At 42.3% G+C, this 72,089-nt stretch overlaps 2 protein-coding genes across 2 annotated transcripts; both read right to left on the bottom strand.

Moving 5' to 3' along the window:
• Positions 1 to 10,208: 10,208 nt before the first annotated feature.
• Positions 10,209 to 27,071, bottom strand: LOC120035614 (myelin-associated glycoprotein-like). The gene is made up of 5 exons (XM_038982209.1): positions 26,726 to 27,071; positions 26,292 to 26,597; positions 26,024 to 26,155; positions 10,771 to 10,920; positions 10,209 to 10,213 (listed from the first exon to the last, which is right to left on the bottom strand). Exons 1-5 carry the CDS (start codon positions 27,069 to 27,071, stop codon positions 10,209 to 10,211), a joined length of 939 nt encoding a protein of 312 aa, XP_038838137.1.
• A 27,158-nt stretch (positions 27,072 to 54,229) lies between these two features.
• LOC120035612 (vascular cell adhesion protein 1-like) lies at positions 54,230 to 56,355 on the bottom strand. Its single transcript, XM_038982208.1, has 4 exons — positions 56,010 to 56,355; positions 55,576 to 55,881; positions 55,176 to 55,442; positions 54,230 to 54,258 (listed from the first exon to the last, which is right to left on the bottom strand). The coding sequence occupies exons 1-4, from the start codon at positions 56,353 to 56,355 to the stop codon at positions 54,230 to 54,232; spliced, it is 948 nt and encodes a 315-aa protein (XP_038838136.1).
• Positions 56,356 to 72,089: the final 15,734 nt, after the last annotated feature.

Below are 72,089 nucleotides of genomic sequence, written 5' to 3'. Positions count from 1 at the left end.
CTACACATTTTGCTATCATATGCTATCTGGGGCCGTTCAGTAATCCGGCCCTGCTGCTAACCTGCTTCCAAAATCGCTTCTTATTGAAGTGCCGTGAAAAGAATGTCCCGAGTGACACAGGAGGGAGCCAGCAACCTGCAGGTCCTGGGTGGCAAGGTGGACATGGGTGCCCTCTTTGGTGGTCAAGTCTAGATTGGATTAAGCTTTGTCAAATTGATGTCAAAAGTATAATTCTTTTAGCATTTTAGCTAATCCTAACCCTTTTCCGTACTTTAATCTAATTTTCATAACCTGCTCTGTCAATTCTTCTAACCTGCTGCATAAATTCTCCTAAACTTGCTAGAAAACTCAATTTTGACAAAAGCTGTATCCCTTCTAGACAAAACCCTTAACCTTCCCAAAAGCCTTCTGGGATAAGGAGACCCAGGAGCTGAGGGTGTACTTTACCCAGCAGGTGGGAGCCGACCTCTTCCAACAGGTGGTCTCCCAGGCTTCAATGGGATGGTGTGTGATTTTTTTATTTAAATCGAGCTAAATCATAAACGCTGAATACAACAAGTGCCACTGACACGGCCGCTACCAAAACCTGCAGGCTCTCCTTCACCGCAGCCAACGTGAGTAAAATATTTAAACGTGTTAACCCTCGCAAGGCTGCCGGCCCAGACGGCATCCCTAGCCGCGTCCTCAGAGCATGCACAAACAAGCTGGCTGGTGTGTTTACGGACATATTCAATCAATCTCTATCCCAGTCTGATATTCCCACATGCTTCAAGAGGGCCACCATTAATCCTGTTCCCAAGACAGCTAAGGTAACTGAGCTAAACGACTATCGCCCCGTAGCACTCACTTCCGTCATCATCAAGTACTTTGAGAGACTAGTCAAGGATCATAAGACCTCCACCCTACCTGACACCCTAGACCCACTCCAATTTGCTTACCGCCCCAATGGGTCCACAGACGACGCAATTGCAATCACACTGCACACTGCCCTAACCCATCTGGACAAGAGGAATACCTATGTAAGAATACTGTTAATCGATTACAACTCAGCATTTAACACCATAGTACCCTGGGTCTCGACCTTGCCCTGTGCAACTGGGTCCTGGACTTTCTGACAGGCCGCCCCCAGGTGGTGAGGGTAGGAAACAACATCTCCACCCCGCTGATCTGAATACTGGAGCCTCACAAGGGTGCGTTCTCAGTCCTCTCCTGTACTCCCTGTTCACCCATGACTGTGTGGCCATGCACGCCTTCAACCCAATCATCAAGTTTGCAGACGGTATGCTTGATTACCAACAATGACGAGACGGCCTACAGGGAGGAGGTGAGGGCCCTCGGAGTGTGGTCTCAGGAAAATAACCTCACACTCAACGTCAACAAAACAAAGGAGATTATCGTGGACTTCAGGAAACAGCAGAGGGAGCAGCCCCCTATCCACATCGACGGGACAGCAGTGGAGAAGGTGGAAAGTTTTAAGTTCCTTGGCGTACACATCACGGACAAACTGAAATGGTCCACCCACACAGACAGCGTGGTGAAGAAGGCGCAGCAGCCTCTTCAACCTCAGGAGGCTGACAAAATTTGGCTTGTCACCAAAAACACTCACAAACTTTTACAGATGCACAATCGAGAGCATCCTGTTGGGCTGTATCACCGCCTGGTACGGCAACTGCTTCGCCCACAACCGTAAGGCTCTCCAGAGGGTAGTGAGGTCTGGACAACGCATCACCGGGTGCAAACTACCTGCCCTTCAGGACACCTACACCATCCGATGTCACAAGAAGGCCAAAAAGATCATCAAGGACAACAACCACCCGAGCCACTGCCTGTTCACCCCGCTATCATCAAGAAGGCGAAGTCAGTATAGGTGCATCAACCTGGGACCGAGAGACTGAAAAAAAGCTTCTATCTCAAGGCCATCAGACTGTTAAACAGCCATCACTAACATTGAGTGGCTGCTGCCAACATACTGACTCAAATCTCTAGACACTTTAATCATTAAAAATTGGATGTAATAAATGTATCACGTCACTTTAAACAATGCCACTTTATATAACGTTTACATACCCTACATTACTCATCTCATATGTATATACTGTACTCTATACCATCTACTGCATCTTGCCTATGCCGTTTCGGCCATCGGTCATCCATATATTTATTTGTACATATTCTATTCATTCCTTTACACTTGTGTGTATAAGGTAGTTGTGGTGAAATTGTTAGATTACTTGTTAGATATTACTGCACGGTTGGAACTAGAAGCACAAGCATTTCGCTACACTCGCATTAACATCTGCTAACCATGTGTATGTGACCAATAAAATGTGATTTGATTTGATTTGAGTAGCCCTTACCGTGAAATGCTTACTGACAAGCCCTTAACCAACAGTGCAATTCAAGAAAGAGTTAAGAAAATGTTTACTAAATTAACTAAAGTAAAAAAATTATAAAAAGTAACAAAATAAATTAACAATAACAAGGCTATGTACAGGGAGTACCGGTACTGTGTCAATGTGCGGGGGTACAGGTTAGTCGAGGTAATTTGTACATGTAGTAAAGTGGCTATGCATAGATAATTAACAGCAAGAAGCAGCAGTGTACAAAACAAATGAAGGTGGGGGGGGTAAATGTAAATAGTCCGTTGGCCATTTGATTAATTGTTCAGCAGTCTTAGGGCTTGGGGGTAGAAGCTGTTAACGAGCCTTTTAGTCCTAGACTTGGCGCTCTGGTACCGCTTGTCGTGCGGAAGCAGAGAAAACAGTCAATGACTTGGGTGACTGGAGTCTCTGACAATTTTTGGGCTTTCCTCTGACACCGCCTAGTTTATAGGTCCTGGATGGCAGGAAGCTTGGCCCCAGTGATGTACCGAGCCGTACGCACTACCCTCTGTAGCGCCTTACGGTCAGATGCCAAGCAGTTGCCATACCAGGCGGTGATGCAACCGGTCAAGATGCTCTCGAACCTTTTGAGGATCTTGGGACCCATGCCAAATCATAGGGTTATCACATCATTTTTTCAACATGAAAAACAGACTTGGTATGAAACAGAGTAAGTGTAATTGTATCTGACTGATTCTCACACACACCACTCAACTTCTCCTACACCAACTTCCTCTTTTTCTTGCCTTTAAAAAAAAATGTTTTATTTTATTTCACCTTTATTTAACCAGGTAGGCTAGTTGAGAACAAGTTCTCATTTACAACTGCGACCTGGCCAAGATAAAGCATAGCAGTGTGAACAGACAACAGCCTTCATTTCCTCTTTAAAGTCTATTTGCCAAGAAGACCCTGGTGGGCTGGATGACACATTTTCACACCACTTCTATACAGAATGGACTTTTTCGTATAAGGCTAGAAGAATTTATGCAGCATGTTAGGAGAATTTCGGCTATGGGTTACGGTTAGTGAAAATGCTCTCCTAACCAGAGTCTGACGACCCCACACCCCCTTCTTACTTACTGCATTTCAACCCATTTTGCCACCATGGTGCAGAGAGCATTTCAACCCATTTGCCATGGTGCAGAGAGCATTTCAACCCATTTTGCCATGGGGCAGAGAGATTTCAACCCATTTTGCCATGGTGCAGCGAGCATTTCAACCCATTTTGCCATGGTGCAGAGAGTATTTCTACCCATTTTGTCATGGTGCAAAGAGCATTTCTACCCATTTTGCCATGGTGCAGAGAGCATTTCAACCCATTTTGCCATGGTGCAGCGAGCATTTCAACCCATTTTGCCATGGAGTGGAGAGCATTTCAACCCATTTTGCCATGGAGTGGAGAGCATTTCAACCCATTTTGCCATGGTGTGGAGAGTATTTCAACCCATTTTGCCATGGTGTGGAGAGCATTTCTACCCATTTTGTCATGGTGCAAAGAGCATTTCTGCCCATTTTGCCATGGTGCAGAGAGCATTTCAACCCATTTTGCCATGGTGTGGAGAGTATTTCAACCCATTTTGCCATGGTGTGGAGAGCATTTCAACCCATTTTGCCATGGTGTGGAGAGTATTTCAACCCATTTTGCCATGGTGTGGAGAGCATTTCTACCCATTTTGTCATGGTGCAAAGAGCATTTCTGCCCATTTTGCCATGGTGCAGAGAGCATTTCAACCCATTTTGCCATGGTGTGGAGAGCATTTCAACCCATTTTGCCATGGTGCAGAGAGCATTTCTACCCATTTTGTCATGGTGCAAAGAGCATTTCTGCCCATTTTGCCATGGTGCAGAGAGCATTTCAACCCATTTTGCCATGGTGTGGAGAGTATTTCAACCCATTTTGCCATGGTGTGGAGAGTATTTCAACCCATTTTGCCATGGTGTGGAGAGCATTTCAACCCATTTTGCCATGGTACAGAGAGCATTTCAACCCATTTTGTCATGGTACAGAGAGCATTTCTACCCATTTTGCCATGGTACAGAGAGCATTTCGACCCATTTTGTCATGGTACAGAGAGCATTTCAACCCATTTTGCCATGGTGTGGAGAGCATTTCAACCCATTTTGCCATGGTGCAGAGAGCATTTCAACCCATTTTGCCATGGTGTGGAGAGCATTTCTACCCATTTTGCCATGGTACAGAGAGCATTTCTACCCATTTTGCCATGGTACAGAGAGCATTTCAACCCATTTTGCCATGGTGTGGAGGGCATTTCAACCCATTTTGCCATGGTGCAGAGGGCATTTCAACCCATTTTGCCATGGTGCAGAGAGCATTTCAACCCATTTTGCCATGGTGCAGAGAGCATTTCAACCCATTTTGTCATGGTGCAGAGATACATATTTACAGTTTTATAATGCTATTCTACATGTTGTCATGAAGCTGACAGAAAATGTTGTGTTTTAGAGCTAATTTCCTACTATTCAACATCTTTTTCTATCATATTGTTAAGGTTGTCGTAGTCGTTCTCCTCCTCAGACGAGGAGGAGCATGGATCGGACCAAGATGCGGAGTAGTAGGTATTCATGTTTTAATGAACAAACAACAAACACTACAAATTACCAAACTCTACAAACGTGACTAACCTGAAAACAGTCCTGTGTGGCCCAAACACTGACACAGGAAACAAACACCCACAAAACACCAGTGAAACCCTGGCTGCCTTAGTATGACTCTCAATCAGGGACAAACGATACACACCTGTCTCTGATTGAGAATCATACCAGGCCAAACACAAAAATCCCAACATAGAAAAACAGACCTAGACCAACCCACCCAACTCACGCCCTGACCAACTAAAACAAATACATAACAAAGGAAAACAGGTCAGGAACGTGACAGAACCCCCCCCTTAAGGTGCGAACTCCGGGCGCACCAGCACAAAGTCTAGGGGAGGGTCTGGGTGGGCGTCTGTCCACGGTGGCGGCTCTGGCGCTGGGCGAGGTCCCCACCCCACCATAGTCACTCCCCGCTTCCGTATCCCCCTCCCAATGACCACCCTCCAACTAAACCCACCTAAATGAAGGGGCAGCATCGGGATAAGGGGCAGCACCGGGATAAGGGGCAGCACCGGGATAAGGGGCGGCAGCTCCGGGCTGAGGGACGGCAGCTCCGGGCTGAGGGACTCTGGCAGCTCCGGGCTGAGGGACTCTGGCAGCTCCGGGCCGAGGGACTCTGGCAGCTCCGGGCCGAGGGACTCTGGCAGGTCCTGGCCGAGGGACTCTGGCAGGTCCTGGCCGAGGGACTCTGGCAGGTCCTGGCCGAGGGACTCTGGCAGGTCCTGGCCGAGGGACTCTGGCAGGTCCTGGCCGAGGGACTCTGGCAGGTCCTGGCCGAGGGACTCTGGCAGGTCCTGGCTGGACGGCTCTGGCTGATCCTGGCTGGACGGCTCTGGCTGATCCTGGCTGGACGGCTCTGGCTGGTCCTGGCTGGACGGCTCTGGCTGATCCTGGCTGGACGGCTCTGGCTGATCCTGGCTGGACGGCTCTGGCTGGTCCTGGCTGGACGGCTCTGGCTGGTCCTGGCTGGACGGCTCTGGCTGGTCCTGGCTGGACGGCTCTGGCAGGTCCTGGCTGGACGGCTCTGGCTGGTCCTGGCTGGACGGCTCTGGCTGGTCCTGGCTGGACGGCTCTGGCTGGTCCTGGCTGGACGGCTCTGGCTGGTCCTGGCTGAACGGCACTGGCTGGTCCTGGCTGGACGGCTCTGAAGGCTCGGGACAGACGGGCAGCGCTGGGCAGGCAGACAGTTCAGACCACGCTGGGCAGGCAGGCAGTTCAGACAGCGCTGGGAAGGCAGACAGTTCGGGCAGCGCTGAGCAGGCAAGCAGCGCAGGCGGCGTTGGGCAGACGGCCGACTCTGACCTGCTGAGGCGCACAGTAGGCCTGGTGCGTGGTGCCGGAACTGGAGGCACTGGGCTGGAGACATGCACCACAGGGAGAGTGCGTGGAGGAGGAACAGGGCTCTGGAAACGCACTGGAAGCCTGGTGCGTGGAGTAGGCACTGGTGGTACTGAGCTGGGGTGGGAAGGTGGCGCCGGATATACCGGACCGTGAAGGAGGACACGCGCTCTTGAGCACCAAGCCTCCCCAACCTTACCAGGTTGAATGGTCCCCGTAGCCCTGCCAGTGCGGCGAGGTGGAATAACCCGCACTGGGCTATGCAGGCGAACCGGGGACACCACCTGTACGGCTGGTGCCATGTACGCCGGCCCGAGGAGACGTACTGGAGGCCAGATACGTTGGGCCGGCTTCATGACATCCGGCTCGATGCCCAACCTAGCCCTCCCAGTGCGGCAAGGTGGAATAGCCCGCACTGGGCTAAGCACGCGTACTGGGGACACCGTGCGCTTTACCGCATAACACGGTGTCTGACCAGTACGACGCCCTCTCACTCCACGGTAAGCCTGGGGAGTTGGCTCAGGTAACCAACCCGGCTTCGCCACACTCCCCTTTAGCCCCCCCCCCCCCAAGAAATTTTTGGGTGAGCCTCTCGGGCTTCCAGCCGCTCTGCCTTGCTTTAGCCTCATACAACCTCCTCTCCGCTTTCGCTGCCTCCAGCTCCGCTTTGGGGCGGCGACACTCCACTGGCTCTGCCCAGGGTCCTTTACCGTCTAGGATCTCCTCCCAAGTCCATTCCTCTTTTCCCCATTGCTGTTGTTCCTGCCTTCCTTCTCCACTCCGCTTGATCCTGTTTTGGTGGGTGTTTCTGTTAAGGCTGTCGTAGTCGTTCTCCTCCTCAGACGAGGAGGAGCATGGATCGGACCAAGATGCGGAGTAGTAGGTATTCATGTTTTAATGAACAAACAACAAACACTACAAATTACCAAACTCTACAAACGTGACTAACCTGAAAACAGTCCTGTGTGGCCCAAACACTGACACAGGAAACAAACACCCACAAAACACCAGTGAAACCCTGGCTGCCTTAGTATGACTCTCAATCAGGGACAAACGATACACACCTGTCTCTGATTGAGAATCATACCAGGCCAAACACAAAAATCCCAACATAGAAAAACAAACCTAGACCAACCCACCCAACTCACGCCCTGACCAACTAAAACAAATACATAACAAAGGAAAACAGGTCAGGAACGTGACACATATGCTATCTGGGGCCGTTCTGTAGTCCAGCCCTGATCCTAACCTGCTTCCAAAATCACTTCTTATTGAAGCGATGTGAAAAGAATGTCCCGGGTGCCACAGGAGGGAGCCAGTGACCTGCAGGTCCTGGGCGGCAAGGAGGACATGGGCTCACTCTACGACGGTTAAGTCTAGATGGGATAAAGCTTTTGTCAAATTGACGTCAAATTCTTTAGCATTTGAGCTAATCCTAACTCTTTTCCGTTCCTTGATCTAATTATCATAACCTGCTACGTTAATTCTCCTAACTTGCTGCCTAAATTCTACCAAACTTGCGAGAAAACAAAATTTGGACAAAAGCCGTATCACTTCTAGACAAAAACACTTTTCGACCTGCCAAAGGTCTTCTGGGAGAAGGAGACCCAGGAGCTGAGGGCGTACTTTACCTGGCAGGTGGGAGCCGACCTCCCCCAACAGGTGGAGGGAGAGCTGAAGGCTCTGGAGGACAGGATCAGGGATTGAGAGGCGGAGGGACCAGATGATTCAGAGAGAGAAGAGAGAAAGTATTGACTATTGGACACTACACTACACTACACTACACTACACTACACTACACTGATGCTGCAGTATGGTGGGGATGGGGATATGGTGGGACTGACAAAAATGGGAGGAACAAGCTCATTTCAGTTTTGTGGAAACTGCTTTGTCTATATGTGGGTAAATCTTCTGAAAATACAATGCGACGATTTTGTCTACATGCAGATTAGGCTACCACTCACTATCAATGGATATATGTTTTAGGTGATAAAACAGAACCAATCTTACTGAGCTTTCCATGACATTGACTGACCAGGTGAATCCAGGTTAATGCTATGATCCCTTATTGTTGTCACTTGTTAAATCCACTTCAATCAGCGTAGATGTTAAAAGATTTTATCAAGGTTCAAGATAAATGATTAAATAATTCTACCCGGAAACTTAACCATTAGGGATTAGAGGTTATGTAGCATAGACAAGGAGTAATTAAAGCTGATAAACATAAGTCCAACTAGGTTGGACCTGGGAAGAGAGGAATGTATGTGTGTGCCAAAAGAAAACAAAGAGGAGCCTTTGAACGAGGTGTGGTAGTAGGTGCCAGGCACACTGGTTTCAAGAACAGCAATACTGCAGGGTTTTTTCACTCTAAACATTTTCCGGTATGTATCAAGAATGGTCAACCACCCAAAAACCTTCCAGCCAACTTGACACAACTGTAGGAAGCATTGGAGTCAACATGGGCCAACATCCCTGTGGAATGCTTTCGACACCTTGTAGAGTCCATGCCCCAATGAACTGAGGCTGTTCTGAAGACAAAAGGGGTTTCAAACTCAAAATTAGGAAGGTGTTCCTAATGTTTGGTATACTCAGTGTCTTCAGAAAGTACCCCTTGACTTATTCCACATTCTGTTGTTTTACAGCTTGAATTAAAAATGGATTAAATAGCATGCCCATAACACGGTGCAGCCATCACCATGCTTGAAAATATGAAGAGTGGTACTCAGTGATGTGATGTGTTGGATTTGCCCCAAACATAACACTTTGTATTCAGGACATAAAGTTAATATCTTTGCTAATTTTTTAGCAGTTTTACTTTAGTGCCTTATTGCAAACAGAATGCATGTTTTGGAATATGTTTATTCTGTACATGTTTCCTTCTTCTCACTTTGTCATTTAGGTTTGTGTTGTGGAGTAACTACACTGTTGTTGATAGATCCTCAGTTTTCTCCAATCACAGCTGTTAAACACTGCAACTGTTTTAAAGTCACCACTGGCGTTATGGTGAAATCAGTGGAGGCTGCTGAGAGGAAGACAACTCATAATAATGTCTGGAACGGAGCAAATGGAATGGAATCAAACACATGGAAAACGTGTTGGATGTATTTGGTACCATTCCACCTATTCTGTATTCTGTTCTGCTCCAGCCATTACCTCGAGCACGTTCTCCCCAATTAAGGTGCTACCAACCTCCTGTGGGTGAAATCCCTGAGCGGTTTTGTAGTGAATGGCTGAATTGACAAACAATCCACAGTGTAATTAATAACTTCACCATGCTCAAAGGGAAATTCATTGTCAGATTATAATTAGTTTTACCCATCTACCAACAGGTGCCTTTCTTTGAGAGTTATTGGAAAAGCTCTCTGGTGTTTGTGGTTTAATCTGTTTGACATTCGTTGCTCAACAGAGGGACCTTACAGATAATTGTATGTGTGGGGTACAGAGATGAGGGAGTCATTCAAAAATCATGTTAAACACTAGTATTGCACACAGAGTGAATCCATGCAACTTCTTATGTGACATGTTAAGAAAATCTTTACTCCTGAAATGATTTAGGCTTGCCATAAGAAAGGGGTTAAATACTTCTTGATTTTTAGACTTCTTGTTCTTGTCTAAAAACATAATTCACATTATGAGGAACTGTGTAGGCCAGTGACACAAAATCTAAATGTAATCAATTTTAATGAGATATGTAAAATGTTGGACCAATAAGACCAAAAGATTTTCATGGAAATTGAATGTAAAGGTTTTTATTACAGTGTAATTAATAAACGACCTTAAATTCAGTCTCAATTGTTTCTTTGATTTAACATTCAACATAAAAACTGACACGATAACTTCTAAATAGATACAAACTGAAAATAGATGATATTGTTATTCTGGGAACAAAAAGATGCACAAAAGATGCAGAGAAACAGTAACTAGTGGATTTTAACACCATTCTGCCATCATGTAGACTTCCTGCACCAACTTCCTGTCTTGTATCAGACCACTGTCTCTCCAACTAACTGTGTCTTCTCTCCTCAGTCATCATTGACTTTATATGGTCTTAATCTGCCTTCAGTTGGCTAGTTGAACTCAGCAGTTCCTCTATACTGGAACCCATTAAACAGATGCTCTGTGAACTCAACACTAAAAATAAATGGTCTAAAGTAAAGAGTAGCCTACATCATCGTATCACCACTATAGTAACAGTTAAACACTTTTCATCCCAGCAAATTCTACAAATATGCAGACAAAAGCACATAATTATAAATGTAACAAAGTACCAATAGAAAACTAATACACAATGACAATAGTGTACATAAAAACACTTAATACCCATTGGAAAATTAACATGCACCTCTTTTATTCACTTGTGCATAAAGTCCATCTAGGTTGTTAAGAGGTGGTTCCTGGGCCCCTCTCCCGGTCACATTGACTTCAGCGTACTCACTCTCCTGTCCCTGGACCCTGTCCTGGGCTGCAGCTGGGGTCTCTTTGGTCTGTAGTTTGGAGAAGTCTATGTCACCGTATTGGATCTCTTCAGGCTGGTCTTCTGCAGGTTCCTCTGGTTCCTCTCCGGCTGTGGCCTGGTTAGCACACACTGTCCCAACAGGGGAGTTCCGTGGAGAGAACACAGAGAGAGGAACAGGTGTAAAGCTCTAAGCTCAGTCATGTGTAAAAACACACTAATTAGTGACCTTAAATTCATCAAATAAAGTACAAGGGTGGAGTGAAATGCAATGTACACTACACAACCAAAACTATGTGGTCACCTGCTCATCGAACATCTCATTCCAAAATCATGGGCATTAATGTCAATGTCATTAAATAGCTGAATCCACGCATTTGAAGGGGTGTCCACATACTTTTGAATATATAGTGTATATCTAACATATGATTGTGCCCTACGTTCCCGTTTTACCTTTAATAGCCAGCTGCACTTCCTTTGACTTGCCACAGCCGTGACTATTTCTTGCTTCACAGAAGTACAGTCCTCCATCACCAATAGTCACATTGAGGGAGTAACTCAGTCCAGATGCTACCTGTGTTAAATTACCCCCACTGCTCTTGAACCAGGTGAAGGTTGTCACAGGAGGGTTGGCTGTACTGATGCAGGTCAGATTAACACAGCTGCCCACTAATACTGGATCAGCTGGACTGATGGAGGCAGAGGTGTCCTTCGGAGAGACTGAGGGAGAGGGGTTCATTTAGAATGTATCTGGATATGGTATATTGAATAGTCTCATCAAAACCACTCTATTACAATCATCAGTGAAAACATGATAGAATGATCTATTCTACAGGAACCGGTGACTAAATCTTACATGAAACGTTAAGCATCATGTTATGTTCAGCTGTCTTGTTGCTTGTCCCTACTGGGTAGACTGCAGTACAAGTGATGTTCTGCTCATGATGAAGGTATGATGGAGCGAAGGTCACCGTGGAGAGAACTGATTTGGTTTGGTCTGGATTCTCCTGCAGTTGGTTCTCAGTTGTGAACTGTGTTGGGAGAGTCCATGTCAGCTCAGGGGGGTGTTCAGGACAGGGAGCAACAGCAGAGCAGTTCAAACTGACAGGGGTCCCTTCCTTCACCTCACCTGAGACAGTAATGATGGGACTGGATGGCAAATCTGTAATACATTGTAGATAAAGATATTTTACACTAATAGTTAAACTATCCACTTGTTCTACTCTTATCTTTGATGCAAGGAATATGAACTGGGGAAAATAGTTGGTTAAAAGATAAATTGTCTCTTACCCATGACAACTATATCAACAGACTTTTCATTGTCTGTTGCACGGAATGGTTGACTCTCAATCCTGAAGAAGTATTTATTAGTGTAACTGGTGGTTACATTGAAGAAGACTGTGGTGCAGTTCTTCTGGGACATGTTTCCAGTTATCTTCCCTTGATATCTGTTGACCGTCTCACTACTGTTAAATATCACACTGTCCGGATGCAGATCAAAGTAAGGGATTTCTTTCATCCACACTCCAGAGGTTGGTATTGTGCTGTTAAATGTATACTTTTTTTGGTGAGGAATGTCAAAGGAACATGGGATTTGCATACAGGAGCCAGTCAGTCCATCCAGTTTATTTGGCATTGTGGCGATCAAACCTCGTTGACCAAAACAGGCCAAAACACCTGCAACATGAAAGTCAACATCAGGGAGGTTCTGATATATTTTCGGTTCAGTCCAATGATATGTATTAACCCTAGATGACTGACAGGGGCCACTGATTGGAAGCCATTGCACAGCCATCTTGTTACTCCTCCTCCATTGTAAAAGCTATAGAAATGCATTTATTAATGTCTACATTAGTTTTTGACAAGTATATTCTATTACAGACATCTTAATCCATACTTTTAAATTATATTTTGTGAAACTGCAACACTTCCTTCATCAGAGAGACCCTACCCTTGTTCCAGACAATGTTCGCATCTTGCATCTCACTGAACTTTTATTATCCAATAACTAATTTATCATTGAGTCAGAGTTTTTCCTTCAAATTGTGTAGCCATGGTCTTCCCCTTTGCCCCCAACTATGCAAACCTGTATGTGGAACAATTTGAGGAAGCACTCACTTACAAAACATAGAGACACACCCCCTACTTTCTAAAATCCTCTCATGGAATATAAACATAGATGATGTCTTTGTGCTCTGGGAAGGAAGTCAGCAGGAACTAAATTAATTCCAAACTCTGATAAACGAGAGCTCTGAATATCTCAAATTCACCATGCAGACTGATGAGAGAAAAATAAACTACCTGGACTTATGGATCATCAAAGAGAATGATGCATTACATACAGACTTGTATACAAAGCCAACAGACCTCAATACCCTGCTACGTGGGGATAGTATGCATCCCCTTCCCCTCAGGAATGGTCTACCATATAGCCAGTTATGCAGGGTTAAATGAATCTGTTGCCAACAGTCAGACTTTGACAGCAATGCTAAGAAAATGAAAAATAAATTCAAAATTCAAGGCTACAATGAAAAAACGCTTGATGCTGCAATGATGAAAATATCTCAAAAACCAAGAGAGGATTTGCTAAAAACTAAACCAAAGAAGAAAAACAACGCAACAGTTTATTGCACTAAGTACACCAAGTGTTCAGAGAAAATGAAAGCAATCCTGAAAAAGCACTGGCATATTCTGCAATCAGACAACAAAATTGCACACCTCTTCAAGGAACCCCCACTGGTGGTCTATAAGTGTGGTCGCAATATTGGGGATAGCTTAGTGAGATCTGACCTGCCCCCTGAGCCCACTCAGACACTCTTGACACCCATTCCAAATGGGAACTACAAATGTGGCTCATGCTCACAGTGCAATAACTTTACAAAAACATCCTTCTATAGACACCCACATACAGGTGGAAAAATCCCTGTTAGGGGTATCATCTCTTGCAAGATAAAGGTAGTGATCTATCTCATCACATGTTCATGTGGGAAAGCCAACGTAGGACAAACGAAAATACAATTAAAACAATGCAGAGCTGAACACCGCAGCTCAATCAGGTGTAAGAACACTGACTATCCAGTAGCAGCTCAATCAGGTGTAAGAACACTGACTATCCAGTAGCAGCTCAATCAGGTGTAAGAACACTGACTATCCAATAGCAGCTCAATCAGGTGTAAGAACACTGATTATCCAATAGCAGCTCAATCAGGTGTAAGAACACTGACTATCCAATAGCAGCTCAATCAGGTGTAAGAACACTGATTATCCAATAACAGCTCAATCAGGTGTAAGAACACTGACTATCCAATAGCAGCTCAATCAGGTGTAAGAACACTGATTATCCAATAGCAGCTCAATCAGGTGTAAGAACACTGACTATCCAATAGCAGCTCAATCAGGTGTAAGAACACTGACTATCCAGTAGCAGCTCAATCAGGTGTAAGAACACTGATTATCCAATAGCAGCTCAATCAGGTGTAAGAACACTGACTATCCAATAGCAGCTCAATCAGGTGTAAGAACACTGACTATCCAATAGCAGCTCAATCAGGTGTAAGAACACTGACTATCCAATAGCAGCTCAATCAGGTGTAAGAACACTGACTATCCAATAGCAGCTCAATCAGGTGTAAGAACACTGACTATCCAGTAGCAGCTCAATCAGGTGTAAGAACACTGACTATCCAGTAGCAGCTCACTTTGTTGAAGCTAACCATCCCATCTCCTCCCTCAAAAACACACTCATTTACACACGCATTGAGCATGTTGGTCTACCAAGAAGTGGAGGTAACATGGAGGTCCTACTACTACAGAGGGAAGCCTACTGTATATATGCTTTTTTTAAACATTGACCCCTAGTGGTCTGAATATTGACTTTGATCTCAGGCCCTTGTTATGAACAATTAACTATTGTCTTTTAACAGTTTCACTCATTTCATTCTAATTAACCTCTTAATTTACACCCTTTCTTTTGTTATTTTGTATTTAGTGTTCAGTTTCGAATAAATAATATGAACACGTATCACGCTGCATCTTGGTCCTCACCTTCTTCTTCCAACAGACGTTACAGAACTACCCACCACCAACGGACCAAGCATCGTGGAAAAAAAGGAGGAATAGACATGGGAGGACATTCTGGAAGGGAAGGGATCCTACACATGGGAGGAGATCCTGGCTGGAAGGGATCGCCTCCCATGGGAAGAGGTGGAGGCAGCCAGGAGAGCAGAGGCAGCAGGAGAAGGGAACCAGCGGTACGAGGGAACGTGGCTGGCAAGGAAGCCCGAGAGGCAGCCCACAATTTTTTGGGGGGGGGGGGGGGGGGCACACGGGGGGTGTGGCGGAGTCAGGTTGGAGACCTGAGCCCACTTCCCGTTCTTACCGGGGCGAGCATGTGACTGGTCAGGCCCCGTGCTATGGGGTGATGCGCACGGTGTCTCGGCCGAGCATCCACAGCCCGGTGTGCTCGGTGCCAGCATCCCGCATTTGCCGGGTGGAAGCTGGCATCCAGCCAGAACGGGCGGGGCCAGATCTGCGCTCGAGACCGCCAGTGCGCCTCCACGGCCCAGTGTATCCAGTGCCTCGGCCAAGGAAGAGGCCTCCTGCATGTCTCCCCAGCCTGGTGAGTCCTGTGCCTGTGCTAAGCCCTAACCCTCCTGCATGTCTCCCCAGCCTGGTGAGTCCTGTGCCTTCTCCCAGAGCCAGGCCTCCTGTGTGTCTCTCCATTCCAGTGATGATCCATGGCAAGAAGCCTCCAGTGAGGATCCATGGCAAGAAGCCTCCAGTGATGATCCATGGCAAGAAGCCTCCAGTGATGATCGATGGCAAGAAGCCTCCAGTGATGATCCATGGCACGAAGCCTCCAGTGATGATCCATGGCAAGAAGCCTCCAGTGATGATCCATGGCAAGAAGCCTCCAGTGATGATCCATGGCACGAAGCCTCCAGTGATGATCCATGGCACGAAGCCTCCAGTGATCATCCATGGCACGAAGCCTCCAGTAATGATCCATGGTAAGAAGCCTCCAGGGGTGAGACATGGCACGAAGTCTCCAGAGACGGCCTCCTGTCCGGAGCTGCCAGAGTCTCCCTCCTGTCCGGAGCTGCCAGAGTCTCCCTCCTGTCCGGAGCTGCCAGAGTCTCCCTCCTGTCCGGAGCTGCCAGAGTCGTCCTCCTGTCCGGAGCTGCCAGAGTCTCCCTCCTGTCCAGAGCTGCCAGAGTCGGCCTCCTGTCCGGAGCTGCCAGAGTCGCCCTCCTGTCCGGGGCCCGCTGCGAGGGTCCCCAGTCCAGGGTCGGTGGCGAGGGTTCTCGCTCTAGAGGCGCCACCTAAGCGGGCCAAGCCAGAGGTGGAGCGGGGTCTACGTACTGCACCAGAGCCGCCACCGCGGTGAAATGCCCACCCAGACCCTCCCCTATAGGTTCTAGTTTTACGGCCGGAGTCCGCACCTTTGGGGGGGGGGGGGGTACTGTCACGCCCTGACCTTAGTTCCTTTGTTATGTCTCTATTTTGGTTTGGTCAGGGCGTGAGTTGGGGTGGGCATTCTATGTTTTTGTTCTATGTGTTATATTTCTATGTGTTTGGCCGAGTGTGGTTCTCAATCAGAGGCAGCTGTCTATCGTTGTCTCTGATTGAGAACCATACTTAGGTAGCCTCATCCCACCTGTGTTTTGTGGGTAGTTGTTTTCTGTTGTGTGTCTGCACCAGCCAGAACTGTTTCGGTCGTTATTTTTGTTATTTTTGTTATTTTTGTTATTTTTGTTATTTCTGTGTTCATTAAATAAATATGGACACGTACCACGCTGCACCTTGGTCCTCTCTTTCCAACAGCCGTTACAGTATTGTTATTTTATTTATTGAATTAACAAAGTTATGCAACACCCAATTCCCCAGTGTGAAAAAGTAATTGCGCCCTTACACTCAATAACTGGTTGTGCCACCATTCCAAAACACATAATCTACATGAAAATGTAATAAAAGCAACAAATTTAAAGTTTTGGAATGGCTTAGTCAATGTCCAGACCTAATCCCAAATGAAATATTGTGACAGTTCATGCTTGAAAACCCACAACTGTTGCTGAGATAAAGCAGTTCTGCATGGGAGATTGGGCCAAAATTCCCCCACAGCGATGTGAGAGACTAATCAACAACAACAGGAAGTGTATGGTTGGAGTCTATGTAGCTAAAGTTGGCACAACGAGTCATTGAGAGTTAGGGGGCAATTACTTTTTCACACAGGGACATTGGGTGTTGCACAACTTTGTTTAAGTAATAAATGAAATAAGTATGTAATTGTTGTGTTATTTGTTCACTCAGGTTCCATTTATCTAATATTAGCTTTTGATTGAATATCTGATATAATATCAAACATTTACTAGCAAAAATATGCAAAAGTAGAACAAATTTGAAAGCGGGCAAAAACATTTCACAGCACTGTTTGAATCTAGACTTTTAAACTGCACTAATCAGGAATTAACCTCACACTTTTCTACACAATTAAACAGCTAGAAATATAGCGCATCCCATGAAATATCATGACTTGTGCTTATTCCTCTGTCTGATTCATAACTAGTTGTTGTTTTGTGGAAGACTCACCTGACATAAAGAGGACAATGAGAAAAAACATGTTCTCAGAACAAGCCATGTGAGAACTCACACACTACTGATCACCTGAAACAGTACAAACATACACTTCCTGTTATAGTAAGTGACATACTACTGATCACCTGAAACATTACAAACATACACTTCCTGTTATAGTAAGTGACATACTACTGATCACCTGAAACAGTACAAACATACACTTCCTGGTAAGTCACATGACACGTACTGTATCACATTGAAGCTTTAGTCCATATATCACGTAGGTACTAAAGTTGTTAAGCTAATACATGAACTAACAGCCGTACATTGAACGTTTTGCATCTCATTACTTGTAATTAATTTCCATCATTTAGTGTGAACATTAAAATATGAAGATAAGATAGTGAAGTAGTTGTCACTTGCCTTACAATGATGTAAACGGTCCACGGGAGACACTGTCACACACCCATAGTTTGTTCTGACAAACTAAAGTGCTGAAAATCATGTGGCACATCTCACATCTCATCAGTGACATACTTCCTAATAAGTGCATTTATATAACAGGATGTTGAATAGTCTATGTGCTGGGTGTCAACATCAGTTGTGAAAACATGGTATGCTAATTTAAGTGTTTAGAACATTGTCATTTTCTAATGAACCTTCTACTCCAGAACAATTCGTTTCAGTCACTTGAAACATTGCAGAGGTGGCCTTAGTCATGTTTCACCAGTTTCAAATGAAATGGAGCCCAGCTGCCCACTGACTGATTCTTAACACATCGTGTGGGTCAGCCACTGACTCAACAGCTTTTTGTGGCCTATACATTTCATTACTGCCCGAAATGGACACGTATACACAATATATTTTCATTGTGGGATTATAACATTCATTGCAGTTAATGTATGTTTGGGGGTGGGGGGTAAATAACCCTTTTATTGGGTAGGGGACCCCTTAACAGCATTGTGTTACAGGCCCCCAAATAATCAAGTCCACCCTTGATACAACAACAGAAACTTTAAGCAATATAACCATCTCCCTCTCCTCAATCTCCCAGGATTTAAAAAAATGTAGCTAAATCATGAACCAAAATCCATCCAACTTGCTTCCATCCAACTTGCTTAGTTAAATTTGAGTTCAGTAAAAGATACCCGGTTCTCACATTATCTTTCAACACAAAAAACAGACTTTGTCAGAAACAGAGTGACTGTAATTGTAATTTATGGATTATCACACACTCCTCCATTTCTCCTGCACCCACTTCCTCTTTCATTACGTCACTATCTGCCAAGAAGAGCATGGTGGGCTGGGAGCCACAGGAGGGAGCCATCGACCTGCAGGGCAAGGTGTACCTCTTCGACGGTCATGTCTAGATGGGACACAGCTTTTGTCAAATTGACGTTCTTAAGTTGATGTTGTTTTATTTTAGCTAACCCTAGCCCTTTTTCTTACCTTAATCAATTATCCTAACCTGCTACGTTAATTCTCCCAACCTGCTGCACAAGTTCTCCTACATTTGCTAGGAAAAGTTCATTTTGACAAACAGCTGTATCCCTTCTATTCTAAACCCTGTTCGACCTGCACAAGGCCTTCTGGGAGAAGGAGACCCAGGAGCTGAGGACATACTTTACCCAGCAGGTGGGTTTTTATTACAGTGCAATTAATGAACAACCTCAAACGCAGCCTCATGTGTGTCTCTTGAACAACACTCAAAATAAAAACGGACACAAAATAGCTCCCAACAATACACACATGAAAAATAGACATGTAATGGGGATATTTAAGATGAGTTAAGTTCAGATTCAGTTTAGAATGATTCATATAATGTTCAGCATATTTATATATTTGACCTTTCTGTAACATGATTTCCAGTGTGCTGTTTGTAACACTTGGGTTGATGGTCAATAGACTCAATGCTGTATGTTATGGATTAAATTCATAACTGTTGATAGTGATTGACGACAGACTGGAGGTACAAGGACTGAGGACACGCTGATTGTTATTGTATTCTGTGAAATAATGATTCTGTAGTAGTTATAAAAGCCACTGCCTTTGGTTTTTCACTTCCTAAAAGCCTCTCAGGCTGGTGTTTACAGAACATTTGTTGGTCTGATTCGGATATAAAGGATCTGTCTTCAAGAGGATGGTGTTTACAGAACATTTGTTGGTCTGATTAGGATATAAAGGATCTGTCTTCAAGAGGATGGTGTTTACAGAACAATTGTTGGTCTGATTAGGATATAAAGGGTCTGTCTCCAAGAGGCCAATCAGACATTGTCTCTGCTTCTATACTGGATGTTGTCTCCCGGTTGCAACTTGTATTAAACCTGATTGATTCATGATTGACCTTACCAACGACTTCTCTTCTCTTTTGTTCACAGAGGCACAAATATCACCCCCCCAGGACATGCTAACCTCTCACCTTGGCAATGACAGAGGAAGTTATGGGGTGATATATGATATTTCTCACTCATAATGTTTCACAATTCATCCAGGACCATAATCATGGTAGAATCCACAATAATGAATTTAGAAATATATTCTATTCTGAATTACAATAAAAGTTACTGCAAAATAACACAATAAACACAATAAATTAAACAAATTAAACTTTCTGCATTATAAGCATCTCCCTCTCCTCTATCTCCCAGCCTGAATGGGAATGTGTGTGGGATTTAAACATATGGTTAAATCATCAACCAAAATCCACTATTCATTTATTCAAGAGTTACATTTTTAAAATTTGAGTTTGATACAAAACATATGGTTGTCACATTATGTTTCAACATGAAAAACAGACTTGGTATGAAACAGAGTAACTGTAATTGTATCTGACTGATTCTCACACACCACTCAACTTCTCCTACACCAACTTCCTCTTTGAAGTCTATTTGCAAAGAGGATCCTGATGGGCTGGAAGCCACAGAGACACTATTTTCACTCCACTTGGATTCGGAATTGACTTTTTAATGTAGCATGTTTGGAGACTGAGGTTAATGCTTAGGACTCCCGAGTGGCGCAGCGGTCTAAGGCACAGCATCTCAGTGCTAGAGGATTCACTACAGTACCTGGTTTGAATCCAGGCTGCATCACATCTGACTGTGATTGGGAGTCCCATAGGGAGGCGCAAAATTGACCCAATGTTGTCCAGGTTTGGCCGGGGAGACAGTCGTTGTAAATAAGAATTTGTTCTTAACTGACTTGCCTAGTTATATAAAGGTTAAATAAAATAAATAAAAATAGATTAGTTTAAAGGGATATGGTTAAGGAAAATGCTTTCCTAACTAGGATTGGAAGACAGCATTTGTTACCCTGAGCTTACAGTGGCAAGAAAAAGTATATGAACCCTTTGGAATTACCTGCTTAAATTGGTCATACAATTTGATCTGATCTTCATCTAAGTCACAACAATAGACAAACACAGTCTGCTTAAACTAACAACACACAAACAATTATACGTTTTCACGTCTTTATTGAACACACGAGTAAACATTCACAGTGCAGGGTGGGAAAAGTTTGTGAACCTTTGGATTTTATAACTGGTTTACCCTCCTTTGGAAGCAATAACCTCAACCAAACGTTTTCTGTAGTACTGAACTGTTCCAGTTCAGCAATATTCTTGTGATGTCTGGTGTGAACTGCTCTCTTGAGGTCATGCCACTGCATCGCAATCGGGTTGAGGTCAGGACTCTGTCTGGGTCACTCCAGAAGGAGTATTTTCTTCTGTTGAAGCCATTCTGTTGTTGATTTACTTCTGTGTTTTGGGTTGTTGTCCTGTTGCATCACTCAACTTCTGTTGACCTTCAATTGGCGGACAGATAGCCTTACATTCTGCTGCAAAAAGTCTTGATAAACTTGGGAATTCATTTTTCCATCAATGATAGCATGCTGTCCAGGCCCTGAGGCAGAAAAGCAGCTCCAAACCATGATGCTCCCTCCACCATAATTTACAGTTGGGATGAGGCTTTTATGTTTATGTGCTGTGCCTTTTTTTCTCCACACATAGTGTTGTGTGTTCCTTCCAAACAACTCAACTTTAGTTTAATGTGTCCACAGAATATTTTGCCAGTAGCGCTGTGAAACATCCAGGTGCTCTTTTGCGAACTTTAGACATGCAGCAATGTTTTCTTTTTGGACAGCAGTGGCTTTTTCTGTGGTGTCCTCCCATGAACACAAATTTGTTCAGTGTTTTACATATCGTTGACTCGTCAACAGAGATGTTAGCATGTTCCAGAGATTGCTGTAAGTCTTTAGCTGACACTAGGATTCTTCTTATCCTCACTGAGCATTCTGCGCTGTGCTCTTGCAGTCATCTTTGCAGGAAGGCCAGTCCTAGGGAGAGTAGCAACATTGCTGAACTTTCTCCATTTATAGACAATTCGTCTTACCGTGGACTAAGGAACATCAAGGCTTTTAGAGATACTTTTGTAACCCTTTCCAGATTTATGCAAGTCAACAATTCTTAATCTTAGGTCTTCTGTGATCTCTTTTTTTCGAGGTACGGTTCACATCAGGCAATGCTTCTTGTGAATAGCAAACTCAAATTTTGTGAGTGTTTTGTATAGGGTAGGGCAACTCTAACCAGCATCACTACTCTGGACGGTTCTGACCTAGAATATGTGGACAACTACAAATACCTAGGTGTCTGGTTAGACTGTAAACTCTCCTTCCAGACTCACATTAAACATCTCCAATCAAAAATTAAATCTAGAATCGGCTTCCTATTTCGCAACAAAGCATCCTTCACTCATGCTGCCTAACATACCCATGTAAAACTGACCATCCTACTGATCCTCGACTTTGTCGATGTCATTTATAAAATACCTTCCATACTCTATCCCACAAATTGGATGCAGTCTATCACAGTGGCATCCGTATTGTCACCAAAGCCTCATATACCACTCACCATTGCGACCTGTATGCTCCAGTTGGCTGGCCCTCGCTTCATACTCGTCGCCAAACCCACTGGCTCCAGGTCATCTACAAGTTTCTGCAAGGTAAAGCCCCGCCTTATCTCAGCTCACTGGTCACCATAGCAGCACCCACCCGTAGCACGCGCTCCAGCAGGTATATCTCACTGGTCACCCCCAAAGCCAATTCTTCCTTTGGCCGCCTCTCCTTCCAGTTCTCTGCTGCCAATGAATGGAACGAACTGCAAAAATCACTGAAGCTGGAGAATCATATCTCCCTCACTAACTTTAAGCACCAGCTGTAGGAGCAGTTCACAGATCACCGCACCTGTACATAGCCCATCTGTAAATAGCCCATCCAATTACCTCATCCCCATACTGTTATTTATTTTGCTCCTTTGCACCCCAGTACCTCTACTTACACACTCATCTTCTGCACATCTATCACCCCAGTGTTTAATTGCTATATTGTAATTATTTCGCCACTATGGCCTATTTATTGCATTACCTCTCTTATCCTACCTCATTTGCACACACTGTATATAGACTTTTTCTATTGTAATATTGACTGTATGTTTGTTTATTCCATGTGTAACTCTGTGTTCTTGTTTGTGTCGCACTGCTTTGCTTTATCTTGGCCAGGTCGCAGTTGTAAATGAGAACTTGCTCTCAACTTGCCTACCTGGTTAAATAAAGGTGAAATAAAAATAAATAAAAAACATTGGTGAGTCCATCTTGGTAAGTCTATAAGAGCTTTGCACATCTGAAATGAACAATATTTCCACATTATTCTTTAAAAAATTCTTCAAGCTCTTTCAAATTGGTTGTTGATCATTGCTAGAAAGCCTTTTTCAAGTCTTGTCATAGATTTTCAAACTGAAATTAGGCCACTCAGGAACATTCAATGTTGTCATAGTTAGCAACTGGTGTATATTTGGCATTTTGTTTTAGGTTATTGTCCTTTTGAAAGGTGAATTTGTGTCCCAGTGTCTTTTGAAAATCAGACTGAACCAGGTTTTTCTCTAGAGTTTTGCTTAGCTCTATTCCATTTATTTGTATCCTAAAAAACTTGATGACAAGCATACCCATAACATATTGCAGCCATCACCATGCTTGAAAACATTTAGATATTGGTAGTGGTACTCTAAATATGTTGATATGTTGTGTTGGACATAGAGTGAATTTCTTGGCCAAATGTTTTGCAGTTTTACTTTAGTGCCTTATTGCAAACAGAATGCATGTTTTGGAATATTTTTATTCTGTACATGTTTCCTTCTTTTCAGTCTGTAATTCAGGTTCGTATTATGGAGTAAGTAACGTGTTGTTGATCGATCCTCAATTTTCTCCAATCACAGCCATTAAACTCTGTAACGGTTTTGAAGTCACCACTGGCCTTATGGTGAAATCAGTGGAGGCTGCTGAGAGGAAGACAACTCATAATAATGTCTGGAACGGAGAAAATGGAATGGAATCAAACACATGGAAAACGTGTTGGATGTATTTGGTACCATTCCACCTATTCTGCTCCAGCCATTATCTCGAGTACGTTCTCCCCAATTAAGGTGCTACCAACCTCCTGTGAGTAAAATCCCTGTGCTGTGTTTTTCCTCTCCGGGGACTGCGTTAGCAAGGACGCCTGTATCTTTGTAGTGATTGGGTGTATTGATAAACCATCCAAAGTGTAATTAATAAACTCACTAAGCTCAAAGGGATATTCAATGTCAGATTTATTTTCTTTTTACCCATCTACCAACAGGTGCCCTTCTTTGTGAGGCAATGGAAAAGCTGGTTATATCTGTTTGAAAGTTGATGCTTGACTGAGGGACCTTACTGAAAATTGTATGTGTGGGGTACAGAGATGAGGTAGTCATTAAAAATCATGTTTAACACTAGTATTGCACAGAAAGTGAATCCATGCAACTCATGTGACTAGTTAAGGAAATCTTCTCTCCTGAACTTATTTAGGCTTGCCATAGAAAAGGTGTTGAATATATATTGACTTTCAGCTTTTCATTTTTATGTCTAAAAACATAATTCCACATTGTGTGTAGAACAGTGACACAAAATCTCAATTTAATCCATTTTAATGAGATATGTTAAATGTTGGACCAAAAAGACCAAAAGATTTCATGGAAATTTAATGTAACGGTTTTAATTAGAGGACAATTAATAAACAACCTTAAATTCAGTCTCAATTGTTTCTTTGATTTAACACTCAGCATAAAAACTGACACAATAACTTCTAAATAGATACAAACTGAAAAAAGATAATATTGTTATTCTGGTAACTGCACAAAAGATGCAGAGAAACAGTGACTAGTGGATTTTAACACCATTCTGCCATCATGTAGACTTCCTGCACCAACTTCCTGTCTTGTATCAGACCACTGTCTCTCCAACTAACTGTGTCTTCTCTCCTCAGTCATCATTGACTTTATATGGTTTTAAACTGCCTTCAGTTGGCTAGTTGAACTCAGCAGTTCCTCTATACTGGAACCCATTAAACAGATGCTCTGTGAACTCAACACTCAAAAGAAATGGTCTAAAATAAAGAGTAGCCTACATCATCGTATCACCACTATAATAACAGTTAAACACTTTTCCCCCAGCAAATTCTATAAATATTCAGATATTCAAAGAAAACACAATTATAAATGTAACAAAAGTATCAATATAAAATGAATACACAATGACAATACTGTACACAAAAACACTTAATACCCATTGGCTAAATACTTAAAATTCACCTATTTTATTGACTTGTGCATGAAGACCATCTAGGTTGTTAAGTGGTGTTTACTGATTCCCTCTCCCGACCGCGGCCTGGTTAGAGCACACTGTCCCAGCCGGGGAGTTCTGTGGAGAGAACACAGAGAAAGGAACAGTTGTCAGGACCGACACTTCAGAAGAATAATGACTTCATAGTTACAGTTGGTTACACAACACAGTATTCATTCAATTCTTCCTTAAACACACATTCTAGATGGGTTTTAAAAGTTGAGTCTAACATTCCCACCTGTCCCTGTGAAAGGTCTGTCATGTCAAACCCACTGGGGAGTCTAGATGTTCTCCTCCTCCTGGAAGACAAGAATAAAGGTATTTTGACATCATTTAGGTTTTCATATACAAAAGCACAATCAGAATGATAAATATGTTTAAATTGAGGCTGGGAATATCTTTTTACCATGCAAAGAATACGATCAGGCTGAAAAGGAAAATGAACCCCAAGGTTTTTCCTACAATCTCAAAAACCTTTGGGTTAACAGGCTCTTCTTGCCCTGTAAATAAAACACATATTATGGTCATCTGTTCCTAAAAGAGGAAACATTTTGCACATTGTCTAACATTACAAATTACATATATACTGTAGATGTACAGATGTAAGGTCTTAATTTAGCCAGTATTGTTGCAGAAAAATAATCCTGCAGCAAAAGGATTTGAACGTTTATTCCGTAATATTGTTCCATTGGTGGTGAGGCTATTAGCTGGACAAAATAAGGCTACATGAAACATTAAGCATCATGTTATGTTCAGCTGTCTTTTGAACGGGTGTCCACATACTTTTGAATATATAGTGAGTATCTAACATACGATTGTGCCCTACGTGCCCGTTTTACCTTTAATAGCCAGCTGCACTTCCTTTGACTTGCCACAGCCTTGACTATTTCTTGCTTCACAGAAGTACAGTCCTCCATCACCAACAGTCACAATGAGGGTGTAACTCAGTCCAGATGCTACCTGTGCTAAATTACCCCCACTGATCTTGAACCAGGTGAAGTTTGTCACAGAAGGGTTGGCTGTACTGCTGCAGGTCAGATTAACACAGCTGCCCACTAATACTGGATCAGCTGGACTGATGGAGGCCGAGGTGTCCTTAGGAGAGACTGAGGGAGAGGGGTTCATTTAGAATGTATCTGGATATGGTATATTGAATAGTCTCATCAAAACCACTCTATTACAATCATCAGTGAAAACATGATAGAATGATCTATTCTTCAGGAACCGGTGACTAAATCTTACATGAAACGTTAAGCATCATGTTATGTTCAGCTGTCTTGTTGCTTGTCCCTACTGGGTAGACTGCAGTACAAGTGATGTTCTTCTCATGATGAAGGTATGATGGAGTGAAGGTCACCGTGGAGAGAACTGATTTGGTTTGGTCTGGATTCTCCTGCAGTTGGTTCTCAGTTGTGAACTGTGTTGGGAGAGTCCATGTCAGCTCAGGGGGGTATTCAGGACAGGGAGCGACAGCAGAGCAGTTCAAACTGACAGAGGTCCCTTCCTTCACTTCACCTGAGACAGTAATGATGGGGCTGGAAGGCAAATCTGTAATACATTGCAGATAAAGATATTTTACACTAATAGTTAAATTATCCACTTGTTCTACTCTTATCCTTGATGCAAGGAATATGAGCTGTAAGAAATAGTTGTTCAACAGTTAAATTGTCTCTTACCCCTGACAACTATATCAACAGACTTATCAGTGTCTGTTGCAAGGAATGGTTGACTCTCAATCCTGAAGAAGTATCTATTAGTGTAACTGGTGGTTACATTGAAGAAGACTGTGGTGCAGTTCTTCTGGGACATGTTTCCAGTTATCTTCCCTTGAAATCTGTTGACCGTCTCACTACTGTTAAATATCACACTGTCCGGACGCCCACCAAAGTATGGGTTTTCTTTCATCCACACTCCAGAGGTTAGTATTGTGGTGTTAAATTTATACTTATGTTGGTCAGGAATATCAAATGAACATGGGATTTGCATACAGGAGCCAGTCAGTACATCCAGTCTATCTGGCATTGTGGTGATCAAACCTCGTTGACCAAAACAGGCCAAAACACCTGCAACATAAAGGACAACATCAGGGAGGTTCTGATATATTTTCCGCACAGTCCAATGATATGTATTAACACTAGATGACTGACAGGGGCCGCTGTTTGGAAGCCACTGCATAGCCATCTTGTTACTCCTCCTCCATTGTAAAACAGATTTTGGAAGCTATAGAAATACATTTATTAATGTCTACATTCATTTTTGACAAGTATATTCTATTACAGACACCTTAATGCAAACTTTTAAATTATATTTTGTAAAATTGCAACACTTGTGACCTGCAACACCTTCAGCAGAGAGACCCTACCCTTGCTCCGGGCAATGATCGCATCTTGCGACTCACTGAACTGGTATTATCCAATAACTACCTCATCTTTGAGTCAGACTTTTTCCTTCAAATTCGGGGTGTTGCTATGGGCTCCCCCTTTGACCCCAACTATGTGAACTTGTATGTGGAACAATTTGAGGAAGCACTCATTTACAAAACAGAGACACACCCCCTACTATCTAAAATCCTCTCATGGAAGAGATACATAGATGATGTCTTTGTGCTCTGGGAAGGAAGTCAGCAGGAACAAAATGAATTCCAAACTCTGCTAAACGAGAGCTCTGAATATCTCAAATTCACCATGCAGACTGATTAGAGAAAAATGTAGCCAGTTATGCAGGGTTAAATGAATCTGTTGCCAACAGTCAGATTTTGACAGCAATGCTAAAAAAGTCTTGATGCTGCAATGACGAAAATATCTCAAAACCCAAAAGAGGGATTTCTAAAAACTAAACCAAAGAAGTGAAACAACGCAACAGTCTTTTGCACTAAGTACACCAAGTGTTCAGAGAAAATGAAAGCAATCCTGAAAAAGCACTGGCATATTCTGTAATCAGACCAGTGGAAACCCGACTGGTGGTCTATAAGCATGGTCGCAATATTGGGGATAGCTTAGTGAGATCTGACCTGCCCCCTGAGCCCACTCAGACACTCTTGACACACAATCCAAATGGGAACTACAAGTGTGGATCATGCTCACAGTGCAATAGCTTTACAAAAACACCCTTCTACAGAGACCCACATACAGGTGGAAAAATCCCTGTTAGGGGTATCATCTCTTGCAAGACAAAGGGAGTAATCTATCTCATCACATGTTCATGTGGAAAAGCCAACGTAGGACAAACGAAAATACAATTAAAACAATGCAGAGCTGAACACTGCAGCTCAATCAGGTGTAAGAACACTGACTATCCAATAGCAGCTCACTTTGTTGAAGCAACACAGGTTGATCCCATCTCCTCCTTCAAATACACAGGTATTGATCCTGTTGCTCTACCAATGAGAGGAGGTAACATGGAGATCCTACCACTACAGAGGGAGGCTTACTATATTTCCTATTTAAAAACATTGACCCCTCGTGTCTTAAAATTGAATTTGGTCTCCGTCCCTTCTTATGAACAATTATTAAGTCCTATAAATGAATATATTCTTTCTACAGCTTATCAGCATAGAACCAATATGTTCCCCCTGTTGATGATGCTTACTATGCATTATGGATGAACCAAAAGATTATATTTTATCAACATTTAATGAAATTGGAAACAATTAAAAATATGTGAAATTAAATTTAAAAAATAATTTATGTTGATGCTAATCTTATGCTAATGTTAATGATAACAGTAGCCTAATATATTCAATATGCTGTAAACTATTGTCTTTCAACAGTTTCACTCAATTCACTCTAATTAACCTCATAATTATGACACACCCCTCACTATTGTCATTGGTTGCACTAATTTCACTGTTTGTCTACATAACCTGGTTCAAGCATTCATGACTTTACCCTGAAGAAGACACAGTGATGCCGAAACGTTGGTGTTTTACCCAATAAATGACTGGGAGTTTATATATATAGAGTGTGCAACTCTCTTTGTTTTTATAGCTTACAGTGTATTCACCGTTAGTCAGCACCTCTACAATAAGTCATTTTCTCTGAGTGTGCTCCAGCTCATGCTTTTTATATGACCTGAACATAACAAATAAAAATAAAAATATGTAAAGATATTAAAGTATTTTATTTATAGAGTACTAACTTTACTGTTCCCCTCTACAACAAAATACTTAAATACATGCAATTTTGTCTTTGAAACATTTTATTGAAATACTGTAGAATTCCATTAATTCTTATGGAGGACTGCTTCTTCTGGGGAGTACCATATATAGAGACCGGTGGATTTAAAGTCTCTCATTGGCCGTTACATAGCATCAGCTATCCAGGGTTTATACACATTATTGGTACAGTCTCTCTCAATAATAATAATGTGAACTTATTTCTATGTACAGGTGATTTTTCAATTGGTCGGTATGTTGTCAAGGAGTGAGGTGACGTGTGTTTGTGAGCAGAGGACCACTGGAACCTATACTGTTAGCTACACACTGACGTCACTTTCACATGCACATACAGTGACATGAAACAGTATTTACCCCTTTCTGGTTCTCTATTTTTGCATTTTTTTAATACTGAATGTTATCAGAACTTCAACCAAAACCTATTAGATAAAGGGAACTTGAGTTACCAAAAAATTCAAATACTTTTTTATAGTTATTCATTTATTTCTTAAACAAAGTTATGCAACACCCAATGTCCCTGTGTGAAAAAGTAATTGCCCCCTTACACTCAATAACTGGTTGTGCCACCATTTCAAAACACTCAATCTGGGGGGATCACGTGACCCTTGAACGAGATGGCCGCATGAACTAGGAGCTCCGCACAAGTAGTTTCCAATTCCTAATCTTACCTCCACTTCAAGTTTAAACTCATTTAGCTTTAGTCAAAAAGTCATGGCGGCTTAAAAAGGCAACACTACAGGTGACATTTTTACCCGGACTCGAGTACTAGCGACGGAAAAAGCCTCCAAGAAGCAGCTAGCTTCAGAAAAAGCTAGCGCCATTAGCCAGGAGAAAGAGGACCCGTTCCCCCCCGAGGCCCAACGAATGCCAACCTCGCACTCTGTCGAAGACATCTTTTCTGAGCTGAGATCCCAACGTACAGAACTCAACACTAAACTAGATGCCATTAACGCTCAGCTCAGTGCGATAGGGGGCAAGGTGACAATCCTGGAAAATGCTTTGCCTGACATAAACAACAAGATAACCATAAACGCGGGGCGCCTGGACGAGGCAGAGGGGCGAATCCTATCCACGGAAAACTTATTGACAGACGCCATGGAAACAATAGCATATGCTAAAAAAAAAATAGAGCAGCTGGAAGAGAAAACAGAGGACCTGGAAAACAGGGGGCGAAGGAATAATTGTGTTCTATTAAATCTGGGCGAAAAAGAAGAGGGAAACATGCCACTGATCCGCTACCTGCAAGACAAACTTCCCGAGTGGCTCCACCTGTCCACCGACAGGCCCATAGAACTCGAGAGAGCTCACCGAGCACTGAGGCCCCCACCAGCAGCCAGACAACCACCGCGCCCAATCACCATACGTTTCCTGAGATTCACCGACAAGGAACGAGTCCTACAGGCGGCGAAAACCAACACCATTACAGTGGGAAACGCCAAACTCACCTTACTCCAGGACCTGTCAGCTGGAATACGCCGAAAGCGCCGAGAGTTTGACGAGGTGAAGAAATGCTCCATTGACCGAGGCATCTTTAGGGGATTCAAATACCCAAACGAGCTCAGGATTCTTCACCAAGGAGCCCTGTGACACTTCAAAACTCCCGAAGAGGCAAAACGTTTTTTGAAAGACAACCCCGGTCAATGAGAAATGGACCATTGACTAAATGCGATTACTGTTATTACTAAAGGAGGTAAGACAACATATAGCCGATATCCAAAGACCCACCCGCCCTGCTAAATGTCATTATAGCCGTCCAATCTATATTTATGTTCCTTTAGCTAAGAGGGATAGGCCCCATATTATAACCTAGGCCTACTATATGTAGGCTCGGCTATTGATTTTATTTTCTCCCTTTTTTAATGTGGTCTGGACGGGGGCTACGTTGTCATTTACTCAATGCGGGGCGGAGAGGATGAGGCATTTCTTTGGTGGGGAGGGAGAGACGTTGTGCGTTGCTAACTGTTCCCGGTCTTTTTTTTGTTGGAACACAGAATTGTGACTGAGCGGGGAGGTAATAGATCCAACGGGATATGTCGAGTTGTTTGGGAACTCGGCTGGGGTGTTCAGAGATTGTTATTTTATGTAAACCATTTATTTTCCTTTTATGTGAACGCAGCTGTAACTACTATCCACCTTTACCCAGAGATGACTTGCACTAAAGTTCGATTACTGTTCGATGACGATGACTAGTACCTTAAATCTATTGACATGGAACTGCCACGGTCTAGGCCATGCAATAAAACGGAAAAAGATACTATGTGCTCTAAAAAAGGAAAAAGCAGACATCGCGCTATTGCAAGAGACACACCTCTGTGATGCTGAACATGCCAAACTCCGCAGAGCTTGGGTGGGACAGGTGTATTTCTCATCTTTCAAATCCAACAGTAGAGGTACAGCAATACTTATCCATAAGAATGTTCCATTCATAATTGACAAAAACATATCTGATCCGGAGGGGAGATTTATTTTGATAACTGGGTCACTGTATGGGCAACCAATTACTATCTTAAACATATACGCCCCTAACACAGATACTCCTGCTTTTATGTCGAAAATGATAACCCTGTTCAATGAGCATTGTGTTTCCTTTGGAGTGTTGGCCGGAGATTTTAATTGTACCCTGAACCCAACCCTAGACAAATCATCTCAAGTCCCCACCACAAATCCTAGATCTGCAAAGATGTTGAACTCTCTTACTAAAGAGATGGGACTGATAGATATCTGGAGAGAGACTAATAGCTCAGCTATGGACTATACATACTACTCTAATGTCCATAACACCTACTCCCGTATAGATTACATTTTTATCCCAAAGAGTTTCATAAATTCAGCCACGTGTACAATCGGACCCATAGCGCTTTCGGATCACGCCTTTGTCCACCTCCGCTTTGACCTCTGCAAAAACATCCCGAGATCAAAGAGCTGGAAATTCAACACCTCCATGCTATCAAACGAAGCATTCCATACATTGGTAACTACATGGATAGACAACTACACACAAGACAACAAAGATTCTCCTGTTTCTCCGGCCACAATGTGGGACGCTGCTAAAGCCACACTAAGAGGTCATCTAATTGCATATGCTTCCTCTAAGAAAAAAGCAATGGAAGCACACAGGCTAGATCTGGAGAGGGAGCTGGAACGCTGTGAAAAAGTACATAAACAATCCCCAGACAGCACCTCCTGGAGTCAACTTAAAGCAGCCAAAGCCAAACTGAATTTGGACTATACTCGGGAGATTAAAAAAAAAGTTTTCTTTACTAAACAGAAATACCATGAGTATAGCAATAGGCCTAGTAGATTGCTTGCTTATCAATTAAAAAAAGAGCAGTCAGAGCGTACAATTATGGCTATCCGAACAGCAGAGGATGAGGTCTCATATGACCCAAAAAAGATCAATTTAACTTTTCATGATTTTTACTGCAAACTATATACCTCTGAGAGAAAACACACGGAGGCAGAACTCCACTCCTTCCTAGAGGGAATCTCGCTACCTAAACTATCAGAGACCGACCAAGAAGATCTCAACTCCTCCTTCACTCCTGAGGAGATCCTGGAGGCAATTACCTCCATGCCACCTAACAAGTCCCCAGGCCCAGATGGATTCCCCAGAGAGTTCTACAAAGCTTTTTGGCCCCAGCTTAGCCCTATTTTCATGCCAATGCTGGAGGATTTTTGCAAAAACGGAGTTCTCCCAGACTCAATGCACACAGCTCGCATTACAGTGTTGCTCAAAAAAGACAAGGACCCCCTATCCTGCTCCTCCTTCCGGCCCATAAGCTTGTTGGACTTCGACTACAAAATAATTACCAAATTGCTCGCCAAAAGACTAAACACTCTTCTTCCCAAAATAATAAAAGCGGACCAAACTGGATTTATTAGAGACAGATACTCTTCTGATAACATTCGCCGTCTTTTTGATATTATTGATCAAGTAAACGCACAGAAGACCCCTGTCCTGCTGGCTTCACTGGATGCTGAGAAGGCGTTCGACAGGATGGAGTGGAGCTTTCTGTTTTCAGTCTTAGAAAAGTTCAACATGGGCCCAAACTTTATTAAATGGATCAAATCACTATACTCTCATCCAAATGCCATGGTGACTACTAAAGGACTGAACTCTGACAGATTCCCTTTGGGATGGGGCACAAGACAAGGGTGCTCGCTGTCCCCCCTGCTCTACTTGTTGGGGGCGGAGCCTCTGGCAGAGTTGATAAGGAGCAATCCAAGTATTATGGGTGTTCCTGCAGGCGGCCTGCAGCACAAGATTTCGCTTCACGCGGATGATGTCTTGCTCTACATATCCAACCCTGAGAAATCCCTTCCTCCCATTTTAGACACAATTGCTCAGTATGGCACGTTTTCAGGTTATAAGATTAATTTTAACAAATCCACTGTCTGCCCTCTCAATATTACACTCACCAGTTCTATGAAGACACTATGCCCATTCCAATGGAAGACACAGGGGTTTCAATACCTTGGGATATTCATAACACCAGATCTGAATAGGCTTTTCAAGGAGAATTATCTTCCACTCCTGGATCGAATCAAGAACAACCTCCAAACCTGGATCTCCCTCCCAATTAGCTTAGTAGGAAGAATTAATGTAATCCGTATGAACATCCTCCCTAGACTGAACTATTTATTTCAGATGCTCCCATGCTATCTCCCAGCTTCCTTTTTCAAAACAATTAACCAAAGCATCACCAAATTTATATGGGGCAATAAAAAACCTAGGATCAAGCTCTCCACTCTATCGAAACCTGAATCTAAGGGTGGTCTTGCCCTTCCCTCCCTTCAATTGTACTACTGGTCTGCCCAAATCCGCAACATGCTAACATGGATCACAAACAGACAAGAGTCAACGTGGATCCAGATAGAAGCCCAATCTTGTGGTTCATTGCCACTAAGCTCAACTATATTCATTAATAACTTTAGTGAAGTGGGCAACATAGCCAAAACATTTGTGATTTACAGCACCCTACGAGCGTGGAGGGACTGTAAGAAATACCTGGGCATCTCCTCCCAAATATGTTCTAACTCGCCTATAGTAGGCAACCCAGACTTGCCAAAAGCCCTGAGGGATGCCAACTTTAATCTTTGGCATACTCTAGGAATCAGGACCTTTTCAGACCTATTTCATCAGAAGACCACTACACTGAAATCCTTTCAAGAGCTCTGCAATGAATTCAATGTGCCAAGATCCCATTTTTTTTAAATATCTTCAAATTAGACATGTCATCTCCTCATTTACTTCCAAGAGGAGGTTTAGAACTCAGTTGAATGAAGTTGAAACCCTTCTTGTCACAGCACAATCCATTAAAGGCAAAATATCCTATATCTATAGACTCCTTTCTGAGAAAGGAGGATCCTCCTTTACTCCTTTGAAAATAATATGGGAAAAGGACCTTGGTCTGACTATCAGTGATGAGTTATGGGCGGAGGTTTGCGACAGGGTATACTGCTCCTCTACTAATGTAAAAATGAAAGAATCTAATTACACATTTTTGTACAAATTTTATTACACTCCCCTGAGACTCCATAAAATGAAAACAGACATTTCTCCTAACTGTAAAAGATGTACCTCTGAAAGTGGAACCTATATGCATGTATTTTGGAGCTGTAGAGAGATTGCCAGATTTTGGCAATCTATACATACTGCTGCACAGAAAATACTAGATGTACAGTTTGATATGACCCCGTGTCTCTATCTTCTTAATGCCCAGCAGGACTTTGTTCTTGATCCTGACAGAGAAAATTTGCTCATGACCATTACATACTTTGCTAAGAAATGTATTCTTCTATTGTGGGCCTCTAATACTTCTCCTACATTTAAAATGTGGAGTGACCAGATTGTTGACTTTCTCCCTCTTGAAAAGCTCACTTATGACCTCCACAAGAGACAGCCCAAGTTTGATAGACTCTGGTCTCCACTACTCAACTATATTTCAAATTGGACAGAGTGAATGGGGAAATCAGGGAGATGAGCAGATGCGTGTTGTGTAAGGTGCTGTAAAAACTAATTATTGGCTCGTCATCTCAGCTAAGGCTGGAAATAGCTAATAAGAACCTTGATAGTGCTGCTGCAAGTTCTATAATTTAAATTTTGTTATAATTATTATTTGTGTGTGTGTGTATGTATATGTGTATGTGTATGTGTATGTATGTATGTATATATATATATATATATATATATATATATATATATATATATATATATATATATAAAACAATTTTGTATTATTATTATTTATTTTTTATTTTTTTAAGTCACATCTGTGAATGTGGAATGTGTTTGGTTGGTTGATTTGAAAACTTAATAAAACTTTAAATTGAAAAAAAAAAAAATGAAAAAACAAAAACAAAAAAAACAACAAAAAAAACACTCAATCTACATGAAAATGTATAAAAAACTAAAAATGTAAAGGTTTTGAATGGCCTACTCAAAGTCCAAACCTAATCCCAATTAGATATTGTGGCAGGACTTGAAATGTGCAGTTCATGATTGAAAACCCACAAATGTCGCTGAGTTAAATCAGTTCTACATGGGAGAGTGGGCCAAAATTCCTCCACAGCAACGTGAGAGACTGATCAACAACTACAGGAAGTGTTTGGTTGGAGTCATTTCAGCTAAAGGAGGCACAACCAGTTATTGAGTATAAAGGAGGCAATTACTTTTTCACACAGGGACATTGGGTGTTGCATAACTTTGTTTATGAAATAAATTAAATAAGTACGTCATTGTTGTGATATTTGTTCATTCAGGTTCCATTGATCTAATATCAGCTTTGGATTGAATATCTGATAACATTCAGTATCAAAAATATGCAAAAACTTTTTCACAGCAGTTTAAATCCAGACAATTAAAATACACTAATGAGGAATTAACTGTACACTTTTCTACACAGTTATATAGCACATCCCATAAAATATAATGACTTGTGGTTATTCCTTTATGTCTGATTCATAACTAGTTGTTGTTGTGTGGAAGACTCACCTGACATAAAGAGGACAATGAGAAAAAACATGTTCTCAGGACAAGCCATGTGAGAACTCACACACTACTGATCACCTGAAACAGTACAAACATACACTTACTGGTAGAGTAGCTTAACTCACACAACACATTGCATTGAACCATCTCCATATCAAATACACTATGTCCTTCAGTTGTGAAGATAATACATGAACAAACAGCAGTACTTTAGAACATTTTGAATCTCATTACTCATAATTAATTTCCTTTAATTTATTTTAAACATTCAAATTTACAGAAACTATATTGAAGAAGTCGATACTTGCCTTAGACGGTAACGTAAACTGTCTACAGGAGAAACTGTCACACACATAGTGTGGTCTGACAAACTAAAGTGCTGAAATTCATGTGGCATATCTCACATCTCATCAGTGACGTACTTCCAAATAAGTGTATGAGAAATTATGTTCAAACAATACTTCAGTATTTAATGTCCCTTTCTCGGGGTCGGACAGGTCAGCAGCATTTTGAAACGGGCCCTCAAATCGCTAAGTCCGCCCCCGACACATTGTTAAATAAAACAAATGAAACTTTCTGCATTATAACCATCTCCCTCTCCTCTATCTCCCAGCCTGAATGGGAATGTGTGTGAGATTTAAACATATAGTTAAATCATGAACCAAAATCCACTATTCATTTATTCAAGAGTTAAGTTTGTTAAATTCGAGTTTGATACAAAACATATGGTTGTCACATTATGTTTCAACATGAAAAACAGACTTGGTATGAAACAGAGTAACTGTAATTGTATCTGACTGATTCTCACACACCACTCAACTTCTCCTACACCAACTTCCTCTTTGAAGTCTATTTGCCAAGAGGAGCCTGGTGGGCTGGAAGCCACAGAGACACTCTTTTCACTCCACTTGGATTCGGAATTGACTTTTTAATGTAGCATGTTTGGAGACTGAGGTTAATGCTTAGGACTCCCGAGTGGCACATTTTGCTATCATATGCTATCTGGGGCTGTTCAGTAATCCGACCCTGCTGCTAACCTGCTTCCTAAATCGCTTCTTATTGAAGTGCCGTGAAAAGAATGTCCCGGGTGACACAGGAGGGAGCCAGCCACCTGCAGGTCCTGGGCGGCAAGGAGGACATGGGTGCCCTCTTCGGTGGTCAAGTCTAGATGGGATTAAGCTTTTGTCAACAAATTGACATTAAAAGTATAATTATTACAGCATTTTAGCTAATCCTAACACTTTTACGTACTTTAATTTAATTTTCAGAACTTGCTATGTTAATTATCCTAACCTGCTGCATAAATTCTCCTAAACTTGCTAGAAAACTCAATTTTGACAAAAGCTGTATCCCTTCAACCTTCCTGAAGGCCTTCTGGGAGAAGGAGACCCAGGAGCTGAGGGCGTATTTTACCCAGCAGGTGGGAGCCGACCTTCCCCAACAGGTGGGCTCCCAGGCTTCAATGGGAATGTGTGTGTGATGTTTTTATAAATCGAGCTAAATCATAAACGTTGAATACAACAGGTGTAGACCTTACCGTGAAATGCTTACTTACAAGCCCTTAACCAACAGTGTAACTCAAGAAAGAGCTAAGAAAATGTTTACTAAATTAACTAAGGTAAAACATTATAAAAAGAAACACAATAAATGAACAATAACAAGGCTATATACATGGAGTACCGGTACAGAGTCAATGTGCAGGGGTACAGGTTAGTCGAGGTAATTTGTACATGAATGTAGGGGTGTAGTGACAATGAATAGATAATAAACAGCGAGTAGCAGCAGTGGACAAAACAAATGAAGGTGGGGGGGTAAATGTAAATAGTCCGTTGGCCATTTGATTAATTGTTCAGCAGTCTTATGGCTTGGGGGTAGAAGCTGTTAACAAGCCTTTTGGTCCTAGACTTGGCGCTCCGGTACTGCCTGCTGTGCGGAAGCAGAGAGAACAGTCTATGACTTGGGTGACGAGTCTCTTCTGACACCGCCTAGTATAGAGGTCCTGGATGACAGGAAGCGTGGCCCCAGTGATGTACTGGGCCGTACGCACTACTCTCTGTAGCGCCTTACGGTCAGATGCCGAGCAATTACCATACCAGGCGGTGATGCAACCGGTCAAGATGCTCTTGATGGTGCAGCTGTTGAACCTTTTGAGGATCTTGGGACCCATCCTTTTTTCAACATGAAAAACAGACTTGGTATGAAACAGAGTAAGTATAATTGTATCTGACTGATTCTCACACACCACTCAACTTCTCCTACACCAACTTCCTCTTTTTCTTGCTTCATTTCCTCTTTAAAGTCTATTTGCCAAGAAGACCCTGGTGGGCTGGATGACACATTTTCATGCCACTTCTATATACAACTGACTTTTTCGTATCAGGCTAGAAGAATTTATGCAGCAGGTTAGGAGAATTATGGCTATGGGTTACGGTTAGTGAAAATGCTCTCCTAACCAGGGTCGGACGACCCCACACCCCCCCTCCTACTTACTGCATTTCAACCCATTTTGCCATGGTGCAGAGAGCATTTTTACCCATTTTGTCATGGTGCAGAGAGCATTTCTACCCATTTAGCCATGGTGCAGAGAGCATTTCTACCCATTTTGCCATGGTGCAGAGAGCATTTCTACCCATTTTGTCATGGTGCAGAGAGCATTTCTACCCATTTTGCCATGGTGCGGAGAGCATTTCTACCCATTTTGTCATGGTGCAGAGAGCATTTCTACCCATTTTGTCATGGTGCAGAGAGCATTTCTACCCATTTTGCCATGGTGCAGAGAGTATTTCTACCCATTTTGCCATGGTGTGGAGAGCATTTCAACCCATTTTGCCATGGTGCAGAGAGTATTTCTACCCATTTTGCCATGGTGCAGAGATACATATTTACAGTTTTCTAATGCTATTCTACACGTTTTCATGAAGCTGACAGAACATGTTGTTGTTTTACAGCTAATTTCCTACTATTCAACACATGTTTCTATCATATGCTATCTGGGGCCGTTCGGTATTCCGGCCCTGCTCCTAACCTGCTACCAAAATCACTTCTTATTGAAGTGATGTGAAAAGAGTGTACTGGGTGCCACAGGAGGGAGCCAGTGACCTGCATGGACTGGGAGGCAAGTTGGACATGGGCTCCCTCTACGACGGTCAAGTCTAGACGGGATAAAGCTTTTGTCAAATTGACATCAAATTCTTTTAGCATTTGAGCTAATCCTAACTCTTTTCCGTTCCTTGATCTAATTATCATAACCTGCCACGTTAATTCTTCTAACCTTCTGCCTAAATTCTACCAAACTTGCGAGAAAACTAAATTTGGACAAAAGCAGTATCCCTTCTAGACAAAACACTCTTTGACCTGCCCAAGGTCTTCTGGGAGAAGGAGACCTCCCCCAACAAGTGGAGGGAGAGCTGAAGGCCAGGGTCAGGAATTGAAAGGTGGAGGGACCAGATGATTCAGAGAGAGAAGAGAGAAAGTATTGACTATTGGACATTACACTACGCTGATGCTGCAATATGGTGGGGATGGGGATATGGTGGGACTGACAAAAAAAGGATGAACAAGCTCATTTCAGTTTTGTGGAAACTGCTTTGCCTATATGTGGATAAAATGTATGAAAATACAATGAAACAATGTGTATGCATGCAGATCAGGCTACCACTCACTATCAGTGGATATATGAGTAGGAATTAGGTGATATAACAGAACCAATCTTACTGAGCTTTCCATGACATAGACTGACCATGTGAATCCAGGTTAAAGCTATGATCCCTTATTGAAGTCACTTGTTAAATCCACTTCAATCAGTGTAGACGAAGGGGAGGTGACAGGTTAATGAAGGATTTTTAAGCCTTGAGACAATTGAGAAGTGTATTGTGTATGTGAACCATTTAGTGGGTGTTTGGGCAAGACAATAAATGTAAGTGCCTTTGAACGAGGTGTGGTAGTAGGTGCCAGGCGCACTGATTTCAAGAACTGCAATACTGCTGGGTTTTTTCACTCTAAACAGTTTCCGGTGTGTATCAAGAATGATCCACCACCCAAGGAAATCCATCCAACTTGACACAACTGTAGGAAGCATTGGAGTCAACATGGGCCAACATCCCTGTGGAACGCTTTCGACACCTTGTAGAGTCCATGCCCCAATGAACTGAGGCTGTTCTGAAGACAAAAGGGGTTTCAACTCAAAATTAGGAAGGTGTTCCTAATGTTTGGTGTACTCAGTCTCTTCAGAAAGTACCCCTTGACTTATTCCACATTCTGTTGTTTTACAGCTTGAATTAAAAATGGATTAAATAGCATGCCCATAACACGGTGCAGCCATCACCATGCTTGAAAATATGAAGAGTGGTACTCAGTGATGTGTTGTGTTGGATTTGCCCCAAACATAACACTTTGTATTCAGGACATAAAGTTCATTTCTTTGCTATTTTTTTTAGCAGTTTTACTTTAGTGCCTTATTGCAAACAGAATGCATGTTTTGGAATATGTTTATTCTGTACATGTTTCCTTCTTCTCACTTTGTCATTTAGGTTTGTGTTGTGGAGTAACTACACTGTTGTTGATAGATCCTCAGTTTTCTCCAATCACAGCTGTTAAACACTGCAACTGTTTTAAAGTCACCACTGGCGTTATGGTGAAATCAGTGGAGGCTGCTGAGAGGAAGACAACTCATAATTATGTCTGGAACGGAGAAAATGGAATCAAACACATGGAAAACGTGTTGGATGTATTTGGTACCATTCCACCTGTTCTGCTCCAGTCATTACCTCGAGCCTTTCTCCCCAATTAAGGTGCCACTAACCTCCTGTGGGTGAAATCCCTGAGCGGTTTTGTAGTGAATGGGTGAATTGACAAACCATCCACAGTGTAATTAATAACTTCACCATGCTCAAAGGGAAGTTCATTGTCAGATTATAATTTGTTTTACCCATCTACCAACAGGTGCCCTTCTTTGAGAGGTATTGGAAAAGCTCTCTGGTCTTTGTGGTTTAATCTGTGTTTGAAATTCGCTACTTGACTGTGGGACCTTACAGATAATTGTATGTGTGGGGAACAGAGATGAGGTAGTCATTCAAAAATCATGTTAAACACTAGATTTGCAAACAGAATGAGTCAATGCAACTTCTTATGTGACATGTTAAGAAAATCTTTTCTCCTGAAATGATTTAGGCTTGCCATAAGACAAGGGTTAAATACTTCTTGATTTTTAGACTTCTTGTTCTTGTCTAAAAACATAATTCACATTATGAGGAATTGTGTGTAGGCCAGTAACACATCTCAATTTAATCAATTTTAATGAGGAATGTAAAATGTTGGACCAATAAGACCAAAAGATTTCATGGAAATTGAATGTAAAGGTTTTAAATACAGTGTAATTAATAAACAACCTTATATTCAGTCTCAATTGTTTCTTTGATTTAACACTCAACATAAAAACTGACACAATAACTTCTAAATAGATATAAACTGAAAATAGATGATATTATTATTCTGGTAACTGCACAAAAGATGCAGAGAAACAGTGACTAGAAGATGTTAACACCATTCTGCCATCATGTAGACTTACTGCACCAACTTCCTGTCTTGTATCAGACCACTGTCTCTCCAACTAACTGTGTCTTCTCTCCTCAGTCATCATTGACTTTATATGGTCTTAAACTGCCTTCAGTTGGCTAGTTGAACTCAGCAGTTCCTCTATACTGGAACCCATTAAACAGATGCTCTGTGAACTCAACACTAAAAATAAATGGTCTAAAATAAAGAGTAGCCTACATCATCGTATCACCACTATAGTAACAGTTAAACACTTTTCATCCCAGCAAATTCTACAAATATGCAGATAATCTCATTCATGCAGATAATCTCCCGGGTGGCGCAGTGGTCTAGGGCACTGCATCGCAGTGCTAGCTGCGCCACCAGAGTCTCTGGGTTCGAGCCCAGGCTGGGCTGGGTTCACGCCCAGGCTCTGTCGCAGCCGGCCGCAACCGGGAGATCCGTGGGGCGACGCACAATTGGCATAGCGTCGTCCGGGTTAGGGAGGGTTTGGCCGGTAGGGAGGGTTTGGCCGGTAGGGATATCCTTGTCTCAGTATGTAAAAAAAATAAAAATAATAATGTAATAAAATGTATGCACTCAACTGTAAGTCGCTCTGGATAAGAGCGTCTGCTCTTGGCCGGTAGGGATATCCTTGTCTCAGTATGTAAAAATGTAATAAAATGTATGCACTCTACTGTAAGTCGCTCTGGATAAGAGCGTCTGCTAAATGACTAAAATGTAAAATGTAAAATAATCATAGAGCACACAATTATCAATGTAACAAAAGTACCAATAGAAAACAGATACACAATGACAATACTGTACATAAAAACTTAATACCCATTGGAAAATTAACATGCACCTCTTTAATTCACTTGTGCATAAAGTCCATCTAGGTTGTTAAGTGGTGGTTCCTGGTCCCCTCTCCCGGTCACATTGACTTCAGCGTACTCACTCTCCTGTCCCTGGACCCTGTCCTGGGCTGCAGCTGGGGTCTCTTTGGGCCGTAGTTTGGAGAAGTCTATGTCACCGTAGTGGATCTCTTCAGGCTGGTCTTCTGCAGGTTCCTCTGGTTCCTCTCCGGCTGTGGCCTGGTTAGCACACACTGTCCCAACCGGGGAGTTCTGTGGAGAGAACACAGAGAGAGGAACAGGTGTAAAGCTCTAAGCTCAGTCATGTGTAAAACTCTAAGGTCAGCAGGTTACACAACACATACTGAGTGGATGTCAATGAAAATGTAAATTAGACTGACTGCAGTAAAGAATTTCATTTTGTCAACAAATGAGCTCCAATCTAAAGAAAAAACTGTCAAAGTCCAACAGCTATTCTGTTATCATTCCATATTCTTACAGGATGTGGCATTGCTATTGGTGTGGTCATCTCCCCTGAACTTGCTATAAAATGATGTTAACCTCATGGCTTTGGATAGTTTCTGCATTAATTCAGTACTTCCTTAGATACACTTTATAGATGGTTTTGAAAGTTGAGCCTTATTCCCACCTGTCCCTGTGTATTGTCCGTCCTTTCAAGTCCATCGTGGAGCCTCGAGTTTCTCCTCCTGGAAGACATTTAGAAAGGCCTTCTGAATGCACTGTGAGGGGTTTCATATGCAAAAGCACAAATACAGCATAAATAATAGTTTGTATTGATTCCAGGAATAGTTTTTACCATCCAATAACACTGATCAGGCTGATAAGCAAAAGGACCCCCAAAGTTCCTGCTGCAATCCCAAAAACCATTGTGGTAACAGTCTTTTCTTGCCCTGAAAATGCAGCACAAATTAGGTAATTTCTCACATGAATGAGAAAGTTCCAGGTTAGTTCCACACTAATTAGTGACCTTAAATTCATCAAATAAAGTACAAGGGTGGAGTGAAATGCAATGTACACTACACAACCAAAACTATGTGGTCACCTGCTCATCGAACATCTCATTCCAAAATCATGGGCATCAATGTCAATGTCATTAAATAGCTGCAACCACGCATTTGAAGGGGTGTCCACATACTTTTGAATATATAGTGTATATCTAACCTACGATTGTGCCCGACGTGCCCGTTTTACCTTTAATAGCCAGCTGCACTTCCTTTGACTTGCCACAGCCTTGACTATTTCTTGCTTCACAGAAGTACAGTCCTCCATCAACAACCGTCACATTAAGGGTGTAACTCAGTCCAGATGCTACATGTGTTAAATTACCCCCACTGATCTTGAACCAGGTGAAGGTTGTCACAAGAGGGTTGGCTGTACTGCTGCAGGTCAGATTAACACAGCTGCCCACTAATACTGGATCAGCTGGACTGATGGAGGCCGAGGTGTCCTTAGGAGAGAATGAGGGAGAGGGGTTCATTTAGAATGTATCTGATATGGTATATTGAATAGTCTCATCAAAACCACTCTATTACAATCATCAGTGAAAACATGATAGAATGATCTATTCTACAGGAACCGGTGACTAAATCTTACATGAAACCTTAAGCATCATGTTATGTTCTGCTCTCTTGTTGCTTGCCCCTACTGGGTAGACTGCAGTACAAGTGATGTTCTTCTCATGATGAAGGTATGACGGAGTGAAGGTCACCGTGGAGTGAACTAATTTGGTTTGGTCTGGATTCTCCTGCAGTTGGTTCTCAGTTGTGAACTGTGTTGGGAGAGTCCATGTCAGTTCAGGGAGGTGTTCAGGACAGGGAGCGACAGCAGAGCAGTTCAAGCTGACAGGGGTCCCTTCCTTCACCTCACCTGAGACAGTAATGATGGGACTGGAAGGCAAATCTGTAATACATTGTAGATAAATATATTTTACACTAATAGTTAAACTGTCCACTTGTTTTACTCTTATCTTTGATGCAAGGAATCTAAACTGGAAAAATAGTTGGTAAACAGTTAAATTGTCTCTTACCCCAGACAACTATATCAACAGACTTTCCAGTGTCTGTTGCACGGAATGGTTGACTCTCAATCCTGAAGAAGTATCTATTAGTGTAACTGGTGGTTACATTGAAGAAGACTGTGGTGCAGTTCTTCTGGGACATGTTTCCAGTTATCTTCCCTTGATATCTGTTGACCGTCTCACTACTGTTAAATATCACACTGTCCGGACGCCCACCAACGTGTGGGCTTTCTTTAATCCACACTCCAGAGGTTAGTATTGTGCTGTTAAATGTATACTTATTTTGGCCAGGAATATCAAATGAACATTGGATTTGCACACAGGAGCCAGTCAGTCCATCCAGTCTATCTGGCATTGTGGTGATCACACTTCGCTGACCAAAGCAGGCCAAAACACCTGCAAAATAAAATACAAAATCAGGGAGGTTCTGATATATTTTTGTATAGTCCAATGATATGTATTAACCCTAGATGACTGACAGGGGCCGCTGTTTGGAAGCACTGCACAGCCATCTTGTTACTGCTCCTCCAATGGAAAACAGATTTTGGAAGATATAGAAATGCATTTATTAATGTCTACATTCGTTTTAGACAAGAATATTATATTACAGACACCTTAATGTAAACTTTTAAATTATATTTTGTAAAACTGCAACGCTTCCTTCAACAGAGAGACCCTGCCCTTGCTCCAGCCAATGATTGCATCTTGCGTCTCACTGAACTGGTATTATCCAATAACTACTTCATCTTTGAGTCAGAGTTTTTCCTTCAAATTCGGGGTGTAGCCATGGGCTCCCCCTTTGACCCCAACTATGTGAACCTGCATGTGGAACAATTTGAGGAAGCACTCATTTACAAACAAAGACACACCCCCTACTCTCTAAAATCCTCCTATGGAAGAAATACATAGATGATGTCTTTGTGCTCTGGGAAGAAAGTCAGCAGGAACTAAATTAATTCCAAACTCTGCTAAACAAGAGCTCTGAATATCTCAAATTCACCATGCAGACTGTTCAGAGAAAAATAAACTACCTGGACTTATGGATCATCAAAGAGAATGATGCATTACATACAGACCTGTATACACAGCCAACAGACCTCAATACCCTGCTACGTGGGTATAGTATGCATCCCCTTCCCCTCAGGAATGGTCTACCGTATTACCAGTTATTCAGGGTTAAACGAATATGTTGCCAACAGTCAGACTTTGACAGCAATGCTAAGAAAATGAAAAATACATTTAAAATCTGAGGCTACTATGCCTCCCGGGTGGCGCAGTGGTCTAGGGCACTGCCTCGCAGCGCTAGCTGTGCCACCAGAGACTCTGGGTTCGCTCCCAGGCTCTGTCGCAGCCGGCCGGGACCAGGAGGTCTGTGGGGCGATGCAACAATTGGCCTAGCGTCGTCCGGTTTAGGGAGGGTTTGGCCAGTAGGGATATCCTTGTCTCATTGCGCACCAGCGACTCCTGTGGCGGGCCGGGTGCAGTGCGCGCTAACCAAGGGGGCCAGGTGCACGGTGTTTCCTCCGACACATTGGTGCTTCCGGGTTCCGGGCTGGCTTCCGGGTTGGAGGTGCGCTGTGTTAGGAAGCAGTGCGGCTTGGTTGGGTTGTGCTTCGGAGGACGCATGGCTTTCGACCTTCGTCTCTCCTGAGCCCGTATGGGAGTTGTAGTGATGTGACAAGATAGTAATTACTAGCAATTGGAGACCGTGAAAAGGGGGTAAAATTAAAAATAAAAAAAAATCAGAGGCTACAAGGAAAAAGCTATTGATGATGCAACGATGAAAATAGCTCAAAAACCAAGAGAGGAATTGCTAAAAACTAAACCAGAGAGAAAAACAAGTCTTTTGCACTAAGTACACCAAGTGTTCAGAGAAAATGAAAGTAATCCTGAAAAAGCACTGGCATATTCTGCAATCAGACACAACAATTGCACACCTCTTCAATGAACCCCCACTGGTGTGGTCGCAATATTGGGCTTAGTGAGATCTGACCTGCCCCTGAGCCCACTCAGACACTCTTGACACCCATTCCAAATGGGAACTACAAATGTGGCTCATGCTCACAGTGCAATAGCACAACAAAAACATCCTTCTTCAGACACCCACATACAGGTGGAAAATTCCCTGTTAGGGGTATCATCTCTTGCAAGATAAAGGTAGTGATCTATCTCATCACATGTTCACGTGGAAAAGCCAACGTAGGACAAATGAAAAGACAATTAAAACAATGCAGAGCTGAACACCGCAGCTCAATCAGGTGTAAGAACACTGACTATCCAATAGCAGCTCACTTTGTTGAAGCTAACCGTCCCATCTCCTACCTCAAATACACACACTAGTTTGAGCCCGGTATGGTGACAGGGACAGTGGTGGAAGCTATACTGTTAGCTACACACTGATGTCGGTTTCACATACTGTACAGTGACATGAGACAGTATTTTCCCCTTTCTGATTTTCTCTATTTTAGATTTTTTTTATACTGAATGTTATCAGAGGTTCAACCAAAACCTAATATTAGATCAAGGGAACCTGAGTTAAAAAATAACCTCAAAGTATTTTTATTTTATTTTTGAATTAACAAAGTTATGCAACACCCAATGCCCCTGTGTGAAAAAGTAATTGCCCCCTTACACTCAAAAACATTAATGAAATAAATGAAATAAGTATGTAATTGCTGTATTATTAATTTATTCAGGTTGCATTTATCTAATATTAGCCTTCCTTTGACACCACGTGGTATAGAGGTCCATTCCGGTTCTCTATTTTTGCTTTTTTTTAATATACTGAATGCTATCAGATCTGCAACCAAAACCTAATAGATAAAGGGAACTTGAGTTACCAAAAACAAAACAAATGTATAGTTATTAATTTCTATCATTAACAAAGTTATGCATCAACCAATTCCCCCGTGTGAAAAATAAATTGCTCCCTTACACTCAATAACTGGTTGTGCCACCATTCCAAAACACACAATCAAGTCAGCATGAAAATTGAAATAAAGCAACAAATTTAAAGTTTTGTAATGGCCTAGTCCAGACCTAATCCCAATTGAGATACTGTGACAGTTCATGATTGAAAATCCACAAATGTCGTTGAGTTAAAGCAGTTCTGCATGGGAGAGTGGGCCAAAATTCCTCCATAGCAACGTGAGAGACTGATCAACAACTACAGGAAGTGTTTGGTTGGAGTCATTTCAGCTAAAGAAGACACAACCAGTTATTGAGTATAAAGGAGGCAATTACTTTTTCACACAGGGGCATTGGGTGTTGCATAACTTTATGAAATAAATTCAATAAGTATGTCATTGTTGTGTTATTTGTTCACTCAGGTTCCATTTATCTAATATCAGCTTTTGATTGAATATCTGATAACATTCAGTGTCAGAAATATGCTAAAACTTTTTCACAGAAGTTTAAATACAGACTATGAAGTTACACAAATCAGGAATTAACTGTACACTTTTCTACACAGTTATATAGCACATCCCATAAAATATAATGACTTGTGCTTATTCCTTTATGTCTGATTCATAACTAGTTGTTGTTGTGTGGAAGACTGTAATGTACTGAAATTCATGTGACTCATCTCACATTTCATCAGTGACGTACTTCCTAATAACTGTTTGAGAAATTATTTTTAAAGAATACTACAGTATTTATTTAACAGGATGTTGAATAGTCTATGTGCTGGGTGTCAACATCAGTTGTGAAAACACTGTATTCAAATATAAGTTCTAAGAACACAGTCATTTTCTAATGAACCTTCTACTCCAGAACAATTAGTTTCAGTCACTTGAAACATTGCAGAGGTGGCCTTAGTCATGTTTCACCAGTTTCAAATGAAATGGAGCCCAGCTGCCCACTGACTGATTCTTAACACATTGTGTGGGTCAGCCACTGACTCAACAGCTTTATATGGCCTATAAATGTCATTACTGCCAGAAGTGAAACACTTATACACAAGATGTTTTTCATTGTGGGATAATAATATTCATTGCAGTTTATGTAAGTGGGGACATTCTGCAATATAACCATCTCCCTGTCTCCTATCTCCCAGGTTTGGCTGAACGTGTGTGGGATTTTTTTACAATTTTACTAAATCATGAACCAAATTCCATACAACTTGTCTAGTTAAATTTGAGTACAGTAAAAGATACACGGTTCCCGTATTATTTTTCAACACAAAAAACAGACTCTGTCAGAAACAAAGTAACTGTAATTGTAGCTGACGGATTATCAAACACTCCTAAATCTCTCCTGCACCCACTTCCTCTTTCCTTACTTCGCTTCTATCTGCCAAGAAGAGCATTGTGGGCTGGGAGTCACAAGAGGGAGACATCAACCTGTAGGGCCTGGGCAGCAAGGTGGACACGGACGCCCTCTTCGACCGTCATGTCTAGATGGGTTACAGCTTTTGTCAAATTGAAGTAAAAAGTAAATTACATTTTTAATTTTAGTTAACCTTAACCCTTACCTTAATTGAATTAAACTAACCTGCTACGTTAATTATCCTAACCTGCTACATAAGCCAGGAAAAACACATTGACAAAAGCGGTATCCCTTCTAGACAAAACCCTCTTCGACCTACCCAAGGCCTTCCATAATCCACTATACATAAGGTTGTTGTCCTGGAACCACCCTGCCAGATTTCTGACCTCCTCCCTATAGGCTGTCTCATTTTTGTTGGTGTGTCGTCTGCAAAGCTAATGATTGTGTTGGAGTTGTGCTTGGCCACGCGGTCATGGGTGAACAGGGAGTACAGGAGCGGACTAAGCAAGCACCCCTGAGGGACCCCCGTGTTGAGTATCAGAGAGGCAGATGTGTTGTTGCCAACCTTTACTACCTGGGGTGTGGCCCGTCAGAAAGTCCAGGATCCAGTTGCAGAGGGAGGTGTTTAGACCCAGGGTCCTTAGCTTATTGATGAGATTTGAGGGAACTATGATGTTGAACTCTGAGCTGTAGTCAATGAACAGCATTCTCACGTAGGTGTTCCTCTTGTCCAAGTGGGAAAGGGCATTGTTGATTGGAATAGAGATTGCATCATCTGTGGATCTGTTGGGGCGGTATGCAAATTGGAGTGGATCTAGTGTTTCTGGGATGATGGTGTTGATGTGAGCTATGACCAGCCTGGCTACAGACATGAGTACTATGGGTCAGTAGTCATTTAGGCAGGTTACCTTGGTGTTATTGGGCACAGGGAATACGAGGGTCTGCTTGAAACATGGAGGTATTACAGACTCGGCCAGGGACAGGTTGAAAATGTTAGTGAAGACACTTGCCAGTTGGTCAGCGTATGCTCGGAGTACACATCCTGGTAATCCGTCTGGCCCTGCGGCCTTGTGAATGTTAATCTGTTTTAAGGTCTTACTCACATCGGCTACGGCGAGCGTGATCACACAATCGTCCGGAACAGCTGGTACTCTCATGTATGCTTCAGTGTTTCTTGCCTCGAGGCGCGCATAGAAGTCATTTAGGTCATCCGGGTAGGCTTCCCTTTGTAGTCCGTAATAGTTTGCAAGCCCTGATGTAGTAAGATTCAATCTAGTCCTGTATTTGAGGGCATATCGAAAATAGGCATATAGCTTAGCATCTGCGTCATCTGACCACTTCCGTATTGAGTGAGTCACTTGTACTTCCTGCTTTAGTTTTTGCTTGTAAGCAGGAATCAGGAGGATAGAATTGTGGTCAGATTTGCAAAATGGCGGGTGAGGGAGAGCTTTGTACATATCTCTGTGTGTGGTGTAAAGGTGGTCTAGAGTGTTTTCCCCTCTGGTTGCACATGTAACATGCTGGTGGAAATTAGGTAAAACAGATTGAAGTTTCCCTGCATTAAAGTCACTGGCCTCTTGAAGCCCCGCCTCTGGATGAGCATTTTCTTGTTTGCTTATGACTTTATACAGCTCGTTGAGTGCATTCTTAGTTCCAGCATCGGAATGTGGTGGTAAATGGACAGCTATGAAAAATATAGATGGAAACTCTCTTGGTAAATAGTGTGGTCTACAGCTTGAGATAATCTACTTCAGTAGAGCAAAACCTTGAGACTTCCCTAATATATGATTTTGCGCACCAGCTGTTATTGACAAATTGACACAGACCGCCATCCCTTGTCTTGCCGTAGGCAACTGTTCTGTCTTGTCGATGTATGGAAAAACCAGCCTACTGTACATTATCATGTCGTTGTTCAGACACGACTCTATGAAACATAAGACAGTACAGTTTTAATGTCCTGTTGGTGGGATAGTCTTGAACGGAGCTCATCCAGTTTATTCTCCAGTGATTGTACATTGGCCAATAGAACGTATGGTAGAGGCCGGGTTACCCACTCTGCGATGAATTCTCACAAGGAACCCCGATCTCTGCCCCCTGTATTTCCATATTTTCTTCACGTGAATGACAGGGATTTGGGCCTGGTCTTGAAAAAGCAGTATATCCTTCGCTCCGGACTCATTAAAGAAAAAGTCTTTGTCCAATTCAAAGTGAGTAATCGCTGTTCTGATATCAAGAAGCTCTTTTTGGTCATAAGAGACGGTAGCAGCAACATTATGTACAAAATAAGTTACAAACAATGCGAGAAAACACACAAATAACACAGTTGGTTAGGAGCCTGTAAAACGGCGGCCATCCCCTCCGGCGCCATCATCCCGGTTAAAGCTATGATCCCTTATTCATGTCACTTGTTAAATCCACTTCAATCAGAGTAGATGAAGGGGAGGAGACAGGTTAAAGGAGGATTATTAAGCTTTGAGTCAATTGAGACATGGATTGTGTATGTGTGCCATTTAGATGGTAATTGGGCAAGACAAAAATGTAAGTCTCTTTGAACGAGGTGTCGTATTAGGTTCCAGGCGCACTGGTTTCAAGAACTACAACACCACTGGGTTTTTTCACATTTAACAGTTTCCAGTGTGTATGAAGAATGGTCCACCACCCAAACACATCCAGTCAACTTGACACAACTGTGGGAAGCATTGGCGTCAACACGGACCAGCTTCCCTGTGGAATGCTTTCGACACCTTGTAGAGTCCTTTCCCTGATGATTTGAGGCTGTTGTGAAGACAAATATGGGTGAAACTTAATATTAGGAAGGTGTTCCTAATGTCTGGTGTACTCAGCGCCTTCAGAAAGTATTCATACCCCTTGACTTATTCCACATTTGTTGTGTTAATGCCTGAATTTAAAAAATGATGAAATAAATGTGTTTTCTAATCCATTTACACACAATAACCCATAATAACAAAGTAACTCATTTACATAAGTATTCTCACCCCTGAGTCAATGCATGTTAGAATCACCTCTGGCAGCGATGACAGCTGTGAGTCTATCTTGGTAAGTCAGGTAGCCTAGTGGTTAGAGCATTGGACTAGTAACTGTAAGTGTTGAAAGATCGAATCCCTGAACTGACAAGGTAAAAATCTGTTGTTCTATCTCTGAACAAGGCAGTTAACCCACTGTTCATAGGAGGTCATTGAAAAGAAGAATTTGTTCTTAACTGACTTACCTGGTTAAATAAAGCTTTTTTTAAGTCTATAAGAGGAATTTGCACATTATTCATTAAAAATATTAATCAAGCTCTTTCAAATTGGTTGTTGATCATTGCTAGACAGCCATTTTCAAGTCTTGCCATAGATTTTCAAGCCGATCAAAACTGTAACTTGGACAATTAGGAACATTCAATATTGTCATAGTAAGCAACTCTGGTATATATTTAGCTTTTTGTTTTAGGTTATTGTCCTTCTGAAAGGTGAATTTGTGTCCCAATGTCTTTTGAAAATCAGACTGAACCAGGTTTTTCTCTAGAGTTTTGCCTGTGCTTAGCTCTATTCCATTTATTTTTTATCCTAAATCACTTGATGACAAGCATACCCATAACATATTGCAGCCAACACCATCCTTGAAAATATGAAGAGTGGTACTCAACGATATGTTGTGTTGGACATAGAGTGAATTTCTTGGCCAAATGTTTGCAGTTTTACTTTAGTGCCTTATTGCAAACAAAATGCATGTTTTGGAATATTTTTATTCTGTACATGTTTCCTTCTTTTCACTATGTCATTTAAATTTGCATTATGGAGTAAGTAAAATGTTGTTGATACATCCTCAGTTTTCTCCAATCACAGCCGTTAAACTCTGTAACTGTTTTAATGTCACCATTGGCGTTATGGTGAAATCAGTGGAGGCTGCTGAGAGGAAGACAACTCATAATAATGTCTGGAACGGAGAAAATGGAATGGAATCAAACACATGGAAAACGTGTTGGATGTATTTGATACCATTCCACCTATTCTGCTCCAGCCATTACCACGAGCCTTTCTCCCCAATTAAGGTGCCACCAACCTCCTGTGGGTGAAATCCCTGAGCGGTTTCCTTCCTCTCCGGCGACTGATTTAGGAAGGACGCCTGTACCTTTGTAGTGATTGGGTATATTGAAAAACCCTCCAAACTGTACATAATAGCTTCGCCATGATCTTTTTACCCATCTACCAACAGGTGCCCTTCTTTGTGAGTCATTGGAAAAGCTCCCAGTCTTTGTGGTTTAATCTATTTGAAATTCGCAGCTTGACTGAAGGACCTTACAGACAATTGTATGTGTGGGGTACAGAGATGAGGTAGTCATTGAAAAAATAATTTTAAACACTGGTACTGCACACAGAGTGATTCCATGCAACTTATGTGACTTGTTAAGCAAATCTTTACTCCTGAACTTATTTAGGCTTGCCATAGAAAAGGGGTTGAACGCCAATTGACACGAGATATTTCAGCTTTTCATGATTTTTTTTTACATGTCTAAAGAAATAATTCCACATTATGGTGAATTGTGTGTACGCTCGTGACACAAAATCTCAATTTAATCAATTTTAATGAGATATCTAAAATGTTGGACGAGTAAGACCAAAAGATTTCATGGAAATTGAATGTAAAGGTTTTTATTACAGTGCAATTAAAAAACAACCTTAAATCAGCCTCAATTGTTTCTTTGATTTAACACTCAACATAAAAACTGACACAACAACTTCTAAATAGATATAAACTGAAAATATATAATATTGTTATTCTGCTAACTGCACAAAACATGCAGAGAAACAGTGACTAGTGGATGTTAACACCATTCTGCCATCATGTAGACTTCCTGTACCAACTTCCTGTCTTGTATCAGACCACTGTCTCTCCAACTAACTGTGTCTTCTCTCCCCAGTCATCATTGACTTGATATGGTCTTAAACTGCCTTCAGTAGGCTAGTTGAACTCAGCAGTTCCTCTATACTGGAACCCATTAAACAGATGCTCTGTGAACTCAACACTCAAAATAAATGGTCTAAAATAAAGAGTAGCCAACATCATCGTATCACCACTACAGTAACACTTTTCATCCCAGCAAATTCTACAAATATGCAGATAATCAAAGAGCACACAATTACAAATGTAACAAAAGTATAAATAGAAAACGAATACACAATGACAATACTGTACATAAAAAGACTTAAAACCCATTGGCAAAATACATAAAATGCACCTCTTTTATTGACTTGTGCATGAAGCCCATCTAGGTTGTTAAGTGGTGTTTACTGGTTCCCTCTACCGACCGTGGCCTGGTTAGAGCACACTGTTCCAGCCGGGGAGTTCTGTGGAGAGAACACAGAGAAAGCAACAGTTGTCAGGACCGACACTTCAGAAGAATAATGGCTTCATAGTTACAGTTGGTTACACAACACAGTATTCATTCAATTCTTCCTAGATGAGTTTTAAAAGTTTATTCTAACATTCCCACCTGTCCCTGTGAAAGGTCTGTCATGTCAAACCCACTGGGGAGTCTAGATGTTCTCCTCCTCCTGGAAGACAAGAATAAAGGTATTTTGACATCATTTAGGTGTTCATATACATAAGCACAATCAGCATGATAAATATGTTTAAATTGAGGCTGGGAATATCTTTTTACCATGCAAAGAATACGACCAGGCTGAAAAGGAAAAGCAACCCCAAGGTTTTTCCTACAATCTCAAAAACCTTTGTGTTAACAGGCTCTTCTTGTCCTGTAAATAAAACACATATTATGGTCATCTGTTCCTAAAAGAGGAAACATTTTGCACATTGTCTAACATTACAAATTACACATATACTGTAGATGTACAGATGTAAGGTCTTAATTTAGCCAGTATTGTTGCAGCGAAATAATCCTGCAGCAAAAGGATTTGAACGTTTCCTCTGTAATGTTGTTCCATTGGAGGTGAGGCTATTAGCTGGACAAAATAAGGCTACATGAAAAGTGCAATACTGTTAATATAACCACGTTTTAGTGCAGATTTTTGGTGAATTTATGTAAATCAAAGCTTATCTGCATTTCCCACAATGCAATAAACTTCTCTGAAACAAAATTATGATCAAATTAAGATCCTACAGATGTATCATACCTAGATACATTTAGCAGGCATGCTTTATCTGGTCTGTTCCACAAAAACAAGTATATCTCTTCTACTGTATATCTATCTATATCTATAATATCCCTAATGTTGTGCCATTTTGAATGTGCCAATGCGTCTACCTTTAATAGCCAGCTGCACTTCCTTTGACTTCCCACAGTCATAACTATTTCTTGCTTCACAGTAGTACAGTCCTCCATCACCAACAGTCACATTGAGGGTGTAACTCTGTCCAGATGCTACCTGTATTGGTTTATCTCCACTGATCTGGAACCAGGTGAAGTTTGTCACAGGAGGGTTGGCTGTACTGCTGCAGGTCAGATTAACACAGCTTCCCACTAACACTGGATCAGCTGGACTGATGGAGGCCGAGGTGTCCTTAGGAGAGACTGAGGGAGAGGGGTTCATTTAGAATGTATCTGATATGGTATATTGAATAGTCTCATCAAAACCACTATTACAATCATCAGTGAAAACATGATAGAATGATCTATTATTCAGGAACCGGTGACTAAATCTTACATGAAACATTAAGCATCATGTTATGTTCAGCTGTCTTGTTGCTTGTCCCTACTGGGTAGACTGCAGTACAAGTGATGTTCTTCTCATGATGAAGGTATGACGGAGTGAAGGTCACCGTGGAGAGAACTGATTTGGTTTGGTCTGGATTCTCTTGCAGTTGGTTCTCAGTTGTGAACTGTGTTGGGAGAGTCCATGTCAGCTCAGGGGGGTGTTCGAGACAGGGAGCGACAGCAGAGCAGTTCAAACTGACAGGGGTCCCTTCCTTCACCTCACCTGAGACAGTAAGGATGGGACTGGAAGGAAAATCTGTAATACATTGTAGATGAAGATATTTTACACTAATAGTTAAACTGTCCACTTGTTCTACTCTTATCCTTGATGAAAGGAATATAAACTGGAAAAAATTGTTGGTTAAAAGTTGAATTGTCTCTTACCCCTGACAACTATTTTAACAGACTTTCCAATGTCTGTTGCACGGAATGGTTGACTCTCAATCCTGAAGAAGTATCTATTAGTGTAATTGGTGGTTACATTGAAGAAGACTGTGGTGCAGTTCTTCTGGGACATGTTTCCAGTTATCTTCCCTTGATATCTGTTGACCGTCTCACTACTGTTAAATATCACACTGTCCGGATGCAGATCAAAGTATGGGATTTCTTTCATCCACACTCCAGAGGTATGTATTGTGCTGTTAAATGTATACTTTTTTTGGTGAGGAATGTCAAATGAACATGGGATTTGCATACAGGAGCCAGTCAGTACATCCAGTTTATTTGGCATTGTGGCGATCAAACCTCGTTGACCAAAACAGGCCAAAACACCTGCAACATGAAAGTCAACATCAGGGAGGTTCTGATATATTTTCGGTTCAGTCCAATGATATGTATTAAACCTAGATGATTGACAGGGGCCGCTGATTGGAAGCCATTGCACAGCCATCTTGTTACTCCTCCTCCATTGTAAAAGCTATAGAAATGCATTTATTAATGTCTACATTAGTTTTTGACAAGTATATTACATTACAGACACCTTAATCCATACTTTTAAATTATATTTTGTGAAACTGCAACACTTCCTTCATCAGAGAGACCCTACCCTTGTTCCAGCCAATGGTCGCATCTTGCATCTCACTGAACTGGTATTATCCAATAACTAATTTATCATTGAGTCAGAGTTTTTCCTTCAAATTGTGTAGCCATGGTCTTCCCCTTTGCCCCCAACTATGCAAACCTGTATGTGGAACAATTTGAGGAAGCACTCATTTACAAAACATAGAGACACACCCCCTACTTTCTAAAATCCTCTCATGGAATATAAACATAGATGATGTCTTTGTGCTCTGGGAAGGAAGTCAGCAGGAACTAAATTAATTCCAAACTCTGCTAAACGAGAGCTCTGAATATCTCAAATTCACCATGCAGACTGATGAGAGAAAATTAAACTCCCTGGACTTATGGATCATCAAAGGGAATGATGCATTACATACAGACCTGTACACAAAGCCAACAGACCTCAAAACCCTGCTACGTGGGGATAGTATGCATCCCCTTCCCCTCAGGAATGGTCTCCCATATAGCCAGTTATTCAGGGTTAAATGAATCTGTTGCCAACAGTCAGATTTTGACAGCAATGCTAAAAAAGTATTGATCCTGCAATGAAGAAAATATCTCAAAAACCAAAAGAGGTTTTTCTAAAAACTAAACCAAAGAAGTGAAACAACGCAACAGTCTTTTGCACTAAGTACACCAAGTGTTCAGAAAAAATGAAAGCAATCCTGAAAAGGCACTGGCATATTCTGCAATCAGACCAAAAAAAATCACACCTCTTCAAGGAAACCCCACTGGTGGTCTATAAGTGTGGGCGCAATATTGGGGATAGCTTGTGAGATCTGACCAGGTCAGATCTGCATTGTTTTAATTATTTTAACAGATCTGAGATCTGACCTGCCCCCTGAGCCCACTCAGACACTCTTGACACCCATTCCAAATGGGAACTACAAATGTGGATCATGCTCATAGTGCAATAGCACTACAAAAACACCCTTCTTCAGACACCCAGATACAGGTCGAAAAATCCCTGTTAGGGGTATCATCTCTTGCAAGATAAAGGTAGTGATCTATCTCATCACATGTTCATGTGGAAAAGCCAACGTAGGACAAATGAAAAGACAATTAAAACAATGCAGAGCTGAACACCGCAGCTCAATCAGGTGTAAGAACACTGACTATCCAATAGCAGCTCACTTTGTTGAAGCAACACAGGTTGATCCCATCTCCTCCCTCAAATACACAGGTATTGAGCATGTTGCTCTACCAAGGAGAGGAGGTAACATGGAGATCCTACTACTACAGAGGGAGGCCTACTGGATTTCCTATTGAAAAACATTGACCCCTAGTGGTCAGAATATTGACTTTGGTCTCAGGCCCTTTTTATGAACAATTATTTTATAAAGAGGTCTTATAAATGAGTATATTCTTTCTACAGCTTATCAGCGTAGAACCAATATGTTCCCCCTGTTGATGATGCTTACTATGCATTATGGATGAACCAAGATATTACATTTTATCAACATTTAATGAAATTGGAAACAATTAAATATATGTGAAATTAAATTAAACAATCATTTATGTTGATGCTAATCTTATGCTAATTTTAATGATAACAATAGGCTAATATATTTAATATGCTGTAAACTATTGTCTTTTAACAGTTTCACTCAATTCACTCTAATTAACCTCATAATTATGACACACCCCTCATGATTGTCATTGGTTGCACTAATTGCACTGTATGTCTACATAACCTGGTTCAAGAATTCATGACTTTACCCTGAAGAAGACACAGTGATGCCGAAACATTGGTGTTTTACCCAATAAATTACTGGGAGTTTATATATATAGAGTGTGCAACTCTCTTTGTTTTTATAGCTTACAGTGTATTCACTGTTAGTCATGTCACGTTCCTGACCTGTTTTCCCTTGTTTTTGTATTTGTTTAGTATGGTCAGGGTGTGAGTTGGGGTGGGCATTCTATGTTGTGTGTCTAGTTTGTCTGTTTCTGTGTTCAGCTTAATATGGTTCTCAATCAGAGGCAGCTGTCAATCGTTGTCCCTGATTGAGAATCATATATAGGTGGCTTGTTTTGTGTTGGGGATTGTGGGTGGTTGTTTCCTGTCTCTGTGTTTGTGTTCTGCACCAGATAGGACTGTCTCGGTTTTCACGTTTGTTGTTTTGTATTGTTGTAAGTGTTCACAGTTCGTTAAATTAAACATGTTGAACACTAACTGCGCTGCATTTTGGTCCTCTCCTTCATCCCAGGAAGAAAGCCGTTACAGAACCACCCACCTAACCCGGACCAAGCAGCAGCAGCAGGAGAGGCTGCAGCAGCAGGAGAGGCTGCACTATTTGGAGGAATGGACATGGGAGGATGAATTAGACGGTAAAGGACCCTGGGCAGAGCCAGGGGAATATCGCCGCCCCAAAGAAGAGCTGGAGGCAGCGAAGGCGGAGAGGCGCTATTATGAGGCGCTAGCACGGCAGAGCGGCTGGAGGCCCGAGAGGCAGCCCAAAAATTTCTTGGGGGGGGGGGGCACACGGGGAGTGTGGCAGAGTCAGGAGTCAGACCTGAGCCAACTCCCCCTGCTTACCGTAAGGAGCTGGTCAGGGCGGAATTGGAGGTGAGCGACGCAGAGACAGTGAAGGAGTTAATGGGGAAATTGGAGGAGAGAGTTATGAGGGAGGTGCTGGTTTGGTGCATGAGGCACGACATCCGCCCGACTGAACATGTCGGGGAGTTGATGTCACCGGGAACAGCTCTCCATACTCGTCCTGAGGTGCGTGCTAGCCGTCTGGTTAAGACTGTGCCAGCCTCACGCACCAGGCCTCCTGTGCGCCTCCCTAGCCCTGCACGTCCTCTGCCAGCTCGGCGCTACAGCTCTCCCAGCCGTGCTTCCAGTGGAGAGAGAGGGCGTCGTACCGGGCAGGCACCGTGTTATGCGGTGGAGCGCACGGTGTCCCCGGTGCGTGTGCTTAGCCCGGTGCGCAACATCTCAGCTCCCCACATCTGCCGGGCTAGGGTGAAGATCCAGCCAGGGCGGATGGTGCCAGCCCTGCTCTCAAGACCTCCAGTGCGCCTTCACGGTCCGGTCTGTCCAGTACCACCAGTTCCGGCACCACGCACCAAGCCTCCTGTGCGTCTCCAGAGTCCTGTACGCACTGTTCCTTCTCCCCGCACTCGCCCTGAGGTGCGTGCCCTCAGCCCGGTACCACCAGTTCCGGTACCACGCACTAGGCCAATAGTGCGCCTCGAGATTCCAGTGTGCCCTGTTCCTGCTCCCCGCACTAGCCTTGAGGTGCGTGTCTCCAGTCCGGTACCACCAGTTCCGGCACCACGCACCAGGCCTACTGTGCGCCTCAGCAGGTCAGAGTCGGTCGTCTGCCCAGCGCCATCTGAGCCATCCGTCTGCCCAGCGCCATCTGAGCCATCCGTCTGCCCAGCGCCATCTGAGCCATCCGTCTGACCAGCGCCATCTGAGCCATCCGTCTGCCCAGCGTCATCTGAGCCATCCGTCTGCCCAGCGCCATCTGAGCCATCCGTCTGCCCAGCGCCATCTGAGCCATCCGTCGGCCCAGCGCCATCTGAGCCGCCCGTCTGTCCCGAGCCGTCTGAGCCGCCCGTCTGTCCCGAGCCGTCAGAGCCGCCCGTCTGTCCCGAGCCGTCAGAGCCGCCCGTCTGTCCCGAGCCGTCAGAGCCGCCCGTCTGTCCCGAGCCGTCAGAGCCGCCCGTCTGTCCCGAGCCGTCAGAGCCGCCAGTCAGTCAGGAGCCGCTAGAGCCGTCCGTCAGTCAGGAGCCGCTAGAGCCGTCCGTCAGTCAGGAGCCGCCAGAGCCGCCAGCCAGTCAGGAGCCGCCAGAGCCGCCAGCCAGTCAGGAGCCGCCAGAGCCGCCAGCCAGTCAGGAGCCGCCAGAGCCGCCAGCCAGTCAGGAGCCGCCAGAGCCGCCAGCCAGTCAGGAGCCGCCAGAGCCGCCAGCCAGTCAGGAGCCGCCAGAGCCGCCAGCCAGTCAGGAGCCGCCAGAGCCGCCAGCCAGTCAGGAGCCGCCAGCCAGTCAGGAGCCGCCAGCCAGTCATGAGCCGCCTTCCAGTCATGAGCCGCCTTCCAGTCATGAGCCGCCTTCCAGTCATGAGCCGCCCTTCAGTCATGAGCCGCCTTCCAGTCATGAGCCGCCTTCCAGTCATGAGCCGCCTTCCAGTCATGAGCCGCCTTCCAGTCATGAGCTGCCCTCCAGTCATGAGCTGCCCTCCAGTCATGAGCTGCCCTCCAGTCATGAGCTGCCCTCCAGTCATGAGCTGCCCCTCAGCCCGGAGCTGCCCCTCAGCCCGGAGCTGCCATTCAGTCCGGAGCTGCCCTTCAGTCCAGAGCTGCCTCTCTGTCCGGAGCTGCCCTTCAGTCCGGAGTTGCGCCTCTGTCCTGAGCTACCTCTCTGTCCTGAGCTACCTCTCTGTCCTGAGCTACCTCTCTGTCCTGAGCTACCTCTCTGTCCTGAGTTATCTCCTCTATTTAGGAGGGACCTTTGGGAAGGTTCCTAGACCGGGGGCGAGGGTCGCCACTCAAAGGACGCTAAGGAGGGGGACAAAGACAATGGTGGAGTGGTGTCCTCGTTCTGCGCCGGAGCCGCCACCGCGGACAGATGCCCACCCAGACCCTCCCCTTGAGTTTTAGGGGTGCGCCCGGAGTTCGCACCTTGAGGGGGGGGTTCTGTCACGTTCCTGACCTGTTTTCCCTTGTTTTTGTATTTGTTTAGTATGGTCAGGGCGTGAGTTGGGGTGGGCATTCTATGTTGTGTGTCTAGTTTGTCTGTTTCTGTGTTCAGCCTAATATGGTTCTCAATCAGAGGCAGCTGTCAATCGTTGTCCCTGATTGAGAATCATATATAGGTGGCTTGTTTTGTGTTGGGGATTGTGGGTGGTTGTTTCCTGTCTCTGTGTTTGTGTTCTGCACCAGATAGGACTGTCTCGGTTTTCACGTTTGTTGTTTTGTATTGTTGTAAGTGTTCACAGTTCGTTAAATTAAACATGTTGAACACTAACTGCGCTGCATTTTGGTCCTCTCCTTCATCCCAGGAAGAAAGCCGTTACAAGTCAGCACCTCTACAGTAAGTCATTTTCTCTGGGTGTGCTCCAGCTCATGCTTTTTATATGACCTGAACATAACAAATAAAAAATAAACATGTAAAGATATTAAAGTATTTTCTTTATAGAGTACTAACTTTACTGCCCCATCTACAACAAAATACTTAAATACATGTAATTTCGTCCTTGAAACATTTTATTGAAATACTATAGAATTCCATTAATTCTTATGGAGGACTGCTTCTTCTGGGGAGTACCATATATAGAGACCGGTGGATTTAAAGTCTCTCATTGGCCGTTACATAGCATCAGCGATCCAGGGTTTATACACATCATTGGTACAGTCTCTCCCAATAATAATAATATGAACTTATTTCTATGTACAGGTGATTTTTCAATTGGTAGGTATGTTGTCAAGGAGTGAGGTGACATGTGTTTGTGAGCAGAGGACCACTAGTTTGAGCCCGGTATGGTGACAGGGACAGTGGTGGAAGCTATACTGTTAGCTGCACACTGACGTCGGCTTCACATACTGTACAGTGATATGAAACAGTTTTTACCCCTTTCTGATTTTCACTATTTTTGCTTTTTTTTAACTGAATGTTATCAGATCTTCAACCAAAACCTATTAGATAAAGGGAACTTGAGTTACCAAATAACACACTTTTTTATAGTTATTAATTTATTTAATTAACAAAGTTATGCAACAACCAATTCCCCCGTGTGAAAAAGTAATTTCCCCCTTACACTCAATAACTGGTTGTGTCACCATTCCAAAACACACAATCAAGTCTACATGAAAATTGATAAAAAGCAACACATTTAAAGGTTTTGAATGGCCTAGTCAATGTCCAGACCTAATCCCAAATGAGATATTGTGACAGGACTTGAAATGTGCAGTTCATGATTGAAAACCCACAAATGTCGCTGAGTTATAGCAGTTCTGCATGGGAGAGTGGGCCAAAATTCCTCCACAGCAACGTGAGAGACTGATCAACAACTACAGGAAGTGTTTGGTTGGAGTCATTTCAGCTGAAGGAGACACAACCAGTTATTGAGTATAAAGGAGGCAATTACTTTTTTACACAGGGACATTGGGTGTTGCATAACTTTGTTTATGAAATAAATGAAATAAGTATGTCATTGTTGTTTTATTTGTTCACTCAGGTTCCATTTATCTAATATCAGCTTTTGATTGAATATCTGATAACATTCAGTGTCAGAAATATGCTAAAACTTTTTCACAGAAGTTTAAATACAGACTATGAAGTTACACAAATCAGGAATTAACTGTACACTTTTCTACACAGTTATATAGCACATCCCATAAAATATAATGACTTGTGCTTATTCCTTTATGTCTGATTCATAACTAGTTGTTGTTGTGTGGAAGACTGTAATGTACTGAAATTCATGTGACTCATCTCACATTTCATCAGTGACGTACTTCCTAATAACTGTTTGAGAAATTATTTTTAAAGAATACTACAGTATTTATTTAACAGGATGTTGAATAGTCTATGTGCTGGGTGTCAACATCAGTTGTGAAAACACTGTATTCAAATATAAGTTCTAAGAACACAGTCATTTTCTAATGAACCTTCTACTCCAGAACAATTAGTTTCAGTCACTTGAAACATTGCAGAGGTGGCCTTAGTCATGTTTCACCAGTTTCAAATGAAATGGAGCCCAGCTGCCCACTGACTGATTCTTAACACATTGTGTGGGTCAGCCACTGACTCAACAGCTTTATATGGCCTATAAATGTCATTACTGCCAGAAGTGAAACACTTATACACAAGATGTTTTTCATTGTGGGATAATAATATTCATTGCAGTTTATGTAAGTGGGGACATTCTGCAATATAACCATCTCCCTGTCTCCTATCTCCCAGGTTTGGCTGAACGTGTGTGGGATTTTTTTACAATTTTACTAAATCATGAACCAAATTCCATACAACTTGTCTAGTTAAATTTGAGTACAGTAAAAGATACACGGTTCCCGTATTATTTTTCAACACAAAAAACAGACTCTGTCAGAAACAAAGTAACTGTAATTGTAGCTGACGGATTATCAAACACTCCTAAATCTCTCCTGCACCCACTTCCTCTTTCCTTACTTCGCTTCTATCTGCCAAGAAGAGCATTGTGGGCTGGGAGTCACAAGAGGGAGACATCAACCTGTAGGGCCTGGGCAGCAAGGTGGACACGGACGCCCTCTTCGACCGTCATGTCTAGATGGGTTACAGCTTTTGTCAAATTGAAGTAAAAAGTAAATTACATTTTTAATTTTAGTTAACCTTAACCCTTACCTTAATTGAATTAAACTAACCTGCTACGTTAATTATCCTAACCTGCTACATAAGCCAGGAAAAACACATTGACAAAAGCGGTATCCCTTCTAGACAAAACCCTCTTCGACCTACCCAAGGCCTTCCATAATCCACTATCCATAAGGTTGTTGTCCTGGAACCACCCTGCCAGATTTCTGACCTCCTCCCTATAGGCTGTCTCATTTTTGTTGGTGTGTCGTCTGCAAAGCTAATGATTGTGTTGGAGTTGTGCTTGGCCACGCGGTCATGGGTGAACAGGGAGTACAGGAGCGGACTAAGCAAGCACCCCTGAGGGACCCCCGTGTTGAGTATCAGAGAGGCAGATGTGTTGTTGCCAACCTTTACTACCTGGGGTGTGGCCCGTCAGAAAGTCCAGGATCCAGTTGCAGAGGGAGGTGTTTAGACCCAGGGTCCTTAGCTTATTGATGAGATTTGAGGGAACTATGATGTTGAACTCTGAGCTGTAGTCAATGAACAGCATTCTCACGTAGGTGTTCCTCTTGTCCAAGTGGGAAAGGGCATTGTTGATTGGAATAGAGATTGCATCATCTGTGGATCTGTTGGGGCGGTATGCAAATTGGAGTGGATCTAGTGTTTCTGGGATGATGGTGTTGATGTGAGCTATGACCAGCCTGGCTACAGACATGAGTACTATGGGTCAGTAGTCATTTAGGCAGGTTACCTTGGTGTTATTGGGCACAGGGAATACGAGGGTCTGCTTGAAACATGGAGGTATTACAGACTCGGCCAGGGACAGGTTGAAAATGTTAGTGAAGACACTTGCCAGTTGGTCAGCGTATGCTCGGAGTACACATCCTGGTAATCCGTCTAGGCCCTGCGGCCTTGTGAATGTTAATCTGTTTTAAGGTCTTACTCACATCGGCTACGGCGAGCTCGATCACACAATCGTCCGGAACAGCTGGTACTCTCATGTATGCTTCAGTGTTTCTTGCCTCGAGGCGCGCATAGAAGTCATTTAGGTCATCCGGGTAGGCTTCCCTTTGTAGTCCGTAATAGTTTGCAAGCCCTGATGTAGTAAGATTCAATCTAGTCCTGTATTTGAGGGCATATCGAAAATAGGCATATAGCTTAGCATCTGCGTCATCTGACCACTTCCGTATTGAGTGAGTCACTTGTACTTCCTGCTTTAGTTTTTGCTTGTAAGCAGGAATCAGGAGGATAGAATTGTGGTCAGATTTGCAAAATGGCGGGTGAGGGAGAGCTTTGTACATATCTCTGTGTGTGGTGTAAAGGTGGTCTAGAGTGTTTTCCCCTCTGGTTGCACATGTAACATGCTGGTGGAAATTAGGTAAAACAGATTGAAGTTTCCCTGCATTAAAGTCACTGGCCTCTTGAAGCCCCGCCTCTGGATGAGCATTTTCTTGTTTGCTTATGACTTTATACAGCTCGTTGAGTGCATTCTTAGTTCCAGCATCGGAATGTGGTGGTAAATGGACAGCTATGAAAAATATAGATGGAAACTCTCTTGGTAAATAGTGTGGTCTACAGCTTGAGATAATCTACTTCAGTAGAGCAAAACCTTGAGACTTCCCTAATATATGATTTTGCGCACCAGCTGTTATTGACAAATTGACACAGACCGCCATCCCTTGTCTTGCCGTAGGCAACTGTTCTGTCTTGTCGATGTATGGAAAAACCAGCCTACTGTACATTATCATGTCGTTGTTCAGACACGACTCTATGAAACATAAGACAGTACAGTTTTAATGTCCTGTTGGTGGGATAGTCTTGAACGGAGCTCATCCAGTTTATTCTCCAGTGATTGTACATTGGCCAATAGAACGTATGGTAGAGGCCGGGTTACCCACTCTGCGATGAATTCTCACAAGGAACCCCGATCTCTGCCCCCTGTATTTCCATATTTTCTTCACGTGAATGACAGGGATTTGGGCCTGGTCTTGAAAAAGCAGTATATCCTTCGCTCCGGACTCATTAAAGAAAAAGTCTTTGTCCAATTCAAAGTGAGTAATCGCTGTTCTGATATCAAGAAGCTCTTTTTGGTCATAAGAGACGGTAGCAGCAACATTATGTACAAAATAAGTTACAAACAATGCGAGAAAACACACAAATAACACAGTTGGTTAGGAGCCTGTAAAACGGCGGCCATCCCCTCCGGCGCCATCATCCCGGTTAAAGCTATGATCCCTTATTCATGTCACTTGTTAAATCCACTTCAATCAGAGTAGATGAAGGGGAGGAGACAGGTTAAAGGAGGATTATTAAGCTTTGAGTCAATTGAGACATGGATTGTGTATGTGTGCCATTTAGATGGTAATTGGGCAAGACAAAAATGTAAGTCTCTTTGAACGAGGTGTCGTATTAGGTTCCAGGCGCACTGGTTTCAAGAACTACAACACCACTGGGTTTTTTCACATTTAACAGTTTCCAGTGTGTATGAAGAATGGTCCACCACCCAAACACATCCAGTCAACTTGACACAACTGTGGGAAGCATTGGCGTCAACACGGACCAGCTTCCCTGTGGAATGCTTTCGACACCTTGTAGAGTCCTTTCCCTGATGATTTGAGGCTGTTGTGAAGACAAATATGGGTGAAACTTAATATTAGGAAGGTGTTCCTAATGTCTGGTGTACTCAGCGCCTTCAGAAAGTATTCATACCCCTTGACTTATTCCACATTTGTTGTGTTAATGCCTGAATTTAAAAAATGATGAAATAAATGTGTTTTCTAATCCATTTACACACAATAACCCATAATAACAAAGTAACTAATTTACATAAGTATTCTCACCCCTGAGTCAATGCATGTTAGAATCACCTCTGGCAGCGATGACAGCTGTGAGTCTATCTTGGTAAGTCAGGTAGCCTAGTGGTTAGAGCATTGGACTAGTAACTGTAAGTGTTGAAAGATCGAATCCCTGAACTGACAAGGTAAAAATCTGTTGTTCTATCTCTGAACAAGGCAGTTAACCCACTGTTCATAGGAGGTCATTGAAAAGAAGAATTTGTTCTTAACTGACTTACCTGGTTAAATAAAGCTTTTTTTAAGTCTATAAGAGGAATTTGCACATTATTCATTAAAAATATTAATCAAGCTCTTTCAAATTGGTTGTTGATCATTGCTAGACAGCCATTTTCAAGTCTTGCCATAGATTTTCAAGCCGATCAAAACTGTAACTTGGACAATTAGGAACATTCAATATTGTCATAGTAAGCAACTCTGGTATATATTTAGCTTTTTGTTTTAGGTTATTGTCCTTCTGAAAGGTGAATTTGTGTCCCAATGTCTTTTGAAAATCAGACTGAACCAGGTTTTTCTCTAGAGTTTTGCCTGTGCTTAGCTCTATTCCATTTATTTTTTATCCTAAATCACTTGATGACAAGCATACCCATAACATATTGCAGCCAACACCATCCTTGAAAATATGAAGAGTGGTACTCAACGATATGTTGTGTTGGACATAGAGTGAATTTCTTGGCCAAATGTTTGCAGTTTTACTTTAGTGCCTAATTGCAAACAAAATGCATGTTTTGGAATATTTTTATTCTGTACATGTTTCCTTCTTTTCACTATGTCATTTAAATTTGCATTATGGAGTAAGTAAAATGTTGTTGATACATCCTCAGTTTTCTCCAATCACAGCCGTTAAACTCTGTAACTGTTTTAATGTCACCATTGGCGTTATGGTGAAATCAGTGGAGGCTGCTGAGAGGAAGACAACTCATAATAATGTCTGGAACGGAGAAAATGGAATGGAATCAAACACATGGAAAACGTGTTGGATGTATTTGATACCATTCCACCTATTCTGCTCCAGCCATTACCACGAGCCTTTCTCCCCAATTAAGGTGCCACCAACCTCCTGTGGGTGAAATCCCTGAGCGGTTTCCTTCCTCTCCGGCGACTGATTTAGGAAGGACGCCTGTACCTTTGTAGTGATTGGGTATATTGAAAAACCCTCCAAACTGTACATAATAGCTTCGCCATGATCTTTTTACCCATCTACCAACAGGTGCCCTTCTTTGTGAGTCATTGGAAAAGCTCCCAGTCTTTGTGGTTTAATCTATTTGAAATTCGCAGCTTGACTGAAGGACCTTACAGACAATTGTATGTGTGGGGTACAGAGATGAGGTAGTCATTGAAAAAATAATTTTAAACACTGGTACTGCACACAGAGTGATTCCATGCAACTTATGTGACTTGTTAAGCAAATCTTTACTCCTGAACTTATTTAGGCTTGCCATAGAAAAGGGGTTGAACGCCAATTGACACGAGATATTTCAGCTTTTCATGATTTTTTTTTACATGTCTAAAGAAATAATTCCACATTATGGTGAATTGTGTGTACGCTCGTGACACAAAATCTCAATTTAATCAATTTTAATGAGATATCTAAAATGTTGGACGAGTAAGACCAAAAGATTATGGAAATTGAATGTAAAGGTTTTTATTACAGTGCAATTAAAAAACAACCTTAAAATCAGCCTCAATTGTTTTTTTGATTTAACACTCAACATAAAAACTGACACAACAACTTCTAAATAGATATAAACTGAAAATATATAATATTGTTATTCTGCTAACTGCACAAAACATGCAGAGAAACAGTGACTAGTGGATGTTAACACCATTCTGCCATCATGTAGACTTCCTGTACCAACTTCCTGTCTTGTATCAGACCACTGTCTCTCCAACTAACTGTGTCTTCTCTCCCCAGTCATCATTGACTTGATATGGTCTTAAACTGCCTTCAGTAGGCTAGTTGAACTCAGCAGTTCCTCTATACTGGAACCCATTAAACAGATGCTCTGTGAACTCAACACTCAAAATAAATGGTCTAAAATAAAGAGTAGCCAACATCATCGTATCACCACTACAGTAACACTTTTCATCCCAGCAAATTCTACAAATATGCAGATAATCAAAGAGCACACAATTACAAATGTAACAAAAGTATAAATAGAAAACGAATACACAATGACAATACTGTACATAAAAAGACTTAAAACCCATTGGCAAAATACATAAAATGCACCTCTTTTATTGACTTGTGCATGAAGCCCATCTAGGTTGTTAAGTGGTGTTTACTGGTTCCCTCTACCGACCGTGGCCTGGTTAGAGCACACTGTTCCAGCCGGGGAGTTCTGTGGAGAGAACACAGAGAAAGCAACAGTTGTCAGGACCGACACTTCAGAAGAATAATGGCTTCATAGTTACAGTTGGTTACACAACACAGTATTCATTCAATTCTTCCTAGATGAGTTTTAAAAGTTTATTCTAACATTCCCACCTGTCCCTGTGAAAGGTCTGTCATGTCAAACCCACTGGGGAGTCTAGATGTTCTCCTCCTCCTGGAAGACAAGAATAAAGGTATTTTGACATCATTTAGGTGTTCATATACATAAGCACAATCAGCATGATAAATATGTTTAAATTGAGGCTGGGAATATCTTTTTACCATGCAAAGAATACGACCAGGCTGAAAAGGAAAAGCAACCCCAAGGTTTTTCCTACAATCTCAAAAACCTTTGTGTTAACAGGCTCTTCTTGTCCTGTAAATAAAACACATATTATGGTCATCTGTTCCTAAAAGAGGAAACATTTTGCACATTGTCTAACATTACAAATTACACATATACTGTAGATGTACAGATGTAAGGTCTTAATTTAGCCAGTATTGTTGCAGCGAAATAATCCTGCAGCAAAAGGATTTGAACGTTTCCTCTGTAATGTTGTTCCATTGGAGGTGAGGCTATTAGCTGGACAAAATAAGGCTACATGAAAAGTGCAATACTGTTAATATAACCACGTTTTAGTGCAGATTTTTGGTGAATTTATGTAAATCAAAGCTTATCTGCATTTCCCACAATGCAATAAACTTCTCTGAAACAAAATTATGATCAAATTAAGATCCTACAGATGTATCATACCTAGATACATTTAGCAGGCATGCTTTATCTGGTCTGTTCCACAAAAACAAGTATATCTCTTCTACTGTATATCTATCTATATCTATAATATCCCTAATGTTGTGCCATTTTGAATGTGCCAATGCGTCTACCTTTAATAGCCAGCTGCACTTCCTTTGACTTCCCACAGTCATAACTATTTCTTGCTTCACAGTAGTACAGTCCTCCATCACCAACAGTCACATTGAGGGTGTAACTCTGTCCAGATGCTACCTGTATTGGTTTATCTCCACTGATCTGGAACCAGGTGAAGTTTGTCACAGGAGGGTTGGCTGTACTGCTGCAGGTCAGATTAACCTGTCTAGGATGAGTGTGCCGCTAGCGGCACTCCCCCCCCCCCCCCCCACTGAAAAACCAGTGCCGCGAAATTCAAAAAAAATATTTTTTTTAAATATTTAACTTTCACACATTAAAGTCCAATACAGCTAATGAAAGACACAGATCTTGTGAATCCAGTCAACATGTCCGATTTTTAAAATGTTTTACAGGGAAGACACAATGTAAAGATGTACATCTATTACCTAAAAAGACATTAGCATAATCCACCATCTTTTATTTGTCCACCAACACCAGTAGCCATCACCAATTCGGCTAAACTAAGATATTTATAGCCCCTAACCAACAAAAAAACTCATTAGATGACAGTCTGATAACATATTTATGGTATGGGATAGGTTTTGTTAGAAAAAAGTGCATATTTCAGGTAGATGGCATAGGTTACAATTGCACCCACCGTCACAAATGGAATAGAAAAACTACTTAGAGCAACGTGTTTACCTACTTACTAATCATCAAACATTTCGTAAAAATACACAGCATACACGAATCGAAAGACACAGATCCTGTGAATACAGACAATATTTCAGATTTTCTAAGTGTCTTACAGCGAAAACACAATAAATCGTTATATTAGCATAGCACATACCACATAGCAGCCCAGCATTGATTCTAGCCAAAGTGAGCGATAAAAGTCAACATCGCCAAAAGATATTAATTTTTTCACTAACCTTCTCAGAATTCTTCCGATGACACTCCTGTAACATCACATTACAACATGCATATACAGTTTGATCGCAAATGTTTATATTTAGCCACCAAAATCATGGTTAGACAATGTGAAATGTAGCTTAGCTGGTCAGAAAATGTCCTTGCGCCACTTAGACAGTGATCTACTCTTATACATAAATACTCATAAACGTGACTAAAAAATATAGGGTGGACAGGGATTGATAGACAATTTAATTCTTAATACAATTGCGTTATTACATTTTTTAATTTATCCTTACTTTTCAATACAGTTTGCGCCAAGCGAAGCTACGTCAAAAAACATGGCGTCCTAAGCCACTAAAATGTTTCGACAGAAACACGATTTATCATAATAAAAATGTCCTACCTTGAGCTGTTCTTCCATCAGTATCTTGGGCAAAGGATCCTTTCTTGGGAGAAATCGTCTTTTGGTGGAAAGCTGTCCTCTTGCCATGTGGAAATGCCAACTGCGTTCGGGATGAACTGAAAAGCGTGCCCAACTATTCACATCGTTGCAAAAATAAATGTCCCAAAATCGCACTAAACGGATATAAATTGCTATAAAACGCTTTAAATTAACTACCTTATGATGTTTTTAACTCCCATAACGAGTAGAAACATGACCCGAGTAATATTACCCCCTTCACTAATGCTTGGAAAAGGTGCGGGCCGGTGTCCTCTAGGCGCATGACGCAGCTCCAAAAGAATGACTAGCTTCAGGGTTTTTTCATTTGTAGGGCCTGTGAACGCGCAATCGACCCCATTGGAATCGTCATCACGTAAAGGCATCCAGGGGAAGACGTAAGAAGTGTCCGTATAGTCATAGCAAAATCAGTGCCCTTTTAACTGACTTCAGAACAGTGGCCAACATTTCTGAAATCTGAATCCATGTCAGGGAAATTGCTGTAGAATGGGCTCTGTTCCACTTAGAGACAAAATTTCAACTCCTATAGAAACTATAGACTGTTTTCTATCCAATAATAATAATAATATGCATATTGTACGATCAAGGATTTTGTGGGAAGCCGTTTAAAAAAGTACCCAATTAGCATAAATAGTCTAAACAGCGCCCTCATCCC

Source organism: Salvelinus namaycush, unplaced genomic scaffold (genome assembly GCF_016432855.1).
Source record: "Salvelinus namaycush isolate Seneca unplaced genomic scaffold, SaNama_1.0 Scaffold1071, whole genome shotgun sequence".
Taxonomy (NCBI): Eukaryota; Metazoa; Chordata; class Actinopteri; order Salmoniformes; family Salmonidae; genus Salvelinus; species Salvelinus namaycush.
This window is presented reverse-complemented; position numbering and strand designations above follow the sequence as displayed.

Coding starts and splice junctions, on each gene's coding strand:
- LOC120035614 (XM_038982209.1), bottom strand. CDS start 27,071: ATGCCAGATAGACTGGATGTACTGACTGGCTCCTGTATGCAAATCCCA. Junction 26,598..26,725: donor TGTTGATATAGTTGTCAGGG/GTAAGAGACAAT, acceptor AATGTATTACAG/ATTTGCCTTCCAGCCCCATC. Junction 26,156..26,291: donor CATGATGCTTAACGTTTCAT/GTAAGATTTAGT, acceptor CCTCTCCCTCAG/TCTCTCCTAAGGACACCTCG.
- LOC120035612 (XM_038982208.1), bottom strand. CDS start 56,355: ATGCCAAATAAACTGGATGTACTGACTGGCTCCTGTATGCAAATCCCA. Junction 55,882..56,009: donor TGTTAAAATAGTTGTCAGGG/GTAAGAGACAAT, acceptor AATGTATTACAG/ATTTTCCTTCCAGTCCCATC. Junction 55,443..55,575: donor CATGATGCTTAATGTTTCAT/GTAAGATTTAGT, acceptor CCTCTCCCTCAG/TCTCTCCTAAGGACACCTCG.